The sequence below is a fragment of the Cannabis sativa genome, chromosome 6 (assembly GCF_029168945.1).
Source record: "Cannabis sativa cultivar Pink pepper isolate KNU-18-1 chromosome 6, ASM2916894v1, whole genome shotgun sequence".
NCBI lineage: Eukaryota > Viridiplantae > Streptophyta > Magnoliopsida > Rosales > Cannabaceae > Cannabis > Cannabis sativa.
Genome location: NC_083606.1, coordinates 35241206 through 35313294, shown reverse-complemented (window position 1 = coordinate 35313294; position 72089 = coordinate 35241206). Strand labels below are relative to the sequence as shown.

Sequence of the window (72089 nt, the reverse complement as noted above, 5' to 3'; positions counted from 1 at the left end):
CCTGATTTGTCAATTCACTGGATTTAGACTGACATGATAATCAGCGATAGGTATTCTTACACCTTGGATAAGTGTTATGTCCTTTCCAGGGCATTGGCAAATTTTACCAGTATCGGATGTATGGAGTATACATCGGAAGGGACCGATATTGAACTTTGATTAGATATATTAAAATTTACCGTAATATCTATTCAATTCAATATCACCTGTTGATCCTAGATTAAATGATCTTAATCCTGATATGGTTAGGTTCGATCTCAAGAGTATTATACATGTTCTTTGATTTGTTAGTCAAGCCTACTTTTGGGTCAGGGTGATACATACATTTTGGGAACATGATAGTATAATTGAGTGGGAGCGCTAACATAAATATGGAGTCTATAACTTCTATAGGAATTTAGAAGTGAAACGATGATATCCTTCGAGCTTGGCTAAACAGAGATAAATGGTGGAGATCTCATTTCACTTCGCTAAAATATCATTTATACGAAGCTAAGTGTTTTAAGGATAATTATTTAATAATTATTTTTTAGTTATTAAATATTTAGAATTGACATTTAAATGGTTAAATTGGAAAATTTGCATTTTTGAGAAAATGGGATTGAAAAATAACAAAATGGGAAAGTTGCAAAGTGAGGCCCAATTTCCTTATATGGCCGGCCACTATGCAAGCTTTTACCATTTTATTTTTCCATTATTTTAATGCCATACAATTCTAACCTAAACCTAGATTGCATTCTATATATAAAAAGTGTTGGCTTCAGGAAACCATGACATGCACATTGTTTCTTTCAGAGAAAGCCATAGCCACTTTCCTCTCTCTCTTTTCTTCTCTTCAAATTTCGAAATTCCTTGAGTGAATGATTAGTGCCCACACACATCAAGTGGTATCTCAATCATAATGTGTAAGACTGTAGGAGAATCCAAACAACAAGAAGGAGAATCAACATCAAAGGAAGGAGAGGAAGACATCTAGATTCAGATCTTGATAATGCTCTGCTACAAAAAGGAATCAAGGGCTAGAGATCTGAATGGAAGGAGTCATTATATTCCGCTGCACCTAATGTAAGGTTTACTAAACTTTAGATGTGTTTATTTCATTATTTTAGAATTCATATTAGGTTGTTAATAAAACATACCTGGTAGTAAATCTAGATCCTGGTAAAATATTTCCAACAATTTATACATATCCTCTGGTGTGTCATTGGCATTAATCTTGATGTCTTCAGAACTACTTTCTCCAGATTTCACGTCCTCTACAATTGGAGCATCTAGATTCAAGTCCTCGTCTCGATGGCTTTTCTAGCAACTAGTTACTTCCTGAGGGTCACTATAATTTCCAACTCATGTATTAGGACCAGTGAAACGAAGGCCAAATTTTGTTTGGGTGAGGGCTATGATTACTCGGAAGTAATCTTCAAGTGGTCTCTGTAAAGACCGCTTAGTTTAATTTGGAAATTAGCAGTTAATCATGTTTAATTATGAAATTATTTATACTGTTATTATTGAATTCTGAAATGCATTTTATGTCATTTAGTAGCTTTCATAATTTTGCATTTCCGGTGCCCGGTAACATGGAACTCGGTGTTTGGCTTAGTAAAATCACAACTTAGTATGTTAGTATTGTGGGACGGTTTTTTTTAGACATTGGGAATGTCGGGAATGGCCGGGAATTTAGAATTTCCCAAAAATACCCCTTTAGTGTTATTTATGTTATTTTAGTTTCGAGGGGCAAAATAGTCTTTTTGCCCCAATGATATTTTGTCCTTTAGTGGATTTCAAATGTGGAAATTATGTGTTTATTAAGTTAATTTTTGGCTGAAGAAAAAGGGTCATGTGGCATTTCTTTCATTTTTCCAAACTTGGGAATAGAATTTCGGGATTATAATCATAAGCGTCATTTAATTTCTTAAGAGAAAATATAGAATGACATGAAATGATTTATAGACCATTCATCCAATGATATGTTTTTGAGCTAATTCGAAATGAATAAGCGAAGAGGAATTAGGATAATTTCGTTTATAAATAAGAATCCAACGATGCTTCGATTAGCGAAAGACTAAGTAATCTTATTTATGTAATCTTCTTGTTTCATATTGTAAAAATACTAGTCTAAGGTGTCATCAATTGATGAACAGCTAGATGTCGCATATACAATATTTATCTTTCGAGATCGAACACTATTATGTATGTCTAATGGTGAAAATCCACTAGGGATTTATCTCATTAGATAAACAAACATGTTGGACCAACAATGAAGATTCGAAATTAAACTACAACTTAATAACAGAAAATAACATGGTTCAATATAAATTCATACACAATTCAGAAATTATAAGCATATAGCAAGTAGGAATGAGAAGTGAAAATACTAAAACATACAATCCTAAATAATTTCCAAGGTTTTTCAACAAACTGATACAGTGTCCCGTTTAGGCGAGAGTCAAAGCATCATCCATTGAATTTTTTAAAATGATAACCATTCTAGCAACCTTTTATTCGATCAAGATTGGAATTCAGCGTTGTCCCGTTTAGGCGAGAGTCAAGGCAATTCTATCTTATGAGCTTCCACCATTGTTTCATAATTTGCAAGTCAAGTATGGTCGCCACAAAACACTTACAAACTACTTATCATGCGAGGTTAAACGGTGCGAAATTGCTAATGAACGTTCCTCCATTAGGGAGGATTACTCACTAAAACAACGTGGTGTAAAACCCACAATGGAGATCGAATATCTTAATAATAATCAAGCTCATTATTTAAAGTGAGTTGTATTTTCTTTGATTCTCTTTATTTATTCTATTTATTTTAAATATATATTTATTTAATTAAAATTTCCAATTTAGAATGAAAAATTCTAAATATAAACTTTAATTTAATATTTATAAATTTTACTTAGATGGATATGAAAATAACATGAATTATTTCCATCTTAGTAATAATTTCCAATAAATATTTAGAAAAATATTCAATTTAAGTTGTTACAAAATTAATATAAATTAATTTACAACTCAAATTTAATTTTCTATAAATATATATTGCATTTCGAAAAAATTAAAGTATATAAGAATACAATTTTCGAAAAATGCATATTAAAATAAAAAATTATTCTAATTTAATGTTGGCCCAAAATTAATTAATAAAATTAATTTACAACAAAAAATATAATTTTTCTATTTAATTAAATATATAAGAAAAATTTCAAATATTTAAGTATGATGATGAAAATCAACTTAAATATTAATTTTCTATTTAATTAAATACACTAGAAAAATACTTCAAGCAAAAATATCATCTATCTAGATTTTCCTTTGACTAATTAATTCAATTTCTAATAATATACTTTAATTCAATTTATTTTAAATTAATCAATAAATGAAAAAAATCATTGATTTAAGTTGATCCAAGAATTAATTAAAATAAATAATTAATTTACAAGTTAATCTATTTTTCAAGATAAAATTCGAAATTCTAGCATTTAAGAAATGCAATTTCAAAAATTGATTAATAAAATAAAGAAAAAATATACTTTGAAAATTATTTAAATTTAGTTGAAAAAATAAATTTCAACTAAAAATAATTTCCTATTTAATTAAATGTCATGAAAAAGAAATATTTAAGTATCATGATGAAAATCAACTTAGATATTTAATTTTCAAATTAATTAAATGTATTAAATTCAAGAAATAAATAATTAAGTGTAGAGAAGACTTAATTATTAATTTCTAGTTTAATATTAGGAAAAATATACCTAAAATAAATTGTACCAAAATTAATTATTTAAATAATTAATTTCACAATGTATAATATTTTCCTATTTAATATTAGAAATAATAAGTAGTCTAGAAATAACTATCTAGAAAATATCTTATTTGACTAAGTATCTTTTCCACAAAATTTGAAAAAATATCTAATTTAAGTTGTATTAGAAAAAATCTAGAACTTAAATATTTTCAAATTTAAATTTAATTCAATATCAAAAATTAAGTTGTAACCACTTAATTTGAAAATATTCCATTTTAAGTTAATATTCGAAAAGATATTAACTTAAAAAATATCTAAAGAATCTTAATAACCAATGCCTAAAATTCCTCAACTTAATTTTGAAATTTGAAATTCAAAAGATATTCAGATTTAAGTTGGTTAGTTGTAGATAACTAAATATCAACTTAAATAAGAATATTTAATGAAAAATTTAAATTAAGTTCCAGAAAGAATCTAGATGGTTATAATTCTATATTTAATTAAATACAAGAAAATACATATAATTTAGCTTAGAATAAAAAATTCCTTAAACTATAATTTTCTTAAATTAATTTCAAAATAAATGAAATTAATTATGTTGCTAATCAATTTTATTAGGTTAAACTAGTTTAATTAACCTAGTACAGTTGTTCAAATCAGGCAAATGGGCCTTCACAATTGGGGTGGTTCATGTGAGGGGGTGCTGGGTTCAGTATGTCGTACCCACTTCTATGGCTCCCAACTCTCACACAAGGCCCAAAAGAGAGGAATTTAACCTTAATAAGAACAACTGTTATTAATTGAATAAGCCCAATAACTAAATGGGCCTAAATAAATTCTATCAAGAACTATGATAATTTATTTTAGCAACAACAACCTATATGTATCTATAATCAAATTAAACACATAGGCTCACACAGGCACACTTTGGATGGGTCCTATCATGTTGCTAGGTCATACACAGATGAAAGAAGATTGTAAATATACCTGTTACAAATTATTATCTTGACCAAGGGAGCCATCAGATCATTAGATCTGGCAAAAAGTAACCATGGCTATTTGCAATCAAGTAATAATAGGTTTTGAAAACTTACACATAAGCTAAAACACATACTCCTGCAACAAGGTTAGCTGGATAGTTGGATGTAGGATTTATTTAATTTTAAATTAATTTTTAATTTCGAAAATAATTAAATAAATAATAAAAAAAAATTCAAAAATTTAAAAAAAATTTGAAAAATTCGAAATTTTTAGAAAAAAATTTAAATTTAAAATTAAACCTACAATTTTTGAAAAATTAGGTTTCAACCAACCTAAATATCATTTCAAAAATTTGCTAACTACTTTTAAATTTTAAATGTTATTTTATAAATAAAAATTAAATAAAAAATTAGAAAAGATAAATAAATATCTTTTTCAAATTTTAAATGTAATTTAAATAAATAAAATAACAAAATTTAAAAAATTAACAAAATATCTTATATCATTTAAAAATTACATGATTATAAATATCTTATTTTTAAATTTAAAATAAGATAAGATATAATCAAATTTTAAAATAAGATAGATATTTTAAGCAAGAAGATAGATACTAATTCTATTCAAATTCAAATTACACTAATATCTTGAATTAAATTTAAAAAAATATAAAATTAATTCAAAATGATAATTATAATTGAATTAGGAATAGTAATAGTATAAATACAAAACTATACAAAAAATTAGAAGTTAATTCCATGAAAAAGCATGAAAAATTGAAGAAAAACGAAAAAATTGTGAACTGTACGGACAGATTTGCGATCGCAGGAAAATATCAGCAGAGCCCCGATTTTTTTCAAATCTTCAAAAAATCATAACTAATTCAAATAAAATCCAAATTAAGTTCTGTAAAAGGCTAACTTGCTTAATTTTTTCCATACTATCCAATAAAAATAATTCCAGAGATAAAATCGCAATTATTTTTCACGAAAATTTTACAAACATCAATCAATCATCAAATAACACTCAATACAACATGATACCATTCAAAGAACATACTAACAATCATTTTAAAGTCCAAATTTCTTGCAAGTAAATCAATTACCATGGCTCTGAGGCCATTTGTTGGAAATTATTTTACCAGGATCTTAGATCTACTCACAAGTATGTTTATTAACATCCTAAATAAGAACTTTCTAAAACGATAAATTAAACACATATAAAGTTTAAGAAACCTTACATTGGGTGCAGTGGAATAATATGACTCCTTCCGTTCAGATATCTAGCCCTTGATTCCTTTCTGTAGCAGAGCATTATCAATATCTGAACCTGGATCTCTTTCTCTGAATCTTTGATGCTGAAACTCCTTTGCTGATGATCTTTCTTCACGATCTTCCTCACTATGATTGAGGTATCACTTGATGTGTGTGGGCACTACTCTAATCACTAAGGATTTCGAAATATTGAAGAAGAAGAGAGAGAGTGGTCAGCTAAAGATAGGGAGAGAGAGAGAGGCTCAGTTTTTCTGAATCAGAAGAAGTGTTTTTCCTGAAGCCTTCACTATCTATTTATAGCATTCCACTAGGGTTAGATTTGAATTATATGGCATTAAAATAATGAAAAAATCAACTTAAAAACCTACAATAGGTGGCCAGCCAAGCATTAGTGGATTGGGCCTTGTTTTTGCAATTTTGCAATTTTAACACCTTTTGTATCTGATTTTCTCAAAAATGCCAATTTCCTAATTCAACCATTTAAATGCCAATTCTAACTATTTAATAACTATAAATAATTATTAAATAATATTGTCATTTATCATATTTATTAATTGAACCATACAAAGTATCATAATTAACAAATATGCCCCTATAAACTCTTTCTTTACAATTTCGCCTTTACTTAGTGAAAATTTCACAAATAGACATAGTCTAATTTGTGAATTATAATTGATTAATCAAAATCAATTACATGAGTCTTACAAGCAATATTATCTCAACTAGTGGGGGGACCATGGTTCTATATAACCGAGCTTCCAATAAGTAGATCAAGAATTTAGCACTAAAATTCACTAACTTATTAATTCTTCGTTGAATCCACGCATAGAACTTAGAATTGCACTCTCAGTATATAGAATGCTCTATATGTTCCACCATATAGACACATCATTAGTTATCCATTGTTATAATCCTAATGTGATCAATTATCCTCTATATGAATGATCTACACAGTAAAGGGATTAAATTACCGTAACACCCTACTGTGTATTTTATCCTTAAAACACTTGACCCCGTATAAATGATATTTTAGCTTATGTGAAATGAGATCTCCACCATTTATTTTCGTTTGGTCAAGCTCGAAGGTGATCATCCTTTGTTTACTATTCGCCAGATAGAAGCTATAGATTCCATGTTTATGCTAGCGCTCCCACTCAATTGCACTACCGTGTTCCCAAAATGTACGTATCACCCTGACCTAAAAGTAGGCTTAACTAACAAATCAAAGAACACGAATAGCCTTTCAAGATTGAGCCTAATCATAACAGGATTAAGATCATTTGATCTAGGATCAACTTGGCGATATTGACTTGAATAGATTTTACGGTAAGTTTAATTAAATCTAAGTCAAAGTTCAATATCGGTCCCTTCCGATGCATACTCCATGCATCCAACCTGAGCTTTACTTTAACCAATGCTCTGGAAAGAACATAGTATTTCTCCAAATACAAGTAAACTCTTGTTGTAGATTATCATATCAGTAAAACCCTGTGTCTGATAAATCTAGGAAACTTTATTCACATAGTCATGTTTACTTTCCAATGTGTTGACGGCACAATAAACAGGATCAAGTATGTGAAAAGGGTTTCAGATGAATCTATACATTATGTACATATAATCATGAAATAAATCATGTGAACCATGCAACATTAAATGTTATTTCTGATCTATATTAATAAGTAAATCTGATTATATTGAAATGAGTTTTATTTAGGGCATAAAACCCAACAGATACTTAGGTTGGTGGTTCCGTACTATTTGACAATGAAGAATAAATATCCATTACCTAGGATCGATGATTTGTTCGATCAGCTTCACGGGAAGACGGTCTTTTCTAAGGTTGATCTCCGCTCGGGTTATCATCAGTTGAAAATCCGAGAGGAGGACATTCCGAAGACGGCTTTCCGTACTAGGTATGGAAATTATGAATTTCTGGTTATGTCGTTTGGACTAACCAATGCTCCTGCAGCGTTTATGGATTTGATGAATAGAGTATTCAAGGACTTCCTCAATATCTGTGTGATTGTGTTTATCGACGACATCCTTGTGTACTCTCAGTCAGAAGAGGAGCATGAGTTACATCTTCAGATGGTTTTACAACGGCTTCGGGAACACAAGCTTTATGCCAAGGTCAAGAAATGCGAATTTTGGCTATCTCAGGTGTCCTTCTTAGGGCACATTGTGAGCAAAGATGGGATCAAGGTGGATCCCGGGAAGATAGCATCCGTCAGGGATTGGCTGAGACCGAAGACAGTGACAGAGATTAGAAGCTTCTTGGGTTTAGCTGGGTACTATTGTAGGTTCGTGGAACGGTTTTCAAAAATTTCAATGCCCTTAACCGAACTTACAAAGAAGAATCAGCGGTTTATCTAGTCAGACAAGTGCGAAGCTAGTTTTCAGGAGCTGAAGCAGAGATTAATTACCGCTCCAGTGCTAGCTTTGCCTTCAGAGAACGAGAAATTCGTAGTTTATTGCGATGCATCCAGACAAGGTCTGGGGTGTGTGCTAATGCAGGCCGATCAGGTCATCGCTTATGCTTCCCGTCAGTTAAAGGATTATGAACAGCGATACCCGACTCATGATCTAGAGTTGGCCGCGGTGGTTTTTACATTGAAGATCTGGCGGCATTACCTTTATGGAGAAAGGTGTGAAATCTATACCGACCATAAAAGTCTCAAGTACTTCTTTACTCAGAAAGATTTGAACATGAGACAGAGACGTTGGTTGGAATTAGTGAAAGATTACGACTGTGAGATTCTCTATCACCCTGGGAAGGCCAATGTAGTGGCCGATGCCCTGAGCAGGAAGGGTCCCGGGCAGGTAGCTAGCATGGTTCAGATCTCACCTCAGCTAGCTGAGGATATGGTTAGATCCAGCATTGAGTTTGTGGTAGGTCAGCTTCACAACTTAACGCTGCAATCTGATCTGTTAGAAAGAATTAAAGCCGCTCAGATGACCGATCCAGAGTTAGTAAAAATCAGAGAGGAGGTTTTGGCTGGTCAAGCTAGGGACTTTTCATTGTCAGACAACGGGATGCTTCTGTTTAAAGCTAGTGTTTGTGTTCCGAATAGTGTGGAACTCAGGAATGAGATCTTTGAGGAGGCTCATTCTACCCCTTATTCTCTACATCCTGGCACCACTAAGATGTATCAAGATCTTAAACCGTACTTCTGGTGGAGCGGTATGAAGAAGAATTTGGTAGAATTCGTATCGAAGTGCCTCACTTGTCAGCAGATTAAGGCTGAACATCAGAGACCAGCAGGGTTGTTGCAGCCTCTAACCCTACCGGAATGGAAGTGGGAAGATATCACAATGGATTTCGTGGTCGGGTTACCTAGGACCACGGGTTTGTTTGATTCCATCTGAATAGTGGTGGATCGATTCACGAAATCTGTTCATTTTCTGCCTGTTAGAACAACATTTACAGTGGATCAGTTGGCAGAATTGTATGTTAGAGAGATTGTAAGACTTCACGGGGTACTGAAGTCTATAGTTTCGGATAGGGATCCGAAATTCACCTAAAAGTTTTGGCAGAGTTTGCAACGAGCAATGGGTAAAAAACTGAAATTCAGTACAGCATTCCATCCTCAGACAGATGGTCAGTCCAAAAGGACAATTCAGATATTGGAGGACATGTTACGAGCCTGTGTTATGGATTTTGAAGGCTCTTTGAATAAATATCTACCGTTGATAGAATTTTCTTACAACAACAGTTATCTGAGTACGATAGGGATGGCCCCCTATGAACTGTTATACGGTAGGAAGTGTAGATCTCCCATCCACTGGGATGAGACAGGGGAGAGGAAGTACTTAGGTCCGGAGTCAGTGCAACGGACCGATGAGGCAATAGAGAAAATAAAAGCTAGAATGCTCGCCTCACATACTAGACAGAAAAGTTACGCAGATCCGAAACGCAGAGATGTTGAGTTCCAAGTAGGGGACCATGTGTTTTTACGGGTATCTCCAATGAAGGGGATCAAACGTTTCGGGAAAAGAGGCAAGTTATGCCCTAGATTTACAGGACCTTTCGAGATTCTCGAGAAGATAGGTCAAGTGGCATACCGGTTAGCGTTGCCTCCAACTTTATCTGCAGTTCACAACGTATTCCATGTCTCGATGTTGAGAAAATACGTTTCAGATCCCTCTCATATACTCAGTTATGAGAGCCTAGAACTGCAGCCAGATATGTCTTACGAAGAACAGCCTGTGCAGATCCTGGATAGAAAGGATAAAGTCCTTCGGAATAAGAGCATAGCATTGGTCAAAGTTCTCTAGAGAAACAGCAAGGTTAAGGAAGCCGCCTGGGAGCTAGAATCAGATAAGAGGGCTCAATATCCAGAGTTATTCAGGTTAGATTTCGGGGACGAAATCCTTTTAAGGGGGGAATAGTTGTAAAGACCGCTTAGTTTAATTAGGAAATTAGAAATTAATCATGTTTAATTATGAAATTATTTATACTGTTATTATTGAATTCTGAGATGCATTTTATTTCATTTAGTAGCTTTCATAATTTTGCATTTCCGGTGCCCGGTAACATGGAACTCGGTGTTTGGCTCAGTAAAATCACAACTTAGTATGTTAGTATTGTGGGACGGTTTTTTTTAGACATTGGGAATGTCGGGAATGGCCGGGAATTTAGAATTTCCCAAAAATACCCCTTTAGTGTTATTTATGTTATTTTAGTGTGGAGGGGCAAAATGGTCTTTTTGCCCCAATGATATTTTGTCCTTTAGTGGATTTCAAATGTGGAAATTATGTGTTGATTAAGTTATTTTTTGGCTGAAGAAAAAGGGTCATGTGGCATTTCTTTCATTTTTCCAAACTTAGTAAAAAATTAGAAAACATTTTCAAAAGGAAAACTCTCTCTCTTTTCCTCTCTCTTTCGGCCTCCTTGTGGAGCAAGGATTCTTGCCATTTTTTCTTGGATTTCAAGCTCACTTTGTTCAGATTTGGTGTTCACAAGTTGTTGGTATGAATTCTATAACTTTTCTTTAAGTTCTTGAAATTTTGGTGAATGTATGATCATTGCATGCTTTGAGTTTTGTGGCTGTAGTGTTGCTAGGTTTTTGATTATGTTTTCAGAAGCTTAATTATGTCTAAAATGAATGGATTAACTAGGTTATAATGCATGCTTGCTACCTTGTTTAAGTTTGTGTGATTTTAGCTCAAAAGTTTGGTTTTCAGAGCAAATTCTTGATTTTCGTTGCTATGGTTGCTGTTATGGTTAGGTAGGGTTTTCTGGTGTTAAATGATGTTGAAATATATTGAATTATGCATGTTTTAGTGGATGTTTGGGAGGATTAGTCAAGTTTTGAGTTTTGAACTCAATCTTGAACCTCCAATGATGATTTTTGATTTTGTGAGTTTTGGGTGGTTTTGTTGCTTTAGAAATGTTGTTTGGGTCATATAAAATAGGTCTGGAAGGTTTGAGGTTAATTGGATTTGATTTGGTTGAGTTATGAATTTTTGAATTTCTGCCTGCGAGGAACAGGAATTCCGGTTGTGCATCTGGAATTCCGGATGGGTTTTGAAAATTCCCAGAACCGGTCTGCCGGTTGGGTGATTTTCAGAAACCCTAGTTTTCCTCGTTTTGATGTTATTTGGGGTATTGCCATGCTTCTTATCGATAGGGAAACTTTTAGTTCCTAGTTTAAGTCCCCGGGAAGTGATTTAGCGTATCACTTATAGTGTTGTGATTTTTATGGTTTAGGAGCCTGTAATCCGCCGCGCAGATAGTTCCAGTCAGGTTGACCGGCACACCTGAATTCGGAATTGAGGTAAGATTAGTATAACAGTATGCATATGTAGATTACATGTTTAACGTGCATGTTAGGAAGCCTGTTAGATTACATTAGATATGTATGTTGGCTTCGAACCATCCGATTGTGTCACATCGGTATAGGCTGGAGTATGACCAGCAGCTAGAGTATGACCAGTATGACCGAGTATAGGCTGACACTGTGTCACGTCGGTATAGGCTGGAGTATGACCAGCAGCTGGAGTATGACCAGTATGACCGAGTATAGGCTGATACTTAGGTTGGTGGTTCCGTACTATTTGACGTATCACATCGGTACAGGCTAGAGTATGACTAGCAGCTGGAGTATGACCAGTTCGACCAAGTATAGGCTGATACTGTAACACATCCAGACAGCCGGAGTATGACCAAGTACCGGAGTATGACCAGTTCGACCGAGTATAGGCTGTTACTTGTCAATAGTACCGTCCTTATGAACGTTCAGGACTCAGTATCGTGTTGGACACGGCAGTTAGGGTTATGGTCAGGGGTATGGGCTGTTGGGTTTTATGCCCTAAATAAAACTCTTTACAATCTGATTAGTTATCAATATAAGAAATTCGAAGTGATTGATGTTTGCATGAATTTTACATGCTAATTGTTTAATATGTTTAATATGTTTATTACATTCATACACACAAAATCAGTTAAATCCAGATCATATGTTTATTCACAATTACAGTATCGTCAACACAGTGGAATGTGATTGTGATCATATGAATCAAAAGTTTTGGTCCCTATTTCATCAGTGTTATTGGATTTACACTAATGTGATAATCAACGATGATGTGTACTTACACTTGGAGTAAGTGTTATGTTCTTTCCAGGACATTAGTAAAGTATACTAGTTTCGAATGTATGGAGTATACATTGGACTGGACCGATATTGCAACTAAGTTAAGATATTACAAACTTACCGTTATACATATCTTTCCAAGTCAATATCAGTAGTTGATCTTAAGATTAAAAGAATCTAAATCCTGATATGCTTGGGCTCAACTCAGGAGTGCTATTCATGTTCTTAGATTTATTAGTTAAGCCTACTTTCGGGTCAGGGTGATACGTATATTTTGGGAACATGATAGTATGATTGAGTCGGAGTGCTGAACATAAATATGGAATCTATAGCTTCTACTGGTGTATAGAAGTCAAGTGATGATTCCCTTCGAGCTTAGCAAATAGAAGTAAATGGATGAGCTCTTGTTTAACTGACTAATTATTAGATCACTAAACACCATTTACAGGTAGCTAAGTGTTTTAAGGGGCAAAATACATTGAGGGGTGAGAACGGTAAAGAAATCCCATCTCGATGTAGATCATCTATATAGAGGATCTTTAAATCACAATAAGATTATAACAATGGTTAAATGAGATAGTATATTGATATCGTGGAACATACAATATGCTCTATATAAGTCTGAGAGTGCAATTCTAAGTTCTAAGAGTGGATTCAACGAAGAATTAATAAGTAGGAATTTACTTGGTAAATTTGGTTCACTTATTGGAAGCTCAGCATATAGATCCATGGTCCCCATTCTAGTTGAGAACATTCTGCTTGTAAGACTCATTAATTGATTCGTGATTGATCAATTATAATTCTAAAGTTAGACTATGTCTAATTTTATGAATTTTCACTAAGCAGGGGTGAAATTGTAAAGAAAAGAGTTTCTAGGTTTATTTATTTATTAATGGAATTTTTATGTCTAATTAATAATTAAATTAAATGACAATATTATTTAATAATCTATTTTAGTTATTAAATAATTAGTTTTGGCATTTAAAAGGTTAGAATTGGAAAATTGGCGTTTTTGAGAAAATAGAGATAAAATTTGATAAAACTACAAAATCAAGTGAGGCCCATTTATACACCTTGGCCGGCCACTATATGGAGTTTTTCAAATTAATATTTTTATTATTTTAATGCCAAATAAATCCTAACCTAAACCTAGTAGTTGCCTATAAATAGAAAGTGATGGCTCAGTCACAAGACATGCCTTGATAAGTTTTCAATAACCTTTTCTGACAGAAATTTCTCTCTTCAGAAAAACTGAGCCTTCCCCACTTTCTATACTTGGCCGAAATCCCTCTCTCTTTTCCCTTCATCTTTTTCGTGACCCTAGTGAAAGAGTAAGTGCCCACACACAACAAGCAGTAACTCAATCATAGATTGGAAGACTGTGAAGGATCAAACTTGAAGAAGAAGGACATTCGGGCTCAGATCTTGATTATACTCTGCTACAGAAAGGATTCAAGGGTTAGAGATCTGAGTGGAAGGAGACATTAATTCCGCTGCATCAATGTAAGGTTTTCTTAACTTTATATGTGTTTATTTTATCGTTTTAGAAAGTTCATATTTAGGGTGTTTAAACAACATACTTGTGAGTAGATCTAAGATCCTGGTAAAATAATTCCCAACATGGGCGTCTGATCATGACTGGGATTTATGTATGAGTTGTATTATGCTTTTCTTACTGAGTCTGTCGACTCACAGTGCTATGTTTATGTGTAGGTAAGGGCAAGTCTAAAGCTGTGGAACCGTGAGGACGAGCCTATGAAGATTGTACATGTCGGGACAGTTAGGCCTGGAGCGTACGATCATCGGGACAGCAAGGCTATTTTTGTAATTAGTCTCTAGGCGACAAGTATTTCGTATAGACAGTAAACTTTTGTAAATGGTTTTGTAATCGGGACCCCGAGTATTTTGTATAAATATTTTACAAGTTTAATTAAAAAGCAAAAATTTTACTTAATCACGTTTTCCATAAACCTCGTTGATTAGCAACGAGCTGCACAGTATATTTAAAAATCACGTAATACGCCTATGCTAGTTAGGGTGTTACAGTCTCACTGCTTTCTTCATCTCTCAATGAAAGCACCAAAATATTTATCGAGAATTTCAGAAACAGAATAAAAATAATAAGAACTTAAGAATAAATAAGCAATAGAGAAAGTATAAAATGAGACTAACAATTTCTAATGTGGTTGGGGCATGAGCTAGCCTTAGTCCACGAGTCAATGTGATTCAGTAAACTTTTGCTTGTAAATGCCCTGTGAAATACACAGAATGTGTAGTCTTGAGTTTGCGTAAGCCAAGTATATATATATATATATATATATATACAAGAGAGTTCAACCCTTAGTCCATGAAATTAATGGGGTTTTTATAGTAGTTTGAGAATTACATTGGGTTTTCTCTTTCCCTCTACTGGGGAGTTTACAGTAAAGAATATCTGTGGGCTTTCTCATGAAATCTAGCCCCTGGAGAAGATGATACGCTGACTAGGCAAATCGAATTGGGATTGACTTGGTCAACATCGCGTACACTGATTGTGGGCAATTAATCTGGATTAATTGCATAATATTTGTTATAGGAAGTTTCCCCTTTAATCTTGATTCAATGCACTATTATAATCTGGCAACTAGAGTTTCCTTATTTATATGCATGAATATAAAGGGAAACCAGAAGGGTCTTCTGGGAACGTGGTGCCAGACATGTCTTCCAGGCTTAGTTTGTTGAAGGCGGAAGACTTTGTGAAGGTAGAACTGCAACATGTTCTTGGAAGGTATCACCCAGATGGGCTTGGCCGATTTTGTCTTAAATGAGGGTCCCACTGATAGGTCCTGAAAGTTGATCTGCAGTCCCCGTGTCCAATACTGAAAATGCAAATAAGAATCTCGAATATACTTAATGGCTTCTGAAATCCCATTGTGTACCACTAAAGCCTTCATCTTGATTATCTATAATAAAAAATCATTGACTCCGTTAAACTTCTCAATCTCAAACTTTCCAGCCAACATCTTCTTGGTGATTCTTGAACCTTCAAACTTGAATCTTTATTTAGTTAATCCCATACTCTAGTACAACTTTTTATGATTGGATCGTTCATGACGATCAAGATTCACTTAATCTGTTGAGCTTTGTTAAACACAGTAACATTAAAAATAATGAACACTAAAAATGAACATGAAATAATAAGCTTTATTGGTGTACTCAATTCGGATTACAAGAATTATGTAAAACAATCTTGGAGAGATAAATAAACTCAAAATCTCAAGCTATAAGCTATAGAAGGCATTAACTAAAAGAATGAGTCTACAAGAGCTACTTATGGGCTTTTGGATAAAATTGAAAGGCTACTAGTTTTAACTATCAACCTAATTAGTCAGTGATGTGGTATGAGTGAGATCATACATAACATATGATTGTGTAGATAGAAGATTGATGCAGTTTCTTGTGAATACCCTATGATTAAAAAGATACAAGGGTTAGAGAAACTAAATGAAACTAAATGAACGAGATATTTTTTCACAGCATACAATGTAAGGTTTCATTTATGTTAAATATTGTGAAAATTATATTGATTTATAATTGCGCAAGTGTACACAATTACAAACAAGTAATACAATGATAAGTAATCAAGGTTTGTATCCACGGGGACTTTTACACTAAGTAATGCAAATCATCTAAAAGCAATTAAAAAAAATTACAAGTAAAAATAAAATAAAGTAACCAATTAATTCAAGAGAAAAATTCTGAACCTTAATTCTAGAGTTGAGAAATAATATTTTGAGCTAAATAAACTAAAAATAAGAAGTCAAAAGTAATTAAAGTTGTGATAATTTTGAATTTAGAAAATAGACAATTGGGTGGTTAATTTCTCCACTAGTATGTTCCAGTTGATACAACAATGACCCAACAATGACTTAGCAATCCTGGCAGAGCTAACAGATTTCAAAAAAAACCAGCAAACTTTTTCCAAAACTTGCAATATACCGTTCATAACCTCAACAATGCATTCCTACACCATATCAGGTCACAAACAGTCCACTATAGCATCAAATCCTTAGTTATGCAAGGTAGCAAAATATGCCTATTTCACTACTAGTTAATACCTAAAAGAGAGGTAAGAATCATGCATCAATTAGATGGGTTCAACTAGGTCTCACTTTTCCAATTAAGATCTAGCTTGCTAAATGTTAAAGCTGGCCAAAAATTAATATTCAATCAACATTTCATCGTATCTAATTAAACAAAGATAGGATTACTCAATCATTGCAAATCATAGCACTAGTTCATACAAGGGTTCATAACCACCCAAATCTCAAAGATCTTAGTTCATGTCTGAAACTAAAAACTTAAAACCAAGAAATAACATGTTCATGGAGCTAAAGAGAATAACAAAGAGTAGAAAATGATACAAAATGAAAGAGGAGAGCAAGAAAAATGAGTTGGTGAGCTCAAATCTTCTTTATTGAGGTTGCCTTCTTCTCCTTCTTCTTAGTCTTCTTCTTCTCTTCTTTGTACTCTCTTCCATTTCTTTTTTTTTTCTGTACTTCCTCTTAAAAATTCGTACTACCTCCTTTCTTAAAGTGCAGCCACAATTTTCTATCTCCTCTTTTTTTATTGGCTGCCTCCCAATTAGGGTACTAAAGTTTACCCTAATTGAAAATCCAAGTCATTGTCCACTTGCCCTTTTTTCTCCACATATTGGCTGAGTCATTGTACACATTTTCTCCACATAAGCATCATTTATTCTTCATTAATGCCAGCTGGAATTTCTGCCACAATACACTTACTGGGCTGGCCAATTGCTACACGATAATTGTTATAGCAATGACAATCAGCAACAAGCCTTTTCCTGCTCTTTTTCTTCTTGTCCCAAACATTTCCCAATACCCATTTCAGCATTTTTTCTGCTTAATACATATAAAAACAGCAACATAAGTCTATTTAACATTTAATAACACACACACACACACACACTTTCATTTATTACAAAGACACAATTACATAATATAGACACTAATTACTCTATTATTTAGTTTAAAATTCAAACTTAAAGATATCAAAATAACTCTAAATCTTAGAGTTATCATTAAACTCATATTAATTCAGTTAAAAACATGTTTTAGGATTTTGTATGTTAATAATATAGAAATATTTACATAATAGATCAAAAAACATTATAAAAATATGTTAATATAGAAAAAATTTCATTTTTACTCTTTAAATTTTTTTATTTATATAAATACTTCTTCAGTAAAAACATTAAACTTTTTTATTTTTAATTTTTTATAGTTTAATTATAGTTGCATTATATTTTTTATTAGATTATTTTTCTGGTTGTTTTTTTTTTCGTTATTTTATAAATTTATTTATCGTTGATTTATAGTTGTGATGATGTTGATTTCTCGTTGTTTTGTTAGATGTTTTCTTACTTTTTACTGAGTAAAATGTATTTTTATAATTTTATAACTTTACAAGCGTATTTTTATAAATATAAAATTTATACCGTAAAATTATAAATAAAACATAAAAAAAAAGTATTTTTGAAGACTCCCCTATATTTATGATATAGATTGCATGAAAATAATAAAAATCCTAGCATGTATGAGTATAATCAACACGACCGGTCATCATCAAATCACAATATCAATGGTCCACAATGCGTACTGCAGAGACACCCTCATAAAAAGAATGGAAAGAAATCACAACACCTTCATAATCACTCTCTAAACAAGAAACAAAAACTTAGCGACGAACAATTCTAGACAGGCCAGAGGGGATGGTCCAATTAGCATGGAGGTCAGGAGGTTGTGCTCATGAGAATTTACTCCCTCGAAAAAAAAAATTTAACTGCAAATAAACAAAATATACATTAGTGAGGAAAAAATAAAATAATAATCATAATAAATAAATAAATATTATTAAAAATTTTATAATACATATTTTACTACAAATTAATAATCATATTAAAAATTATTAACAATATTTTATCTATATAAAAAGAGAAAACTTATCTTGTCAAATCCAGTTGATGCCGTCATTTAATCCTTGACACTACATACTACTTCAAATAATTTAATAACTTGAAGAACTCAATAACTCTATTAATAACCAAAAAAATAAAATTCTAATGACTAATACTATTGATAGTCATAATAAAATCCACCTCATATATAATTAATAATTAATACAATTTAGTATGAGAATTTAAAAATTAACATAATAAGCTAATACAACAAAAAATTAACACCATTAATTATAATAATGTTGCTCCAGAATTCGCCCAAAATACGTGGACCAGTCGAGAGGGGACACGTGGATCAGATAACTTGTAAACATTTGCTAAGTCTTTGCGCGCCACAAGGAAGCACTGTTAGCATGGGTCCCGGAGGAGGCTCCCGGAGTACAAGGTACTCCAGGAGGCGTGCATAGCGTGAAGGCTCTCCGGGATGTGTCAGGTCTCTCCCGAGCAATCAAGTCGCATTTAATGCTGCATGGGAGGAAGCGTGTTGGGACTGTAACATGCAATAAAGTCTGACGGCACAACCCCCAAACAGCAGCGCTACAGTAATGATCATTTAAGTCTAGCGACGGCTACTCTGCGAAGAGTCACGTCAATCACAAGGCAAAAAGGACATTCTCCATAAAAACCCTATCGCACCTAGGAATTTGACCATGCATCACCCATGGTATATTCATTGGAAATGCTCAACTTTATGGATACTTACAGATACATGTGTAAGAACAATTCTAGGGATTACCCCACCAAAACACTATAAATACCCCCTCAAAGCTCATTTAATGGGGTCGAGAATCTTGGTTTTGTAAACAAGCAAGAAGAGAAAATACTCACCAAGAACATTCTCTGTATTTAAGAGAAAGACATTCTCTCAAGTGTGGAATCTGTATTAAATACATCCATAAATAACAGAGACTCGTGGACTAAGGCTCATTAACGCCCCAACCACGTAAAAAACCTTCATCTCACTTTCTTACAGCTCTTTATTATAATCATATTTTAATAGTTGCCGAAAATCTCGGTCAACAAATAATAATAATAATTTTTTTTTTGAAAAAAAAACTCATATAAATATTAACATAACTCTCATCATTTTAGTTAATACAATAATATTACTTTTAAAATAATAATAATGAAAGTTAAATACTTAAAAATTATGAAAGTAAAATAACAGTTACAATTTAATTAATAATAATAATAATAATAATAATAATAATAATAATAAAAATAAAAATTACTAGCAGGATACATGCCGGGAGTGTCGCCCTCGGGTACTGTCCCGACCGCAACTCCACAAGTAAGTGGCATACAGTTCTCCGCTACTCCCGGATACAGCCAGGGCCAAACTTTGGCACCGGCATCTTCCCATTACGGCAACCCGTCCGGGGTGAATGGACGAACTCCTTCACAGGCCGCCCCGACTGCTAGCTTAACAGGCCCTACCCAGGGGTCGAGGAGCAAAAGGTCCTCCAAGGGCAGCACCCGAACGGGAGAGAAGCGCCAAAAGAAGGGGTACACACCCCAATACAGCCAGTACACAGAGCTCACGGACTCTCAGGAACGTGTATATTTTGCCACAAGGCAGAATACGCACTACCGGAGACCCCAGCCGTTGTACAAAGACAGCTCCCGGAGAGATCCGAGTAAAAGATGCGAGTACCACAATGACATTGGTCATAGCACCAACGAGTGTAAAAATCTCAAAGACGAGATTGAAAATTTGATCCGCTTGGGCCACCTCTACGAGTGGATCAAAAATAGGTTGCCCCACCTTAATCCAGGGCAGGTGGCCGGGGGTATGCCTCCGGGGACGCCAGGGGGTACAGCAGGAGTATTGCCTCCAGCTGCTCCCGCAGGTGACACCCAGCATATCCCCGGGCTACCGCCCCGGCCTAATGGACGGGTAGCCATGATCTCCGGAGGTCCCCATATCGGAGGAAACACTCGCAAGGAGCGAAAAAGATATGCCGACGCCGCAAAACATAGTGAGGTGTGGGAGATTACTCAACTCCCGGCCCAAAGGCCTCGGCTAATGGACCAGCCCATAACGTTCACGGAAGAAGACGCCAAGACGGTGCGTTTTCCTCACCACGACCCGCTGGTCATAGAGACCCCCATCGCAAATAAAGTGGTGGCTAGGGTCCTGATTGACAATGGGAGTTCCGTGAACTTGCTCTTCAAAGAAGCCTTCACTGCGATAGGGTTGACCGACCGGGACCTCTCGCCTAGTGGGTCACAGCTCACAGGGTTTAACGGGACGACACTAATCCCGATGGGAAAAGTCAGGCTCCCAGTTACCCTGTGCCCGGATACCCCCCAGAGCACATTTAAGTATTGCACCTTCGTGGTGGTAGACTGTCCAACAGCCTACAACGCGATCCTAGGCCGACCGGCCCTCGTCGACTTTGGTGCGATTACTTCAATCCGACATCTATGCCTGAAATTCCCTACCCAGGAAGCCGGAGTCGGAACGGTAAGGGGAAATCAGGGAGAGGCCAGGCAATGTTACAATGTTGCCACCCACTTACCAGTATTCATGGTCCGGGGGCCCCCTGAGATAGAGAAGGCTGAAGAGGATGAGTTGGATCCTCGCATAGGGTCCGAAAGGGTCGTGGAACCAATGGAGGACGTCGAAGAAATACCAGTGTGCGACGACGACTCCACCAAAGTACTCCGGATAGGGAAGAGCCTGGATCCGGAGGAAAAAGATAAAATAATAAAAACACTGAAGGGCGCCATCGACATCTTTGCATGGCGCCAAGAAGACATGACCGGCATCAGCCCTCATGTCATCACCCATGTACTCAATGTCAACCCGGACATGCCCCCTATGACAAAGAGACGCCCGCTCGACTCGGTGAAAGCCGAAGCCTTAGAGAAAGAGGTGGACAAACTCTTGTCCAATGGCATGATCCGCGACGTGTACTATCCGGAATGGCTGGCCAATCCAGTCCTGGTGCCCAAGCCGAACGGGACTTGGCGGGTTTGTATAGATTTCACAGATCTAAACAAAGCCTGCCCAAAGGACTGCTTTCCGCTACCCAGGATCGACTAGATGGTAGACGCCACGTCCGGATTTAAGCTTCTGTCTTTCATGGATGCCTATGCTGGGTACAACCAAATAAAAATGCATACGGCAGACCAGGAGTGCACTAGCTTCAGGACCGATAAGGGGGTATACTGCTGCCTAGTCATGCCTTTCAGACTGAAAAACGCCGGAGCAACCTATCAAAGAATGGTGAACCGGATGTTTAAAAGCCTCTTGGGACGAAACATGGAGGTATATGTAGACGACATGCTCGTCAAATCCAAAGCATGCAACAGCCATGCAAGCGACTTAGAAGAATGTTTCGAAGTCGTCCGGAGATATGGCATGAAGCTCAACCCGAAAAAATGTACCTTCGGGGTCAAGTCGGGAAAATTCCTGGGCTTCATAGTCAGCCAAAGGGGGATCGAAGCAAACCCGGAGAAAATCCAAGCTCTCCTGGACATGCCATCCCCCAAGAAACATAAAGACGTGCAGAGCTTGACCGGAAAGGTAGCCGCACTGAGCCGCTTTATCTCACGATCCACGGACAAGTGCATACCCTTCTTCAACATACTGAAGAAATGCCAAAAGTTCGAATGGTCAGATGAATGCGAGGAGGCATTCAAAAGGTTAAAAGACCACATGTCCAAACCTCCTATCCTATCAAAACCCGTCCTTGGAGAAGACTTGTTCCTTTACTTGGCCGTCTCCGAGCACGCGGTCAGCGCTGCACTGGTCCGGGAGGAAGAAAAAGTTCAACACCCCGTGTACTATGTTAGTAAGCGCATGATAGGGGCCGAGACAAGGTACCCGGTCATTGAAAAATTAGTATTCTGCCTCCTGATGGCATCAAGGAAGTTGAGACCGTACTTCCAAGCCCATCCGATCAGAATCCTGACCAATCATCCGCTCCGGCAAGTTCTCCAGAAGCCTGAAGCATCCGGAAGACTCCTCAAGTGGGCGATGGAGCTGAGTCAATTCGACTTACATTACGTGCCCCGGATTTCCATAAAAGGCCAGGCCTTGGCAGACTTCATCACCGAATGCAATGAAGCCGAGGCAACAGCCAATACACCGGAACCACCAATCCCCACTTGGCGAGTATTTGTAGACGGAGCTTCTAATGAGAACGGTTCAGGAGCCGGAGTGGCTATGATATCACCTACTGGATTGCGGCTCCAGGCAGCACTCCGATTCAACTTCACAGCTTCGAATAATGAAGCCGAATATGAGGCCCTGATAGCAGGGCTAAAATTGGCTAAAGTTGTAGGAGCCAAGAGAGTGGAAATCTACAGTGACTCTCAGCTGGTCGTAAACCAGGTCTCCGGAGAATACCAAACTCGCGGCGAACGGATGGCCGCATACGTAGCAATAGTCCGAGAACTGCTCCACGAGTTCGCGGACTATAAAATAGAAAGAATCCCCCGAGAGAAGAACGCTCATGCGGACTGTCTGGCTAAGTTAGCCTCGGACAGTGAAATCAAAGAACTGGGGGTAGTACCAGTGGAACGCTTGGCAGAGCCAAGCATCAAAATAAAAGAGACCACACTAACGGTTGGGCAAGAACCCAGCTGGATGGTCCCCATCATAAAGTACATAACCACAGGTGAGTTGCCCCAAGAGAGGGCACTGTCTCGAAAGATTCAGTATCAAGCTCATCGTTATGTAATGATGGACGAAATTCTCTACCGGAGAGGACTCAGCATGCCTTATTTAAGGTGTGTATCGGACCCTGAAGCTAGACAAATCATGCTGGAGGTCCATGAAGGGTTCTGTGGAGATCATACGGGAGGACCCAGCCTCTTAAAGAAAATATTGAGGCAAGGGTACTTCTGGCCAACAATGAAAAAATATTGTATAGACTATGTCCAAAAGTGTGACTCGTGCCAAAGGTACGCGAACATACCGAGAGCTCCTCCAAATGAGATCACTTTGATGACCAGCCCCTGGCCCTTCGCGGTCTGGGGGATAGATCTCATCGGGTCTCTACCTACGGGAAAAGGAGGGGTAAAGTATGCAATAGTAGCAGTGGACTACTTCACCAAGTGGACAGAGGCTGAACCTATGAAGACAATAACTGCTAAGAAGGCGTTGGACTTTGTTATCAAAAACATAGTGTGTCGATACGGCTTGCCTCACAAAATAGTCTCAGACAATGGAAAGCAATTTGATTGCGAGGAATTTACTGACTTTTGCAACCAACACGGAGTGGTAAAAAGCTTCTCCGCGGTAGCCCGGCCTCAAACAAACGGCCGGGCGAAGCGTATCAATAAAATCCTAAAGGTCACCTTGAAAAAGAAGCTACTGGCCTGTAAAAATAACTGGCCTGAAGAATTGCCAAGGGTATTGTGGGCCTACCGGACGACCCCCAGAACCACAACCGGTCGCTCGCCGTTCTCAATGGCGTACGGTTGTGAAGCAATGGTCCCGGTGGAAACATTATTCCCATCCCACAGGAGGACGACTTATGATCCGACCACCAATCAGGCGTTGCTCCAAGAGGCTTTGGATCAAGTCGAAGAACTCCGGGATGAGTCTCAAATACGGATGGCTGCTTATCAAAAGAAGGTGACCAAATATTTTAACTCCAAGGTTAAAAGCAGAAAATTTGTTATTGGGGATATGGTCCTAAGAAGGGTTTTTCCAGCCACCCAAGAACCCGGAGTGGGGGTACTTGGACCAAATTGGGAAGGACCATATGAGATCGAGGACGAAATCGGTTCTGGCACTTACAAACTAAAAAGAATGGACGGAACCACCGTCCCAAGAGCCTGGAATGCCGATCACCTCAGAAAATATTACCAGTAGCGAATTAAACTTAGATTTTGTTCAAAGGGTTTGTACCGTCCAAATGTATACCTCCTCTATATTAAATAAAACTGAGTGCCTTAAAAACAAAGTTTCTATGCCACTCAGGGGGGTACTAGGGTATACCGCACGGACAAAAAAAAAACAAACTAAGTAAAATATCCTGACCCAAAGGGCAGGTCAAAAAGTATGCACAAAAATAAAAAGCATAAGTATAAAAACCCTGAGCCAAAGGACAGGTTAAAATATATAAGTGTGACAAATAAAGATCGCATAAAAAATATCCTAGCCCAAAGGGCAGGTCATATACATATAAATGGCCCGGGGACAGGCCTTAAAATATAATTGTCTCCCCTTCAAACGAAAGCTGCCACCTATATATAAATTGTTCTAAGGCAGCAGCAAATATGTACAAACAAAAAAAAAAGAGTTATAAAAGAAATAGGTAGAATCTGGGTCAATAATACGGCAGCTCAGTCAGCCCGCGGAGGAAGACGAGGTCCATTCCGTGCCTCAAGCGCGGCATCAAGCTTCTTCTTCTTTTCCCGAAATCTGGCAATCATCTCCTCGGGTTTGGGATAAAAAGTAAGCTTGATACTTTGATCATTGGTGGCCCAAGCCATATAGACACCATCATCAAAGCGCTTCGGGCACCGGGCGCAGGAAACAGGAGAAAGGAGCTCGGCCCTCTTGGCCTTCCTGGTGGATTGTTCTTTGAAATCCCTAAGCTCCTTCAACTCCGCAGCTAGAGCGGCCTTGGACTCAATGTCCGACTGGTGAGTCTCCTCTAAAGATCTCACCTTGGCGACCATTTCATCCAAAGCCTCCCTGGCCTCCCGGAGATCTCGCCTGGCCTTCTCAGCAGCCTCGGTTTGAGCCCTTAGTTCCTCCTGGTGATGGGCCTCCATCCTGTCTCTCCGCTGAGCCTCGTCCCGGATCATGGCCTCCGCCTGAGCCTCCCTCCGTTTGGCCTCCTCTTCCTTGGCCTTGGCCGCTGCCTCCTGGCGCTCGGCAGCCTCCTGGTAGATCTGCCTCTCCGCTGTGAGGTCTTGGAGGACCTTCCTGACGTCATTCATGTCCCCAAAATCGGACAGAGTGAAGCCATGGTTTATGATGTTCTTGGAGAGGCGGCCAGCCTCAGCAGGAAGCTGAACCATAACGAAGTATAAGGAAAAATTTCTCAAAGGAAGAAAACAAAATACAAACAATAAAAGGAAACGCAAAAATTGCAAAGTACTTACCACCGTGAGAGAATGGCTGAGGTCCTGGACCTGGAAGATAGAGTTCAGAGAAGCGCAAGTGGCAAAACGCTTGGGCGCGCAACGTGTGAGCTGAGAAGGGGACAAGGAGCCAAGGTAGGCCCTAGGAAGCGACGGAACCAGTCGGATAAGGGGTCCAGATTAAGGTCCCACGGATCCTGGTATTCCGGGTGGTTGATACTCGCCTCAACCTCAGCTCGCAGGATCCTCCTAAGGGCCTCCACTTCAGCATACCCCCGGGAGTACTCATCCATAGCATAGTTGTGTTTGGCTATGCGGAGCTCCTGCCTCACCTCGTCCCCCGGAATCGGGGTAAGCTCGATGTGGGGAGGAGCAGGATTTTCCTCCATCGGGGAGACCCCGCCGTCTAGGCCATGGGCAGGAGTGTCGGCTCTCCGAGGCCTCTTCGACTCATCCTGGGCAACCATCTTGCCCTTACGCTTGCGAATCAGAGCCGCTTCAGGCTCCTCCTCGTCCTCCTCTGCTACCTCCGGAGGGGCTTGAGGCTCTCCTGCACCCTCAACGGCTTCCTCCGAGAAGTCCCACCTTTTCCCTTGGCCTTCTCCCGGAAGCACCTCCTCGTCATCCACTAAGTCAATGGTTTCGGGGGGAGCACTAGAAGAAACCTTCAAGGAAGGGGCCGGGGGAGAGGGGGTGAAGGCCGGAGGAGCCACGGGAGTATGAACCCCGGCGAGCTGTTCCAGGATGGCATCCATGGAGATACCTGTTTCAAAAAATAAGCAAGTGTTAGAAGTCCGTGAGGAACCGCTTATACAAGATACGGCAAATAAGCTACTCCTACCCGAACTTCCTAATTCAGCCCTAGCAAAGTCCTGTACTTTAATGCTGGCGGCGTCATCTCTGAGATAACTGTCCGAGGGCCGAAACCAGCTGGACGTTATGTAAGCTGAAGGACCTAAGGGAATAGGTTCCGGAGGGCCGGAGCCCATCCGGGACCGACCTAGGTAATCTCCTAAGTTCGTAAAATAAAATTCCTTCAAACGATCCCCCCACCGGGTCAACGGCATCTTAAATCTACAAAGACGCTCGTCGAACCCTACGGGCCTATGACTGGTGTATTCATCAACGGAAGGAACATAGCGAATTATCAAGGGAGACTTACCGCCGGCACCGGAAGTGCTAGCACCGGGAGCACCCGAGTTTGGTTCGGGGACTGAAGGCTGTGGCCGGGAAGTCTGCTTCTCGGAAGAATCTTCAAGACGAAGGGGCCTCTCGGCGGGACGATCCCCAATCTCTTCTTGAAGTATCTTGTCAAAAAATTTAGCTTCGGACTTCCCGCCAATGGCTTGGCTCCTTCGCACCACCGGACTCCCCACGCGAAGCCCTCTCCCAGAGGCAGCCTGGGCCTTAGAGTACGCCTTCTCCTGGGCCTTCCGGTAGAGATAATCTTGATACTTCTTCTCTGCCGTAGCAATAAGCTCATCCCGGAAGGCCTTCTCCGCAACCGGCGCCCTCACATTGGGGCAGATGACCCGTGAGAGGTTGGAGTCATCCACGGATTGGTGAGAAAGGATAAGTTTGGCCTTCCTACAATTCTCCGTGGTGACTAGGCCCCCGACATCAAGATCGGCGTGGTCATAGGAGGCGAAGGCTTGGGCCCTTCGAAGAAAAGCCTGAGTGGGAAGCGTCCGCTGATAAGGTGGGATCCGCACCCACTCCGTGAGAAGCTCCGGGTGGTCCACGGCCCTGAACCGGACGAAAAGAAAAGCGGTGGCGGTACTCCTTAACGTGAGTACGCCTATTATACGGAACCACCCCCTCGTTAGCGGTGGTGGATCCGGAACCCATAAAAACCATCCTTAAGTTTGTCCCCTTTCTTGGGGACGGATACAAGTTCATAAAAATATAAAATTTCCGCCGGGCTAGGAGACCCCCAGCCACGGGCGGTGTAAAAAATAAATAAGCCTGAGAGAAGGCGGTAAGCTTGAGGAATAAGTTGGTATGGCGCAAGGCCGACAAATACAAGAAAATTAACAAAGTAATCTTGGAGCGGGAGCATGGCACCGGCCATCAAATGGGTCTGACTCCAAGCCCCGAAGCCGTCATAGTTATGATTAGGCGTCTCCGAGTCACGAGGAGGCCGGTGAAAGGTCCCTGAAGTGGAGGGTTTGATCCCAGCAACATTAATAATGTTCTCCAGCTGGTGAGGACAAGTCAGGGTGGATCGAAGCTCGGCCGCTTCCCAACCAGTCGCACGGGATTTATACCCCTCCTGGGCAACGGGTCCCAAAGAAACCTCCTCCAGCGTGGCCATATCTTTTCCTTTCTTCTTCGAAGATTTTGAGCCAGAAGCAGACATTTTGTGTTCTGAGAAAAACAAAAAGGAAAAGGAAAATCCCAGCAGTTAGGTCCCATACCAAACGCTAAATCAAGAAAAAGGGAGTGGGGGTCCCCTAACCGCTGGAAAGAGGCCCCCTCCGGACACGTGTCACATGAGAAACTCTGGAGAAAATCCCTGAACAAGTGTCGGGTGCAGTGAAATCGCAGAAAGTGGTTTTGCAAAAAGAAAAAAAAAAGAAAAGCCATCCTATGCCCTAAGCAACTGTTAAACGAAGAATGCATGGCTCTCTTCAAACAAAGCTGTATGATTACAACAGGGGCATGACAATGGCGATTCTACAACTAACGCAGTAAACGTAAAGCAGAACTCAGAGGACTTAAACACTCACACACCCAGAAGTCTCTAAGTGCGAACCCAGAAAACGAACGAAGTAAATATAAGCATGTTATTATTTAAGGATGCAAGAAACTTACAGTAGATCGTTGAACTGGGGGTACTGAATGTGGTTGAGTAAAAGTTGAGAAGAACTGGCGAAGTCGAACACTGGAAGACTGAAAGAAGTGTTTAAGTATTAAGGCAGTTCGTGCTACTTTGAGGAATTTTCTCTCTGGGAAATTCGAGCAGAAATGGCAAAGAATGAAAATTAGCCGAAATGAAGGAAAGGTGGTGGCTTTTATAGGCAAAAACGCATGAGGAACAGGCGTCATCACCTACCAATCGCACGGTGGGGGGAGATGCACGATTCAAATTCTCGAAGATCAACGGATCAGATCAATCTGCCATAAAGGCGGTGGAAACGTTTGAGTATCCGTCTGACACCATTAATGCGCCGCATCAATCGAAGGGCGTGAAACGAATCGACCTCTGCAAAAGCGAATCGCTGCATTCAATGACATCATTAGACACGCCTTCACGCGCCCCAAGCTCGTGTCAGAAGACCGAGGAGGCGGCTGGAGACATTCCTGCAAAAGGCGAATCGCTGCATTAAATGTCATCATTAAATGTGCCCCCACGCGCTCGAGGCCTGAGCCAGGGAAACGAGGAGTCGACCGGAGGCACTTGAACAAGCCTTGGTTTATTTTTACTAAGTAAACAAGGCTTGGGGGGTAAATGTTGCTCCAGAATTCGCCCAAAATACGTGGACCAGTCGAGAGGGGACACGTGGATCAGATAACTTGTAAACATTTGCTAAGTCTTTGCGCGCCACAAGGAAGCACTGTTAGCATGGGTCCCGGAGGAGGCTCCCGGAGTACAAGGTACTCCAGGAGGCGTGCATAGCGTGAAGGCTCTCCGGGATGTGTCAGGTCTCTCCCGAGCAATCAAGTCGCATTTAATGCTGCATGGGAGGAAGCGTGTTGGGACTGTAACACGCAATAAAGTCTGACGGCACAACCCCCAAACAGCAGCGCTACAGTAATGATCATTTAAGTCTAGAGACAGCTACTCTGCGAAGAGTCACGTCAATCACAAGGCAAAAAGGACATTCTCCATAAAAACCCTATCGCACCTAGGGATTTGACCATGCATCACCCATGGTATATTCATTGGAAATGCTCAACTTTATGGATACTTACAGATACATGTGTAAGAACAATTCTAGGGATTACCCCACCAAAACACTATAAATACCCCCTCAAAGCTCATTTAATGGGGTCGAGAATCTTGGTTTTGTAAACAAGCAAGAAGAGAAAATACTCACCAAGAACATTCTTTGTATTTAAGAGAAAGACATTCTCTCAAGTGTGGAATCTGTATTAAATACATCCATAAATAACAGAGACTCGTGGACTAAGGCTCATTAACGCCCCAACCACGTAAAAAACCTTCATCTCACTTTCTTACAGCTCTTTATTATAATCATATTTTAATAGTTGCCGAAAATCTCGGTCAACAATAATTAAGCAAAAAGATAGATATTTACTATTTTTCAAATTCAAATTACACTAATATCATGAATTAAATTTAAATAAAAATATTAATTAATTTAATTATGATAATTAGAATTGAATTAGGAATAGTAAATGTATAAATACAGAACTACACAAAAAATCGGAACTTAAATTCATGAAATAGCATGAAAAATCGAAGAAAAACGAAAAAAATGCGAGCTGTACAGACGGTATGCTGTGCATACCCGTCCGCGCGCGCATAGGAGTGCACTGCCGAGGTTTCTCGGCGCAGGAGGGTCACCAGCATGATTTCCGCGCGCGGATGCTGGTTGCCCAATTCCTAGATTTTTTTTGAAACTTCAAAAAATCATAACTAATTCAAATTGAATCGAAATTGAGTTCTGTAAAAAATAACTTGCTTAGTTTTTTCCATACTATCCAATAAAAATAATTCTAGAAACAGATATTCAATTATTTTTCACGAAAATTCACAAACATCAATCAATCATCATATAACACTCAATACAACATGATACCATCCAAAACATCAAACAATCATTTTAAAGTCCAAATTTCTTGCAATCAAATCAATTACCATGGCTCTGAGGCCAGTTGTTGGAAATTATTTTACTAGGATCTTAGATCTACTCACAAGTATGTTGATTAACACCCTAAATATGAACTTTCTAAAATGATGAAATAGACACATATAAAGTTTAGAAAACCTTACATTGGGTGCAGCGGAATAATATGACTCCTTCCATTCAGATTTCTAACCCTTGTATCCTTTCTGTCGCAGAGTATTATCACTTATTGTGTGTGGGCACTACTCTAATCACTAAATGTTTCGAAATCTTAAGGAAGAAGAGAGAGAGGGAGTGGTCGGCCAAGGTAGAGAGAGAGGCTCAGGTTTTTCTGAATGAAAAGTGTAATTTTCCTGAAGCCTTCACTATCTATTTATAGCATTCCACTAGGGTTAGATTTGAATTATTTGGCATTAAAATAATGAAAATATCAGAGGATAATTCCTATAAAAGTGGCCGGCTATGGCAGTATGGATTTGGGCCTCACTTTTTGCAATTTTGCAGTTTTATCACTTTTGCATCTGATTTTCTCAAAAACGCCAATTTTCTAATTCAACCATTTAAATGCCAATTCTAACTATTTAATAACTATAAAAAATTATTAAATAATATTGTCATTTATCATATTTATTAATTGAACCATACAAAGTATCATAATTAATAAATATGCCTCTAAAAACTCTTTCTTTACAATTTCGACCTTACTTAGTGAAAAATTCACAAATAGACATAGTCTAATTTGAGAATTATAATTGATTATTAAAAACCAATTACATGAGTCTTACAAGCAATATTATCTCAACTAGTGGGGGGACCATGGGTCTATATAACCGAGCTTCCAATAAGTAGATCAAGAATTTATTACTTAAATTCACTAACTTATTAATTCTTCGTTGAATCCACGCATAGAACTTAGAATTGCACTCTCAGTATATAGAATGCTCTATATGTTCCACCATATAGACACATCATTAGTTATCCATTGTTATAATCCTAATTTGATCACTGATCCTCTATATGAATGATCTACACTGTAAAGGGATTAGATTACCGTTACACCCTACTATGTATTTTATCCTTAAAACACTTGACCCCGTATAAATGATATTTCAGCTTATGTGAAATGAGTACTCCACCATTTATTTTCGTTTGGTCAAGCTCGAAGGAGATCATCCTTTGCTTACTATTCGCCAGATAGAAGCTATAGATTCCATGTTTATGTTAGTGCTCCCACTCAATTGCACTACCGTGTTCCCAAAATGTACGTATCACCCTGACCTAAAAGTAGGCTTAACTAACAAATCAAAGAACACGAATAGCCTCCTGAGATTGAGCCTAATAATAACAGGATTAAGATCATTTGATCTAGGATCAACTAGGCGATATTGACTTGAATAGATTTTACGGTAAGTTTAATAAATCTAAGTCAAAGTTCAATATCGGTCCCTTCCGATGCATACTCCATGCATCCAACCTGAGCTTTACTTTAACCAATGTTCTGGAAAGAACATAACATTTCTCCAAATGCAAGTAATCTCTTGTTGTAGATTATCATATCAGTAAAACCCTGTGTCTAATAAATCTAGGAAACTTTATTCACATAGTCATGTTTACTTTTCAAAGTGTTGACAACACAATAAACATGATCAAGTATGTGAAAAGGGTTTCAGATGAATTTATAAATCAAATAGACAAGCAATTGATAAAGTGAACCAAAACATACACAAATGAATGAAAAATACTTCTGTTTCTTTATTGGTGTTGAATAAAATAGATTACATTGAAATGGAGTTTTATTTAGGGCATAAAACCCAACACTATTCACATAACGGGCTTTCAGGCCAACTTGGTTAAGTAATGAATGTCTACGAGTTCACATCTAAATTGCATATTCAGAAATTCCTGTGTTGACAACTTAAAACTTACAAGTTCTTGTCGGGTCATCGAACACATTAGTCTTTCAGACCAAACCTATGTAAAGAAGCGGTCTTTACGTGTCACATGAGAGATATACTTACTCGTCGCATATAATCAATATATGCACAATTTGTACTAATTTTTATTGGTCTTGCTTATCTTTCAACTATGCTAGACATAGTGTACGACTAGACCCTATCTCATTCGTACTTTCTCGCAAGTTTACGTCATCCAGGTTAGCTCTACTAGAATTATTTATTAACACATCATTATTTTTCATCTAGAATCGAGTCCACATGTCAATTATTTACGAAGTTGTACTCGTATTTTTAGGCAAAAAATTTATACTATAACATTATATATATATATATGAAACTTAGAAGAGCAAAACATCCAACATTTGTATAGTAAAATATTTAATCTTTCAGCTTAATATTTTATTAACTCATCATGGCGTGTTTGGTTTGTTGTAATGGGAATGGTAATGGAATCAAATTATCCATTACAATGTTTGCTTTGCTTTTAAAAGTGATTGTTATAGTGAGATTTCTCTCACCTAGAAACTCGAGACCAGACTCCTATTTAAAGGACACGTGTATTCAGATTTCCAATGAAAGCTGAAATGTCCGTGAGAGACTTCTCGAAGTTTAGACCTCGCCCAGGATAAAACCAGCGAGGTACTGCGAGTACGACCTAAGTCGAACCACATAACCGTAATTCACATTATGCAGGATAGATCCAACTCGCATGTGTCAGGACATATGCGAGTATCCCCTCTATATTTCTGCGAAAAGCATAGAGACCAACTCTCTATGATGCAATTTGGTCCCAACGACCCAATAGCCCTGACAAACCGATATAAATTCGCATGTCTAGGTTCTACCAGCTCAACATGCGATGTCTATAAGAGGCGATTACCTAAGGGCGCAGACGTTCCAAACGTACTGATGGCCCTGCGAGCTCAACAAACGGAACATGAACAGTCAACTCGCAGATGCGGAAGACGCATACGTTGATGGACTTAGTAACTGTCACACATTTATTAATGTTAACGTTGTTTGGGTTTAATTATTGTAATTCAATATGTAAATAATGGATTAACAATGAATGTGATCCTTATGTAACCGATTGGACACCTACTTTGTATATAATGGGGTGATCCACCATGAAAATGGCACTTACGAATCCTTTGCTACAGTGGACTAAGCAGATCACAATCTGACTGAACCACTATAATTCTTTGTCTTATTGATATTTTCCAGCCTTGTTGTTTATTCTTGCATTCCCAGTCGAGTACTCGCCATTCTAGGTCGAATACTCGCACTTGTCACTTCCCTGAAAATTCTCCTTCATATTAATTAAATAATACATTTTGGTGTTGCGAAATTCACTCGACAACATTTGGCGCCGTCTGTGGGAATCTTCGACTAAAAGATTTCATTCACTTCAAAGAACACTATTCATCATGGCTGGAAATCACGCTAACGGAGCTAACAACGGGTCCATCAATATTGGAATGATGAGTGTACCACTGCCTGGAGCTGGAGTGCCACCTGTGGACGTCATCAATGGCGGAGTAGGGAGGAGCAATATCAGACCTCTCAACCTATTCCCAGAAACGACTGGCCCTCAAGTCGGGGACACGTCCACACCACCAGCAACCATGCATTTTCCCCCCGTCACTCCGGCGGTAGTATCCGAGGGAATGGTCCAGCTCACCACTGATCAATATGCTGCAATTCAGGATCAACTGCGGGCATTACAAGCCGAGGTAGATGGACAGAGTCGAGCTCGACGCCCTCCTCGAGTTCCTGCCATTCGCAACGATAACCCTCAGGTAACAACTTCTAGACGTCATACTAACCGTGTACGCAGGGAACGAAGAACTGATCCTGAAGCTCTGGACTTGAATCACCCGATGTCAAGAGATCAATCCGCAAGGTTTCCTAACCAGAGCACACATATTGACGAAGATCCTGAGCGCCGTAATCCTCGCAGTCGTCCATCGAGAGACAACGACGCAGAGTCATCCTCTTCGTCATCGCATGGACGCACTCCGAGCAGGTATACAAGGTCCGGCTCTGTACAGACACAACAGGGAGGACGTTATCAAGTACACCGAGGTGATCTACGTGATCATCTCAACGCAGTTTTCAGGGCACGCTCCCACGGGCCACATAATACTGAGACACTCCGTGATCCCCAGGCGGGCGATCAGGGTGTCAACGCAGGTAATAACCCGCCTATCGCGCCGATCGCGACCACTGGGATTAATATCCCAGCAAACCTTGCCGCAGTAGTTGCGAGCCCCGCAGTCGCAGCGACTCCAGCCCCTGCGATAGGAGGAATCGATCAAAGCATGCTTCTGCAAGCTTTAAAGATGCTCGAGCAGCAGCGCAAGCCTATATACAAGCTGCATGGCACCTCGCCTTTTACTGCAGAGGTGCGGCAGGCTCAACTTCCGAAAGGGTTTCGTTTATCCGAATCCCTCAAGTATAAAGGTACTTCTAACCCGATAGACTATTTAGAAAAATTCAATACTATAATGGAAGTAGACCAGGTACCGCAACTCGCGAAGTGCCGCATTCTTGCGGCAACACTCGAGGAAAATGCTCATGATTGGTTCACCCAATTACCTGAGGCATCAATATTGACGTGGGAAACCTTCGTCGACTTATTCCTCACGCATTTCCAGGCAACAATGACGTATAGACCACCCTATACGACTTTGGCCAACATCAAACAAGAACCTGGTGAGTCTTTACAAGACTATTTTAAGCGTTTTAACGCAGAAGTAACAAAGGTCGAGAATGCCCCCGAGTCTTCGCTTGTTTGTATGTTGATAACAGGTATCTTGCCGAGGACCGACTTTTGGAAGGAACTACAAGCTCGAAGGCCGTAGTCCTTAGTAGAGTTCTTCGCCATGGCCGAACCTCACAAAAGAATTGAGAACTCTCTGGCGGAGTTAGAGAAGGGGAAAGACAAACGTCGGTCACCCATACCGCGGTCACGATCTCGCAGTCCGCGAGGGAAGAACTCCAGGGGCCGAAGCCCGAGAAGACGTAGCCCGCGCAGACAGCGAAGTCCGAAGCTGGCTAAGTCACCCCCAAAGAAGGAGTCCTCGCCAAAAAGGAAGGGAGGACCTCGCTTCGTCAACTATACTGAACTCGCAGTACCTCGAGACCATATCTATGCGATTGAAGAAAGGAACGGAGTCTTCAAGAAGCCGCCCCCCATCAGGGGGAATCGCGACCGGAGGGATCCTAAAAAATTCTGTAAGTACCACAAGGACATTGGTCACACTACTCTAGAATGTTGGGTCTTGCAGGATGAAATAGAGGAGTTGATCCAGAGAGGGAAGTTCGACAAGTATAAAAGGAGCGAGGAAAGTCATCCCCAAGCGGATGGCAAAGGAGAAGCCCAGTACGCGAGTGGCTCCAGAACACCTCGCAATATTCTAACTATAATCGGAGGACCACACATCGCGGGCGACTCTCGCAAATCACAAGAACGGTATGCCAGAGAAGCCAAGGAGAAGCCGCTTACCAATGTGAATAATCTTGGTGAACGGCCTGAGAAGCTCTTTAAGAAAGAATGCGACGACATCATCTTTATGGAGAGCAGTGCGAGATGGGTCCATCACCCGCATTCTGATGCACTGGTAATAGTCGCCAATATTGGTGGGGACAATGTCCATCGTATACTGGTTGACAATGGGAGTTCAGTGAATTTGCTGAATTTCCAAGCCTTCAAGCAAATGGGGTTGCAAGAGAAGGATTTGCGACCTATGACATCAAGCATCTATGGCTTTTCGGGAGATGTCATAGCAATTAAAGGAATGATCAAGCTCCCAATCACTTTGGGAATCGCCAAGAATGCCCAAGTCGATGGCCGACTTCGCAGTAATTGACCAATACTCAGCGTATAACGCCGTAATTGGTCGACCAATCCTGAAGGAGATGAAGATCATAACCTCGATCTATCATCTGACGATGAAGTTCCCTACTCCCGCTGGAGTAGGTTCGGTGCGGGGAGTCCAATCCGACTCACGAGAATGTTATAACGCAGCCGTTAAACTCGCAGAAAAAAGGACGGTAAATGTTATCTACCTTTTGGATGCACCACCGCCTCGCCAGGAGATCCTCAGGATCGAGGAGGTGCCACACGTGGACGAACCAGACTTGGATCCAAGAATCCTCGATCACACCGCCGCAGCCCAAGCCGCGGAAGACACAATCGAGGTACCTATAGATCCTATAGATAATAACAAGGTTTTAAAAATTGGTTCTAAATTAAATTTACAGCTGCGAGAACAATTAACGACCTTTTTAAAGCAAAATCTTGATATCTTTGCCTGAAAACATTCAGATATGGTCGGGATATCTCCGCAGGTCATGTGTCATCGCTTGAACATTGACCCCGAAGTGCGAGGTGTCCGACAAAAGCGCCGCAAAATGGACCCCGCGAGGTACCAAGCGCTGAAAGAAGAAGTCGACCGCCTCCTTGCCTGCGGTTTTATACGGGAGTCATTTTACCCCAACTGGTTAGCAAACCCCGTACTCGTGCCAAAGCCTAATGGCTCATGGCGCACATGCGTTGACTTTACGGATCTAAACAAAGCCTGTCCCAAAGACAGCTTTCCTCTTCCTAGCATTGACCAGCTTGTCGATGCCACTGTAGGTCACACGCTTTTGAGCTTCATGGATGCGTACTCGGGATACAATCAAATCCCGATGTATGAACCAGACCAAGAACATACCTCGTTCATTACTGATCGAGGATTATACTGTTACAAAGTTATGCCTTTTGGTTTAATAAACGCAGGTGCGACTTATCAAAGGCTAGTGAATATGATGTTCGCATATCTCATTGGAAAGACAATGGAGGTATATGTTGACGATATGCTTGTAAAATCGCAACATGCGAAGGATCATATTGCCCACTTGCAGGCCATGTTCGACATATTGCGGCAATACAAGATGCGTTTAAATCCGTTGAAATGCATCTTTGGGGTCGGCTCTGGGAAATTCCTTGGTTTTATGGTAAATCAGCGAGGAATAGAAGCCAATCCTGCGAAGATCAGGGCATTGGTAGAGATGCCATCACCGACTAAGCCAAAGGAAGTTCAAAGCCTCACAGGTAAAGTCGCAGCTTTAAACCGCTTTATATCCAGATCTTCTGATAAGTGTAAGGAGTTTTTCCAGACTTTGAAAGGCAACAAAAGGTTCCATTGGAACGAAAAATGCGAGCAAGCCTTTCAAGCTTTAAAAACGCATTTGGGGCAACCGCCAATCTTATCGAAGCCGTTGTTCGGAGAAGTTTTGTCTATCTATTTGGCCGTCTCCGAATATGCGATTAGTTCAGTACTAATACGCGAGGACCAAGGACGCCAATACCCGGTGTATTACGTCAGTAAGCGATTACTAGACGCCGAGACGCGTTATCCTCAAATGGAGAAATTGGCTTTCGCCTTGATAATATCCTCAAGAAAATTGCGACCCTACTTCCAGGCTCACAGCATTGAAGTTTTGACAAACTTCCCCTTAAGACAAGTTTTAGCGAAACCAGAAGCATCGGGGAGATTGTTAAAGTGGGCGATGGAGTTGAGTCAGTTCGACATCAAGTATAAACCGAGAACTGCGATCAAGGGGCAAGCCTTGGCAGATTTTATACTTGAATTCCCAAGCACCGAGGTGGCAGTTGTAGAGGACAGAAATGACATTGTCATAGCAGGCAAAGAAGTATGGACATTGTACGTCGATGGAGCCTCAAATAACGAAGGTTCTGGCAGTGGGATCTTGTTAATCAGTCCCAATAATTTCAAGGTACACGCTGCTTTACGTTTTGAATTTTCTGCATCTAACAATGAAGCCGAGTATGAGGCTTTAATCGCAGGATTGAAACTGGCCCTCGAGATGAAAGTCAAGTATCTACAGGCTTTTAGCGACTCTCAAATCGTGGTATGCCAGGTGAATGGAGAATACCTAGCAAGAGGCGGAAGATTGGTTAAATACTTAGCCATCGTTCGCGAAATAATGCAGAAGTTCAAAAATGTAGTTGTATCTCGAGTACCGCGTGCTCAAAATGCCCACGCAGACGCATTGGCCCGTTTGGCCTCAACTAGAGAAGCCGAATTACTCGATGTGATTCCGGTAGACGTACTGGCTCACCCAACCATAGATCGAGAAGCAATCATGGAGATAGATGATATTCAGGAGATTACCTGGATGACTCCTATCCTCGCATACCTTAAAAAGGGGCTCCTACCTGATGATAAAGTAGAAGCAAGAAAATTGCGACAGCGAGCAGCCCGTTATGTAATATATGACCAAAGGTTGTATCGCAGAAGTTTTAGTCAACCGCTTCTCAAATGTATCAGTGGAGAAGACTGTGGTTACATACTTCGTGAAGTACACGAGGGGATTTGTGGCAATCACACCGGAGGTAATTCCCTTGCTTTAAAAATTATGCGGCAAGGATATTACTGGCCAACATTGCGACAAGATGCTCTCGCGTTTGCATAGAGGTGTGATAGATGTCAACGAATAGCCACTTACACCCATCAGCCTCCGAGTAACCTCCATTCTATCACAAGTCCATGGCCCTTTGTAATATGGGGAATCGATTTAATCGGCGAGTTACCCAAAGGAAAAGGCAGAGTCAAATATGCGGTAGTCGCAGTCGATTACTTCACGAAGTGGGCCGAAGCCAAAGCACTCGCAACCATCACAGCAACAAAATTGCGCGAGTTTGTCTATACCTCCATTATTTGTCGCTTCGGCATTCTGCATAAACTCATTTCAGATAATGGAAAACAGTTTGACTGTAAAGAGATGCGACAGCTATGCGACGATTTGGGGATTAAAAAGGCTTTTTCCGCAGTTGCTTACCCGCAGAGTAACGGACAAACTGAAGCCGTTAATAAAATAATCAAACACACCATAAAAGGGAAACTAGAAGATCGCAAAGGGGCTTGGCCAGACGAGTTATCGCAAGTCCTATGGTCCTATAATACGACCCCTCGATCTACAACTGGCGAAACACCCTTCTCACTTTCTTACGGGTGCGAGGTCATGTTGCCACTTGAAGTTGGGGCAGGTTCCCTACGTAGGGATATTTTCAACATCTCGCAGAACAACGAGAATCAGCTATTCTGCCTTGATCTTTTGGAGGAAAAGCGTGATAAAGCGCACCTAAAAAATGCGGCTTACCAGAAGCGAACTGCAAGATACTTTAACTCCAAAGTAAAAATAAAAGCCCTGCGAGCAGGAGACTTGGTCCTTAGAAGAGTAATGCCAAACACCAAAAACCCGTCGCATGGGGTCTTCGGGGATAATTGGGAAGGACCATACCTCATCGCAGACAAAATTGGTGATGCAACGTATCGACTCGCAACACTCGATGGAACTGCGATTCCACGAGCATGGAATAGCGAGAGCTTGAAATTTTATTATCAATAGTATTCGCATTATTCGACTATGTTCACTCTTGTACTTATACCTAGATATTTTTCATTCAACAAGGAAAAATCCTAAGTATAGGGGGATATATGCCCGAATGTACTATTGATTATATGAATAAAATTACTTGTTAAATTTTCAAAAATTTTACCAGCTTTGTAAATATTCCTACTTATTACACCAAGCTGTAATTGAAGTCGCAAATATATATATATAAAAAAACGCGAGTACCCGTGTACTGCGTAAATGTTAAAGGATAGCTATCCCCGCGAGGATATAAATTTGTCCAAAACAAAAAGAAAATTTGTCCAAGTACAAAAGCGCGAGTACCCTTGTACCGCATATAAAAAAGAAGAGAGAAGCAAAATTAAAAAACAACATAAATTACAGGATAACTAAGCATCTGGAGCAGCAGGAGTAAACTCATCCGGAGCAGTCTCATCCGCGACTTTGCTGATGACCTCGTTCTCGACTTCTTCAGCTTGTGCGCCCTCGACCTCGTCAAGAAGGTTCCCTCCCCCACCTTGAGTCTGAGTAGGCGACATGACGCGAAAAGCCTCAGCCATCTCAGCGGCTTCTGTTCCGAGAAGAGAAAAGTCGAAGTCTGGGACTTTGGAAAGAGTGGTATAGATATAATCAGACACTGCCTGATCATACTGCTTCTTCCCATTCTCTTTCTCAGCCTCCAAATCGCGGGCCATCTCCACGATCGTCGCTTGCGACTTCTTGACTTCAAGCTCCGCCTGTTCCTTCGCCTTGCTGAGTTCTTCGAGCTCCTTCTCCTTGGCCTTGATGAGTTCCTCGAGCTCTTTCTCCATCCTCGCCACTTCTTGCTTCAGCTTTTTTATGTTCTCCTGAAAATGAGCGTTCTGCCTCTTCAGCGAGTCGGCTCCCTTCGAAGGAGTAGCCGCAGCTTTTATGAACAAAGCCATCGACTGCGCTGCCAGTTCAGCAGATCGCGTAACAAGATCCTCATAAGGAATCTCAGCCAGGAACTTCTCTTGCATGGCCAGGAAGTCGCGAGCTCGAACAGGTGGATCAATTACGACTTTCTTCCCCTTGTCTTGTGTGGTCTTGGCCAGCTTTTTGGAAGAGTCTGCGACAAGTGTAGCCATCGCATCGCTCTTCCTCTTTTGGGCGACAACCGGCGAAGTCGTCGTTGTTCCACCCTTCGGTTTGATCTTCAGGACGGGGGCAGACTTCAGAAAAGTCATATCTGCGAACATAAATGAAAGATAAGTATAAGTCAAAATCCTACCTATTAGTTTATAACAAGAGACGAATTACCTAAAATTTGTCGAGGAGTTTGCTTAGAAAGACGCTTGTCTATTCGCTCTTGCTGCTTCTCGGATGGTTCTTTGTATACTGGCTCCCTTTGAAGACTTGTGTTCTCAAGAATCAGCTGATGTTCTCGCAACTTCGCAGTTGTACACAGTAATCGCCAGTCGCGATCTTGTACTGGAAGGCTCCCGAGGACTTCAGCTGTCTCCTTGCTAGTCGCGTCAAGGGTCGGTCGAGCTGGTCTATCTGCGATAACAACAAAGAGCGAGTAAGCAAAAAATCTCAAAAGTAATGCAAAAAAAAATGTCTAAGTCAAGAAATACGCGACATACTAGGTCTGCGATTAAAGTCAGTCCTAATCCCAGGAACTTTAAAGACATTAAACCACTTCGATTTCCAATCCCCCATGTTCGACACCATTCCTTCAACTCCGTTGATTTCAGAAGTCGCCCATTTGCTAAAGCAGTAGAAGCCATTATGAAGACCTACGCTTTTTATGTCGTAGAAATAGCTGAACTCTTCTACTGAGGGAGCTCTATGGACATACTCCATGTACATCGCATAGAAGGCTAGGGCAGTGCGGTAGCTGTTTGGAGTTAGCTGAAAGGGCGATACATCATATCGCCTGAGAATAGCTGCGATGAAGGGGTGAAAGGGGACCAATACCCCACACCGAAGAATGGGTATTGAGACTACCACATCCTCTGTGGGAATGATCGCAGTGTTAGTAAATAGTAGGTGCGCTCTCTGAGATGGCTTAGGTCGTTGAAACGCGAGTCGCAGCAAATTTAACCTCACAAAGGTAGTGAAGTCTGATTTGGAAACTCTCGAGATTAAATCCTCACACGCGAAGGGCTCATTTAGCTGGGAATCGTCGACCGAATCTGTCCCACTCCCTTCTGCCTCCTCCTCTTCCCCACCTGACTCGCGAACTGGAGTCGTCCATTCCTCGTCCATCTCCTCGACCTCGATGTCAGGAGCATGCCTCGAATGTATAAGATAGTTGCGTGCCGACACTGTGGACTCGCTGTCTCGAATATCGATGGTCCCAGGTTCTGCGAGTTCTTGCACCATCTTCTCGATGTCCACAGAAGACATCAGACCTAACTCTATTGGAGCGGCCTCCTCTTCAGAAAGCGAAGTGGGGAGAAAACTGTCCTCCTCCTAATCAGCTTCACCGTCAAATGCGTGGCCTCCCGAGCCGAGCTGTTGGCTATCCGATAAATTGCTCATCTGAAAGATAGAAGATCTTTTCAGCGTGATGGATGTGTGAAAAGCAAAGTAAGTGATCTCACCCGCATTAGATTATAAAGTCGCACTCGACAGAAATGGTCAGCCTCCTTGCGAATACTGACCATCTCCTCAATATGCGAGAAGAGATAAAACTATCTTGGGCAAAATAATTCACGCATCCTCGGCCAAGTGGTATACCTCCAGAAACGGCTGGGAGTTTCCCAGTGACTCAAGGGATGTGCATTTTTGAGCATAACCCTGAAGTTACTGGGAGACCCCCACCGTTCCGAGACTACCTATCAGCCAAAAAGTACGATCAATTGAGTATCATCGCATGTTACAAATGGCTGGGTGTACCTCAGTATCTCAAGGGGCATATAATCCCATATATGACCATTAGAATACTGAGATACACCCACCATTTGGAACGGCGATTGATGCCCTCGCAACTCAGCCCGCGACATATAAAAATCCTAAAAGATCTAGCTAACAGTCAAATGGAAGTAAAATCTTGGCAATATGCGAGTATTCAAGCTGTTCATCCGAATATCCGCGAGTATTCAAGATGTGAAACAGTGCCTATGAATTGTGTGCGGTTATGTCAGTTTACAGGTCATATTCTATGAATTTACCCAGGTTTACTTACCTAAAACACATAGCCTCATAAACACCCACTAGCATGCATTCCTAAAAAAGCCTTTAAATTACCCGAACCCAGAAAGTAAAGCATATTTTCTCCAAACAGAAAACAAAAAAAGCAATGACTTGAAAACTAACCTTTAGTTCTGATTTCTGCGATTGCTCTCGATCACTTCTGAGATTGAGAATGTTGTGGAAAAGTGGTAGAAAATCTGGGAATGGATTTTTTGAAGTGTCTGTAATGGAGGGAAAGAAGAAGTTAAGAGCAAGAGGGAAAAATGGGAGTTTTTGATTCGTATCAGGGTATTTAAATACCCATATCCCTTATTAATTGGGTTTGTGACACGTGGTAGCCAGAATGCCTAAGGTCGCCCAATCTAACGGCCAACGATGGCCACGCCTGCACAAAAACCGAGGAGTTTTGTGACGTGGCACCATAAATGTAATAAAAACTAATAATTACAGCCGTCATTTTTCGAAACCCTCGATGGGACAACCAAAAGGTCACCTCCTCGTGACAACCTTTCACCTGTCTCTCGAGTAATAGTTTCCCTCAGTGACCGCTCCTGTCACATTGCGAAACTAGGGGCATGTGTTATAGTGAGATTTCTCTCACCTAGAAACTCGAGACTAGACTCCTATTTAAAGGACACGTGTATTCAGATTTCCAATGAAAGCTGAAATGTCCGTGAGAGACTTCTCGAAGTTTAGACCTCGCCCAGGATAAAACCAGCGAGGTACTGCGAGTACGACCTAAGTCGAACCACATAACCGTAATTCACATTATGCAGGATAGATCCAACTCGCATGTGTCAGGACAAATGCGAGTGTCCCCTCTTTATTTCTGCGAAAAGCATAGAGACCAACTCTCTATGATGCAATTTGGTCCCAACGACCCAATAGCCCTGACAAACCGATATAAATTCGCATGTCTAGGTTCTACCAGCTCAACATGCGATGTCTACAAGAGGCGATTACCTAAGGGCGCAGACGTTCCAAACGTACTGATGGCCTTGCGAGCTCAACAAACGGAACATGAACAGTCAACTCGCAGATGCGGAAGACGCATACATTGATGGACTTAGTAACTGTCACACATTTATTAATGTTAACGTTGTTTGGGTTTAATTATTGCAATTCAATATGTAAATAATGAATTAACAATGAATGTGATCCTTATGTAACCGATTGGACACCTACTTTGTATATAAAGGGGTGATCCACCATGAAAATGGCACTTACGAATCCTTTGCTACAGTGGACTAAGCAGATCACAATCTGACTGAACCACTATAATTCTTTGTCTTATTGATATTTTCCAGCCTTGTTGATTATTCTTGCATTCCCAGTCGAGTACTCGCCATTCTAGGTCGAATACTCGCACTTGTCACTTCCCTGAAAATTCTCCTTTATATTAATTAAATAATACATTTTGGTGTTGCGAAATTCACTCGACAACAGTGATGTAATGGGATTACATTGTAATCATAATTACATTAAACAAGGGAATTCCCATTACATTAGAAAAGCTATGTAATGAGGATTACATTACAAAAGACTAAATAAAGTAAAGCTAAAATGACTATAATGCCTTTTTTTTTATATATATATATAAAAATATAAAAAGAGTAATTTGCGGCATAATCTCCTTATGTGGTCAGATTTTTACAACTAACCCCTAATTCTAAAATTTTGGTGGTAAAACCCCCTAAACTCGTGTTCTGTTAGCAATTTAACACTTCCACCCATTTTTAGCTGTTAACTGCCATGGTGGAATGTCCACGTGTACACAGTGTACACGTGGCACAATTTTATTGGTCCACGTAAATAAATATTTAAAAAAATTAATTATTTTAAAAATGCAAAATAAAAAAATTTATTTTTCTTTAAAAATTAAAAAAACAATTTTAAAAAAATAAAATTTTTAAAAAAACCCTAATTCTTTTTCTTCTCATTTCTTTCTTCTTCTTCTTCTATCTGACGCACTCCTCTTCCTCCTTCTTCTTCTTCTAGCCTCACCACAACTGCCCACCACCACCACTGCGTCTGCGATTCGGCCAGGTTTTGACCAATGGCCTGAAGCTTTGCATCGACGGAGGAGTGAAGAGGCTTGAAATCACCGAACTCGGTGGAGCCCTGGTGGCGGAGGTGTGGGAAATTAAGCCTAGCGAAATCACCTCTGAGCTTGTAGGCGGTACGGTCATAGGCCAAGGCGGCTTCCTTCGTTGTATCGAAGGTGCCAAGCCAAAGCCTAGTCCAATTCTTAGGGACACGGATCTTAGCGACCCATTTCCCCCAATGTCGTTGCCTAACCCCTTTGTAAAGCTTTGTGGGTTTCGGTGGAGAACCCACTTGCTTCATCGGGATAGGTTTCGGTCCCAAAAAGCTGAGGACATGGTGGCTAGGCTGAAAACCCATATGGGATTGTGGTTGTTGGTGGTTTTGGAACTGGATTTGTGCTTGAATCTAGTGGATTTGAGATGGGGTTAGGCTGTTGAGTCCAATTAAGCGGGAGTGGTAACGGAGAAGGCTTGAAAAAGGGGGGCGAATTAGCAGAGTGACTAGAAGAGACGAGAGAATCTTCGAAGCTGTCGTTGAAAGATGATGAAGAAGTCTCCGTTGCCATTGTAGAGCTCATCGAGTCGGAGGAACGACAACCATATTTACAGCAAAGAAGCTCTGGTGAAGCTCTTGCACTGGCATTTCGGGTATGCGAATTTTAAAGGCAAGCAATTAGACGCCATTTAAGCTATTTTGTCACGTCTGTAATTCATTGTTCCTCATTCACATGTGTGCTTAACATTGCCTATTTATTGTGGAATTTTGAAACCCATATATATGTTTTCTCTTTACCTACTGTAGTATTTGTAACATGATGATGATGATATATGGTAATCACCCAGAAAGTATTTTAGTGAATAATGACATGGATTATTATAAATTTTTTCAATTGTGAACTTTTCTTTTACATTGATATTATAGGGAGAGATTGCTTCTGTCTGATGCCAATTGGAGGGGGAAAAGAAAAAGAAAAAGAATTAAGGGTTTTTTTTATAATTTTTTTTAAATTGTTTTTTTTTATTTTTAAAGAAAAATATTTTTTTTTATTTTTTTCTTTTTAAAATTATTAATTTTTTTTTATTTTTTTAAATATTTATTTACGTGGACCAATAAAATTGTGTCACGTAGACATTCCACCATGGAAGTTAACAACTAAAAATGGATGGAAGTGTTAAACTGCTAACAGAACACGAGTTTAGGGAGTTTTACCACTAAAATTTTAGAATTAGGAGTTAGTTGTAAAAACCTGACCACTTAAAGAGGTTATCCCGCAAATAACTCATATAAAAATTAAAATAGGAGATAATTTTGTCAATTTATCATTTATTCCAATAATAAACCAAACATCTTAATCAATTCCCATTACTATTACTATTACTATTACTATTACTATTACTATTACTATTACATTCCACCAAACCAAATATCATATAATAATTATACTTATATATAAAGCAAATATAGACTCTTATTTATTGAAATGTGTATGTAGTTAAGTGTAAATATGTCTAATTATTTTTTTTAAATATTATTTTAGTTGTTATAACAAGTAATATGTATCTTTAAAGAAAATAAATATGCCTCACGTGCTAGTGCTCTAACTATAGTGCAGTGCAGAAATTATATTTTTTTAAAAATCTATTTTACTTAACTGCAATCGTAATAAAAAATTAACAATAACTACACCACACATAAAAATAAAATTAACGAGTTTCACAGTTAAAAATCTATTATAAGGTGAAAACACGCGCCATTTTGATAGAAGAACATTGAAAGACGTACTCCACCAAATAGAAAAGAAAAGGGGTAAAGTGATGGAAGCCAAAAAAAGCGGGCAGCAGGCAAAGCGACACGCAAGCCCCATTTGGGCAACGGGCAGTACCAAACGCTGTATTTCTTCGCCGTTTTTCTTTTTTGAAACCAAACAAATGAAAACAAACCATTGAAAATTATGTCAATTATTCATTTGACGAACCGAACCTGAGGCTCGGTGTGTGTAAAGGTCAGGTTCAGAGTTCACGAATCTGCCCTCGCTTTCGAAAAAAGCCAACCCAAGCCAACCATCCAAAATAATGGAACCCAAATCAAGAGAGAGAAAGAGAGAGACTGAAACCATTCTAGAGCGAGAAAGTGGAGTGAGATAGATAGAGAGAAAGAGAGGGGTTTTGAGGAGAGAGAAAGGGGGTGACTGACTGATGATGGGTCAGATCGTGAGGAGGAAGAAGAAAGGGCGTCCATCGAAGGCAGATCTAGCGGCTAGGAGGTCCGGCGAGTCGCCGGCGGCAGCGACGGAAGCTGACGTCCGGCGGAGTCACCGGCGCCGGAATGTGAGGTATAACATCGATTTTGATGATTATCTGGATGAGGACGAGGAGTTGGAGGACGATGAGGACGAGGGCGAAGGTGAAAACGAGAGGAGGAGAGAGAAGAAGCTAAAGCTGGTCGTGAAGCTCAACCAAGGCAGAGACGAAGGCTCCGATTCCCGTGGAGGACAACACGCGCTGGACGAGACTGCCTCCGATGATGACGAGGACGATGAGAGGAAGCGGAAGAAGAGGCGGATTAGCAGTGGCCGCGAAGACGAAGTGGTGGTTGATGATAACGACGATGACGATGGGGGCGGTGATGATGAAGAAGAAGAAGAGGTATGTAATCACCACTGGGATGGATCTAAAAATAAGAGCGAGTTGAGTAGAAATGGTGATATTTTGATTCACAGGTTTAATAATGGGGTGATTCAGCTCAGCTGATATCACTCAGGTTTTTTTGTTATTTTTTCCTTCCCCTAATTCTTTGTAACTTCTCTATTACTCTCTATCCAAATCCCTCTCTCTCTCTCTCTCTCTCTCTCTCTCTCTCTCTCTCTCTAAGTTCTCTGTGTGTGTCGCGAGTCAAACTGTCAAATAATAAAAATAAAAATAAAAACTAACAATACCCACAGAATCTTTGATCAGCTCCCCACCTTTCTCTCTCTTTCTCTCGCTCTCTCCCCCTCTCTATATCCTCCTATTTTCTCTCTCTACACACACACATATATATATACGTATTGTCTGTCCACCTTATTTGTCTCTGTCTATGTCACTTTCTCATGCTCACTAACGCAGCATTTGCTTGAGGCATTTATGTTTTCTGTACTATATTGGTGTGTATCTTTCTGTTTCGCTTCATGGGGACTTTTGATTTTGACAGGCAAGGAGTCGAAAAGTGGACTCAAAGAGGCTTGATTCGGTTCCCGGTTCGTTTTTGGTTAAAGGGCTCTGTTAATTTGGTTTAATTCTGAATCGGGTTTTGTTCAGTTCATTAATTTTGCTTGTTTTTGAGCAGGGACGCCATCAGATCCTCAGTCTGGAATTCCATTTCCCGAGAAGAAAACATTGGAGTTGATTCTTGATAAACTTCAAAAGTAATTTTTGTGTGTTATGGCATTATGCATTTCGTCACTGCTCTTAAATAAACTAAATTTTCATATTTCTAACGTCGACATCTAAATTTCTTGACAGGAAAGACACTTACGGTGTGTATGCAGAACCAGTTGATCTTGATGAGGTAACTCAAAGCTTACAAATTGTTCGCATTGTTTTCTAGAAGAGTATTTTTGTTGCATTAAGGATTAAGCCGCTTATGTTTAACTTTGTAGCTGCCTGACTATCTTGATGTGATTGATCATCCAATGGACTTCGCCACAGTAAGGAAGAACTTAGCGAATGGGTCATATTCTACTTTCGAGCAATTTGAGGTGGGTACGGATGTTTTTCTTTCTTGTAGATTCTGGTTCTTTGATTTCATAAATTTGGCTGAGACGCATTACTCTGCTACCTGACATTCCCCTTAATCACGTGTCTTGTTTCTCATAAGCAAATGATTGGTTGTTTAAGAGCGTTATGCAGATTTTGAACGAATTATTTGCTCCACTGAAGTTAATATTTCTCTTCTCTTAAATTCGTTTATGACTTGCTATTTGCAGTTCCTTCTTAGCTGAAAATGGTGGTCGTTAGGACACCTGTCATAGAATTTTAATTTCACTAGAATCTGAACGACTGGATATTTAAATGGTTCTCACAAAGAATTTGTTGTAGGCAGCTTGCCACTTGAGTCTAGCTCAAGTGAATGGGTTTGTGTTTGATTAGAAAAATTATTGAAATTGTTAGCCTTCTGGAATGGAGTTGACATGCTTTTTGCTGCATCTTCTGAATGCGGAGCACGTATGTCACCGACTATTTTATATAACTAATTCTTCCTGTCTGTCATATATATAAATATATTCACTTGCTGTTGTTGTTCACTCTTGGGTTATATTGAATTTTAAGTAAATGTATTTTCTCCAAGGGAGCTCTGGTTTCACTTGCGAAGAAAGCTAATCTGGTCTTTTTTGATGCAGAGTGATATCTTCTTGATATGCTCAAATGCAATGCAATACAATTCTCCGGAAACTATATACCACAAACAGGTATGATGTCCTTACATTTTTTGTTATTCAAACTTTGTTTTTCTGCCTTTCTTGGTTACATGTTGATATTTGTTCTCATTAATTTTAAAGGCACGCACTATACAAGAGCTAGCAAAGAAAAAATTTGAAAAGTTAAGGATCAAGTATGAGAACTCCGAGAAAGAGCTGAAAGTAGTACAGAAAATTAAATTAAATTCCATTATGAAGAAGCAGATAAAAAAGCCTTTGTACCGGACATCACAGGAAACTCTCGGTTCTGATTTCTCTTCAGGTGCCACCCTTGCCACTGCTGTAGAGATTCAAAATAATTTGAGCCCAACACAAGGTGGTGTTTCGGAGAAACCTGGCACTAATGATGGACATATTGAGGGTAATTCATCTTTGAATGATGCCAATCTAGAGAAGGCAGAAGAAACATTTTCAGGTATCTAAATTCTCTGAGTGGACTACATGTTATTCCCAACATAGCATTCCAAGCACTTTCTAAAGGCATCTGTTGTTGTAGTGTAAATTGCTAGTTACATGTTTCCCGTTATATATTTACACTGCATTGTTTCTGTGTATTCGTGGTGTCCTTTTTCTTGATGTCCTTGTGTGTGTGAATGTTGGAGAATTTACTCTCTTCTAATTGCTCATGTGATCTACCATTTCAGTGAAGGGTCTCCTGTCTAAATTGGGAAGGAAGTCTGTTGTTTTTGATGAGAACCGCCGTGCAACCTATAACATTTCCAATCAACCAGCTGTAAGATCAGAATCAGTACTCACGACCTTTGAGTGTGAAATCAAGCAGCTGGTTGCGGTATGTTCACAAATTTTTTAGTCTTCCTTTGAACTTGTCTACTGCACATGTTCCACTTATTTTTAATGTGTATTTCAAAATATGTTGGGATCAGGTTGGGCTTCATGCAGAGTACGCATATGCTAGAAGCCTGGCTCGTTTTGCTGCAACTCTTGGACCTGTTGCTTGGAAAGTTGCTTCGCAGAGGATTGAGCAGGCACTCCCTGGCGGGTGTAAATTTGGCCGTGGTTGGGTTGGAGAATATGAGCCACTTCCGACTCCAGTATTGATGCTTGAGAGCCATAACCAAAAGCAAAGTGGTTTGATTTCGATGTATACTTCTGCTGGTGAAATGAGGAAGGATGATAAAGCCTTTAAGACTCCAGTTATGAAGGAGCAAACTGTTAGCGGGTCTTTTTCAGAGAGAAGACAATCTAAGTTTGTTACCGCTAAGGGACCTCAATCAGAAACCAAACTGTCCACATTCAGCCCCACTGGGCCTCAGTCAGAAGCCAAACTATCTGCATTCAGTTCTACCGGCTTTCAATCAGAAGTCAAACAATCTGCATTCAGCTCTCATGGCACTCAGTCAGAAGCCAAACCATCTTCATTCAGCTGTAATGGAATGAAACCCAGTGGCAGTGTGAACGCCATTTTTCAGCAACAAAATGCACATTTGAAAAACTTCTGTAAGCCTGAGATCAATTTTCCCAAACAAGTGGAGTTGAACTCCTTACCCACAGCCAATCAAAGTAATGCTGAGCTAACTGCCGAAAAACAATTTTCCAGAAATCCTGAAGCAGCAGCTTCTAAATTGAGAGATACAGCACCAAAGCATGTGAATCTTAAACAATCATTACCTTTCAAGATGCCAGATAGTGATGTAGTTGTTACTGGAGGCTTACCTCATGGAAAAGACATGAGTGCTTCCCTAGATTCTCGAAGAAACAATCCCTCTGATAATGGTTCCGATCAAATAGTCAAAGGGGCAACCCACTTTCTGCATGGACAGGAGCCAGGTCTTAGGGATTCAGTACACTCAATGAATATAATGGAAGACAAGACACAGAAGCAACAGAAATCTTCAGATTTATCAGGAATTGGTACTCAACAAGTTATGCCATTGGCTCCTTCAGTTCGAAGAGAGGACTCAAACAATGCAGCAGCTGCTGCTGCTCGTGCGTGGATGTCCATTGGGGCTGGAGCGTTTAAACAATCAATGGAGAATCCATGCTCACTGTACAACCCAACTAGGGAATTTCAGTCCCAAGTTGCACAATCTAATGGTGATTATCCTGTTTCTGGTGCAATGCAATTCCAGCCTGAGAGAAATAGTACTCAAGTTCCAGGATTCCTCCCACAACCATTACGTATGGGGAATGAAGCGCACTTTCGTAATCGGCCTTTAGTTTTTTCTCAATTAGCTGCAGCTGATTTGCCCAGGTTCCAGATGCAGACCCAGTGGCGTGGTCTGAGTCCTCATGCCCCTGCAAGGCAGAAACAGGAAACCCTTCCTCCAGACTTGAATATCGGTTTCCAGTCCCCAGGGTCCCCAGTGAAACAGTCTTCTGGTGTTCTTGTTGAGTCCCAGCAGCCAGACCTGGCTTTACAACTCTGAATATGAACATGTATTCTGAGGATGTGGAAATGAGTAGGGCACAGTTACAGACCTGGGTTTCATGGCCGCTCCTGTCATGAGATGATGAATGTTTGATCTCCGATGTCTTCCAATGGTGAAAATTTGACTAGTCCTCCAACTGAATGCAATAAAGAGATTTGAATTCAATGAAGCATTTGTTCAAGACCATCAGTAGTCTTAGGTTTGTAAATGGAGGGAGTGCGTGAAAAGATCCTATTGGCCATTTGTGGTCATATGAGTTTACTCCACATGAAATGATTGACCATGAATTTGGTGGCTGGTAGCTCTTTTTCGAATTTCATAATTCCATCTATTCTAGAGAGTATCACCGGGTTTCAGCGGCATGTGTCTATATGTTCGAGCTTATGAATACAAAAACTTAGGAGTATTTCGGGAGACTTGCTGAGTTGATGATATAAAATACCAATTGCTTAGAAGTTTAAGCTGATAAGCTATGCTTAAAAGTCTACCTGAGGCTTTTGTACATCGTGACAGGTGATTGAGGAGTTAGTTTTATAGATGTTATTCACCTTTGCTGCCTTAATGTAATTGCATTGAAAATTCCACTTTATACCAATGGTATTATAGTGTACATGTCAACCATAAATCTGGAAAATTGAAAATTTTCTGCGGCCCCATTTTTGGTCTTAATTTCGTTTCAATGAGCTGTCTTTGGCAACGTTGCATTATTAATTTATTATGAACGAGTATCATACCCAAAATATGTATTTGAACATTGTAGCTAAGTAATGATCATAAAGATACGCATGTTACTTAAAAGGCCCCTTTGACATGCATGGACAATTTTTATTTTATTTTTTAAATAGTAAATAAGACAAATAAAATTTAAAAATATTTTAATAATAAATAATTATAATATAACAAGATCTGTAACCAAAGAAAAAACAAGAAATAATAGGTTACAAAGATCTAAGGATATCTGAAACACAATTATTCTAAACATGCCCTTGGCCAATTCCTAATGCAGCTTGGATAAGGTTATGTGCTAGAGTATTAGTGCTTCTAGGAGTGAATTTGATTGTTGCACTAGGAAAAGAGAACAAAGAGGAGATGATTTTCCATATTAGTCTAGACAGGCCTGATTGATCTCTCTGCTGCTTTATAATTCTTGAGACAAGGACTTGACATTTTGGTTCTTTAATGCGATATCTACACTCAATTTATACAAGGCAGCAGAGAAATCGATCCCAAATGGTCAGAGTTACTATCATGAAGAGTGTTATTTGGTGATGAGATGACTTTAGCTTGAGCTACCTCATAATCCTGCAAATATGAAATTATAAAAGGCTCTACATCCATAAATACAGTCTTTTTATTTGCAAAAGAAACTTATTACGATGATTCCAAATAGTCCATAATATACCAAAGAACACTGACAACTCATCTTTTTGAAACATTTCAAACCTTCTTAAAAGAAATTCTTTAATGTCACATGATTTATTATTGTAAAAAAAATTGGGAAAATGTGTAAACTTCTAATACTTACCTTTCCTGGAACATTGTAAAAGAGAATGAGTATTAGAGTCAATTTGGTTTAAATAAAAAGGCCAGTATGGGTTATCAGGATTTTTCTTGAAAAAAGATTTAGTTTAGAAGGAAGAAGGTGGTAGAATGTCTTCAAGATAAAATATTTTATCTTAGGAAGAATATTAGAAGACCATACAGACTTCCATCAAGACTTGAAAGTCTTAGGATTGGAGGAACTAGGATAGGGGTAATTGGAATTTGCAAGGTGATAGGCAGAATTGACCGTGAAAGTGCCAGAAGGATTGTGTCCCCAAATGAGACAGTCCTTACTCATGGGATCAGTTGGCACTTTGAGGACAGAGTTAACAAGGTCCTTATCAAAGTAATTATTGAGGTTATCAATATCCCATAGACCATCCTCCTTAATAAAATAAGAAACCGTAGTCTCAAGTGGAGGTGAATTGTTTTCAAAAGAGACAATGCTAGTATCTAGAAGCCAGTTAGGGCTAGTGATCTGAATAGATTTACCATCTCCCACTTTCCAAACTAAACCCTTAGTAAGAAGATCTCTACCCCAAAGGAGACTTCTCTAACAAGGAGGGATAATGTCCAATTGGCACATGAAGGAAATCATTATTCTTAAAGTATTTTGCTTTTAAGAGGGAAGCCACAACGGAGTCAAGGCTGGTATAAATACGCCAAGCTTGTTTAGCAGGCATAGCTTGATTGTGATGAACAATATCTTGAAAACCAAGACCCCCATAGAACTTGGATTTACAAACTTGGGTCCATTTTTTTCAGTGAATCTTGTGTTGCCTATTACCCAAAGATCCCCACCAAAAGTAGTACCGGCCCATAAGTTTTCCAAAATGTTTACAGATAGAAAGAGGGATCCTATAACAGGACATAGCATATGAGGGAATTTCTTGGATCACTGCCTTAAGCAAAATCTCTTTACCAGCTTTTGAAAAAAGTTTTTGACTCCAGACATATAATTTACTACCAGCCTTTTGGAGGAGGAAAAGAAAAGAAGATTTCTTAGAGGGAGAGAAACATTGGGGGGGATATCTAAGTATTTATCAATAAAAGGTTTATCTTCCATATTGAGAGAATGGAGGAAAGAACTCCTATCCATAGGATTAGTATTACGAGAGAAGAGAATGGAGGACTTAGCTAAATTTATAGTTTGGCCAGTAGCCTTATTATATATGCTAAGGATATCTTTTATAGTATCACACATAAAATTTTAATTTGAATCATAAAGTTAAATAATAAATTTTTGTAAAAAGTATTAATAAATCATATGTATTTGTTAAATAATTATTTAGAGTTATTTTAGTTTTTTTATATTAGTTGCCTAAAGCTTTCTTATTAGTTGTATTCTTTTATTTTTGATTTTGCAATTGAATGAAATCCTAGTTTCTATGTATCTCTTTTATTCTTTATTGATTATTCTTCTCAAATAATTATCATGGTATCACATCTAGGTTTATGATAGTGAATTTCTTAAGTGTAATCACAACTTTTGCAGTTTTTGTAGGCGTCCGTACAATTCGACATTCTAATTTATGTATTGATTTTTCCGAGTTTTTTCATGATTCACATAACAGTTGTGGGTATTCATTTTCGCAGCACAATTTTGAATTTTTATCATTTTTGTATTTGCAAATATTTGCAATTTGTTTTATTTCTACAATGGCTACCAATGAAGATGATTCCCTTCAAGCGATCAGTGTGAGATTAGATAGAAAGAATTATTCGTATTGGAATTATGTTATGAAAATTTTTTTCAAAGAAAAAAAGGACGCGAGGTTATATTTCTGGAACAAAGAGGAAACCAGCAGATGATAATGCAAATCTATTAGAAAATAGGAAGTAGACAATTCAAAATTCTCACATGGATAAATAACTCTGTTGAATAATCTATTGGTACCTAGTTAGCAAAGTATGAGACAACAAAAGAAGTATGTGACCATCTTGCGAGATTGTATACATTCTAATTTTGCAAAACAGTTTTAGTTGGAAACTGATATTAAAGTTATTGAATCGAAATATATGAGCATTCAAGAGTTTTATTTTGTAATGACACATCTTTGAGATCAATTGGAACTTACCGAATCAGTAGAGAACTATGTGCTTTTGCATCGTATATTGCTTGTAGAGAGGAATAATGATTGGTTTAATATTTAATGGCTCTTCATAGTGATTTTGAGGGACTTTGTGGTTCTATATTACATTGTTCTTTGCTCCTTCGATTGATTCAGTAGTCAATGACTTGTTACCAGATGAAAATTCATCTCAAGTCTTAGTTAGGGAAAGGCATTCTCTCAACCCTCAATTCTTCTATTTTGGCAGTCCCTCCTACTACATCGTTTCCTCCACAAGAGAACAAACCTCACACAAAGATGTTAGCCCAAGATATGTTTCCAAGAGGGGGGTGAATTGGAAATTTAAACTAATTTCGGTAAATTAAAACTTTTAACAAAAAATTAAGTAATTTATCACTTAATCAAATAAAAGAAAGTAATATGACAAGCAATATAGTATGACGAATAATCAAACTTGTAAAGTAAAGAGTTTAAGGATTAGAAAATGCAAACTCTCGATTTTTACAAGGTTCGGTAGAGCTATGCCACCTATGTCCTTGGTCTTCCAAGCTATGGACCTAGATTTGAGTTCCAATATCGAGCCAAGTTAACGGGCTTGACTAACCCTTACAACCGGGAAATTTTCACCAAGGTATTTTCAAATCTCTTACAATAGTTTCGCACCCCTGAGGACTATTAACCTCTTTCTCGAATTGTTGAAGTGCCAATCTCACTATAACCGGGTTGTTTACAATACCGGTGCCAACCTCACCTCAATCACAATGTGGAAATGTGTTTGATATTACAAGCTAAAATCACTCTAGAAATATGAAGATACAATGGAAACCTAGAGTGAAAAGCAAGCACACTCAAGATGAATAAAATCAAATTTTGGCTCAAAGTGTGTGAAAAGTGTTTGTTGGATTTCAAACTTGGAAGCTCATTAATCTCACTTAGATAGGTTAGATATTTGAAATAAATGCTCAACCAACATTCATTTTTGAGTGAAAAACAAGTTTATATAGTGTAGGAACAAAAACTAGCCGTTTATAGCCGTTAGCACATTTTTCAAAAAGAATCCTGGGAAAAACGGACTACCTATTTTAAAACGGACTACCTTTCTACGAAAAACGGACTACCTATTTTCAATAGGTATGCCGAAAATCAGGCACGTTCAAAACTTTCATTTTTCGGCACTAAAACGTGCATAACTCTTTACTCGATTATCCGATTTCAAAAATTCCAATTTTGTTCTCTTAGTTAAAAAAAATGTGATTTAGAAATTCAATCAAAAATTTTTTTGGACTATCGTGTGAGAAAACTTGTTGCACAAGTTAGTGAATGGGCCAAAATTTAAATTTATAAAACTTTGTGTGCTATGCAAATCACTTTAACAAGACTAAAGTAAATTTATACCATTTTATTTTGAGTAGTCTTGATGTAGATGAGCCTCCTAGCTTGATTTGCATGTTTTTGATCCCATGTTGACTTTTCCCGAGAGTTGACTTTTGACTTTGACTTTGACTTTCGGGTTGACTTTTGACTTTGGGATTTTGAATACCTCTTTTGAATAGGGTCTTGAGTTGTTGATCCCTTGATGAATCTTTTGCTCTTGATATGCTTGTTGAATCCATTTAGGGTTGCTTTCAAAAGTTTGGTAAAAATACCAATTTATTTATTTTCTCTTTTAATTTTGCTACAAAATCAACAAATCATTAATAACAAATAATAATCAAATATTTGTTAATCATCAAAACAAGGAGATCTAAAAGTTTGAGTTAACAATCTCCCCCTTTTTGATGATATGAAATATTTGATTATTTTGAAAGGGAAAGAAAAATTTAAATAATTTATATTGGATTAGCTCCCCCTTAATGTGTGCAAGAAAATAAAATTACCTTTTAATTTTACCTTTCATGTATTTGTAAACTCCCCCTCAATTTTTACTTATGATTAAAAGATTAGATACCAAAAAAAAAAATTTGAGGTTATGCCAAAAAAAGTAATCAATAGATAATTTCTCCCCCTTTTGATTCATCAAAAAGGGTGGCAAGGAATTCAAAAATTATAGAAAAAATAAAAACAAAGCAACAATACCCATGCATTAAAAATAAAGCCATATCATCCAAAATAACATTCAACACACTAAAAAAAAACATAAAAAAAAAATATGCAAGAAACTAGTTTGGTGGAGGGCCAAAACGATCCATGTAAGCCCTCCATTGTGCCATCTCATCTTGAAAATTTTCAAATCCTTGGACAATGTCACTCCTAATGGTGTTGATATCATTCCTCAAAGTTTGAAATTGAGTGTCAAGAGATGTGTGAAGTTGAGCAAAAGCCTCCTCAATATTGAATTGAGGCATGGGATGCGCTTGAGGATTGACTTCTTCTTCATCTTCCTCTTCTTCTTCTTTTTCTTCACTAGCACTAGGAATTGCTTGGCCCCCTCCTTGAGCTTGGGAATCTTGCTTGGTGTAAATCCATCTTTCTTCATCGGTATCAAATTTGTAGGACATACCCTTGATAGTGATTTCCCCTAAAATATCGGAATCCTTAAATTCTAGCACTTCGATTTCATCATTGGTAGGAATGCCTAGAAGAGGAAATAGGTAACTAAGAAGGGCACCAAAGGGTAAGGCCTTTTTTTGTCTAGGCTTAAACACTTCATTGATGGTTCGAATTATAAGATAGCCTAAGTTTATACTCTTACTTTGGACAATGATATTGAAAAGGAGAATTTAGTCAAGAGCACTAACGCTATCTTTATGGCCCTTCCTAGGAACTATATTGTTGCAAATAAAGGAGTGGATGAGTTTTCCTTGAAGAGTAAGGTTATGGCGTTTTGGTTTGTCAAGGACATCTTCTCCTACACAATTTATACTAGTAAATGAGGCATGGTTATAGTAGGCATCATTCTTAAGTCTAGGCCTAGGATCAAGTAAAAGACCTTCATTAGGGGCATTTAGGAGTTCATTTAAGGAATCAACAGTGATGGTAAATCTAACTCCTTTAAGGGTTCCCTTAATGCAATAAGGATCACAAGTAATTTCAATGCAAGCAAAGAAAGCCCCCACTAGCCTAGGATAGATATAAGTGTTAATTCCTATCAAAGTTTCCCAACCCATCTCTTCAAAAAGAGTGCTAAAATTAATAAAGTTAAGGGCATTCAAATCACATTTCTTACCAATGAGTATGTCCCTCTTTGAGAAATCCTCTTGAAATTTTTTTGCGATGCCTAGCCTTGCTCCTTAGCTCTTCTTGTTGCATGGAAGTCCTTGTCCTCTTTCCTTGTCTTGATGATGAAGCCATTGAAGATAATTGAATTTGGAGAGAGATAGGATTTTGAAAAGAGAAAAGAGGGATTAGGTTTTGGTAAGAGAAATGTTGATAGAAGAGGGTAGGAGGCTGCCAAATAGGGTTAGGAAATCAGAAATGGGATTAGAAAAAGGTTTGGAATGGTTTTATGGAGAGAAAATCGAGTTTGGAAAGACCGAAAGGCCCATGCCTACGTTTCCTGTAGAAAACGGTAGTCCGTTTTCTCTGGTACTGGGAAAAACGGACTGCCGTTTTCTCAGCATAGTGGGCGAAAAAGGGTCCTAACTCGGGTTTTAAAAATCTGTTTGATCTCAAATCTTTTCTAATATCTCAAATATGATAAAATAAAAATTCTCAAACAAGAAAAACTAAAAAATGATGAAAAATGACAATTTACGGTAAGCTTTTCGAAAATTGCCAAGAAAACTAGAACCTTACCAAAAATGAGTTTTACGCAACGAAATTGAAAAATTCTTTTTCCAGAAGTTTGATAAAGTAATATGTGAGGTGTACAAACTTACGGAATCGAAAAATATTGAAAAATGAAAAAGTTTGGCGAAAAACACTCTTTTAGGCCTAAAAATCTATAAATTCAACAAGTGAGGTGCCAAAAATTTGTTTCATGCTAATTTCAGTCAAGACAAACCTATAGGCACACTAAATACATTCAATTTCACATATTCAAATATATAGATACACAAGAAAATAAAATATGCCAAAATTCACATGTTCACTTGTTTAAAATCAAGTCCAAAGTTCACCAAAAATTCACATTATGACCTATAATCTTGAGTTTTCAACAAGTATAGTTCATATAGGTCAAGTATCAAGAAATTTTCTCATCTATGCATATAAATCTTATTAATATCATATTTGGAACGATTATGCATAAATAAGTAAGTAAAGAGATATGAAATTTTTCATAGCTAACAAACCTTATATTTCATTTAAGTTGGTCATGCCTAGCTCTCTTCTAATGAAACTAAATCTCTCATCACTAAGAGGCTTGGTGAATATATCTGCTAATTGGAATTCAGTGCTCACAAAGTCTAGCATAATATCACCTCTTTGGATATGGTCTCTAAGGAAGTGGTGCCTTATGTCAATATGCTTGGCTCTAGAATGCAATATTGGATTCTTAGAGAGGTTAATGGCACTAGTATTATCACACTTTATGGGTGTACATTCAAAATCAACATCAAAACCCTTAAGAGTTTGTTTCATCCAAAGTATTTGTGCATAACAACTACCCGCGGCTATATATTCGGCTTCGGTTGTGGATAGAGCTACCGAGTTTTGTTTCTTGCTAAACCATAACACTAAGGAATTTCCTAGAAAGTGACATGTTCCACTAGTACTTTTTCTATCCGTCTTACAACCGGCAAAGTCGGCATCCGAGTAGCTAACTATTTCAAAGTTTGAGTTCTTGGGGTACCAAAGTCCTAGATTCATTGTGCCTATCAAGTATCTAAATATTCTCTTAACGGCACTCAAGTGGGATTCTTTAGGACAAGATTGGTACCTAGCACAAAGACCAACACTAAACAAAATATTCGGTCTACTAGCGGTTAAATATAATAAAGAGCCAATCATACCTCGATACTTGGTGATGTCCACATTCTTACCACTTTCATCTTTGTCCATCTTTATAGATGTGCTCATGGGGGTATTCATGGACTTTTCATTTGCTAAGTCAAACTTTTGAAGAAGATCCTTGATGTACTTAGTTTGACCTATGAATATGCCATCCTTTTGTTGCTTGATTTGAAGTCCAAGGAAGAAGTTGAGTTCTCCCATCATGCTCATCTCAAACTCACTATGCATACACTTGGAGAATTCTTCACAAAGAGCATCATTTGTAGCACCAAAAATAATATCATCAACATAAGTTTGTACTATAATAATGTCTTTCGATTTTCTTTTTATGAAAAGTGTATTATCCGCTTTACCCATTGAAAAACCATTTGAGATAAGAAAAGTGCTTAATCTTTCATACCAAGCTCTAGGAGCTTGCTTTAAACCATATAAAGCCTTTTCAATTTGTAAACATGGTTAGGGTATTTATGATTTTGAAAACCGGGTGGTTGAGAGACATAAACCTCTTCCATAATGTACCCAATTAAGAATGCGTTTTTTACATCCATTTGGTACAAGATAAAATTCTTGTGGCATGCAAAAGCTAACAACATTCTAATGGACTCAAGTCTTGCGACCGGGGCAAAGGTTTCCTCATAATCAATTCCTTCTTCTTGATTGTAACCTTGGGCCACTAATCTAGCCTTGTTACGCACAATGACCCCATGCTCATCTACCTTATTTCTATAGACCCATTTTGTTCCAATCACCGATTGATGTGACGGTCTTGGAACTAACTCCCAAACATTATTTCTTATAAATTGATTGATTTCTTCTTGCATAGCTAGAAGCCAAAATTCATCAACTTCGGCCTCTTTAAAATTCTTTGGTTCAATTTGAGAAATAAAAGCAATGAAAATACACAAGTTTCTAAGGGAGTTTCTAGTAGTAACACCTTGAGAAGGATCACCTAGAATTTGGTCTATAGGATGAGCACTTTTGAATTTCCACTCATGTGGAAGGTTAGAGTTCATACCTTGGCTTTCATTTACCGTTTCCACGAGTGGTTCCTCTTTGGGAGTTTGTGAAGGAGCATTGGAAGTATCTCCAATTTCAAGATTTTGAACCTCATCTCCCAAACCTACAACATCATCATCTAAACTTTTGCTTGTAGGCGGGTTAGTCTCATCAAAAGCAACATGAATAGATTCTTCAACAACATTAGTTCTTTTGTTATAAATTCTATAAGCTTTACTATGTGTTGAATACCCTATAAAAATTCCAACATCGAATTTTGCATCAAATTTTCCAAGGTTGTCCTTGGTGTTTAAAATGTAGCATTTGCATCCAAAAACTCTAAAATAGCCAATGTTGGGTTTTCTCCCTTTCCAAAGCTCATAAGGGGTTTTATTCATGTTGGGCCTAATGAAAACACGAATCAAAATATAACAAGAAGTATTGACGGCCTCGGCCCAAAAATATTTTGCTAATGAGATTTCATTTAGCATTGACCTAGCCATTTCTTGAATTGTTCTATTCTTCCTTTCGACAACTCCATTTTATTGTGGAGTTCTTGGCGTCGAAAAGTTATGGTTAAAACCATGTTCATCACAAGACAATTCTAAGGCATCATTGTCAAACTCACCACCATGGTCACTCCTAACGGAGGTAATAGAATATCCTTTTTCATTTTGCACATTTTTACAAAATTTGACAAAGTTTTCCAAAACATCACTTTTAAGAGTCAAGAAAATAACCCAAGTAAATCTTGAAAAATCATCAACAATTACAAATGCATAGTATTTACCACCAAGACTAGCAATTCTAGAAGGACCAAATAAATCAATATGAAGCAATTGCAAAGGTCTAGTAGTTGAAATCTCTTTCTTGGAATGAAAAGATGTTTTAATTTGTTTTCCAAATTGGCATGCATCACAAAGTTTATCTTTGACAAAAGGAATAGATGGCAAACCAATAACAAGATCTTTTCTAACCAATTTTGAAATAGAATCCATACTAGCATGTCCTAATCTTCTATGCCATAACCAAGAATTATCATTCATAACGGTTAAACATTTATTTGTACTATCAAATGAATCAACATCAATAACATACACATTATCCTTCCTTACTCCAAGAAAAATAACTTCATTGGTTGAAACATTTTCAATGGAGCATTTTGAGATTTCAAACACAACACGAAAACCTATATCACATAATTGACTAATACTAAGCAAGTTATGTTTAAGATTATCAACAAGAAGTACATTTTTAATACATAGAGAGTATATGTTACTGATATCACCAATACCCAAGATTTTTCCTTTTGAATTGTCTCCAAAGGTGACAAAGCCACTTTCCTTGCTTTTAAAGCTTGAAAATCTTGATGGATCACCGGTCATATGCTTTGAACATCCACTATCCAAGAACCATAAGCTTTGGCTCTTTCTTGTTGATTCCTACAAAAACAAGTTCATTTGTTGGCTTTTGGTACCCATATAACTTTGGGTCCATTCTTGTTAGTTCTAGAACCCTTCGGTGCCCATTTAGTCTTGCTTAGATGTGCAAATTTCTTCACATGACAATAGGAAATAATATGACCATCTCGGTTACAATATGTGCATGTAAAGTGAGGTAGACTAGATGATTTCACAAAAAAGTTTCTCAAGAACTTTTGTTTTCTACTAGGATCATAACCAATACCATTTTTTGAAAACCACATGATTGGCTTCCTACCATGAGATCATAGCCTTCTTTACATCTAGTGAAAGTATATATGTCATTTTTTAGGCTTCTCACATGGGCTTTTAATTCAACAATTTCTTTCTTATGTGAAGCACATGTAGCACATTGAGATTTAGCTATAAGTTCTTTTTCATTTATTTTCAAAATTTCAATTTCTTTTAAAAGCATGTTGGTCTTCTCTCTAAGGTTTTGGTTTTTAACAAGCAATTTACCAAAATCATCAAATAGTTCCTTAAATGAATTAGACAACTCATCATATGACATATCTAAGTTATCATCATCATTTTCACTATCACAATCATTTTGGTTAGAAATGCTTACCCCATCATCAAGTGCCATCATGCACATGTTTGCTACTTCATTCTTTCCTTCTTCTTCGGAGTCCTCTTCATCACTATTGTGCCAATCCGCCAACATTGCCCTTACTTTGTATTTGTTCTTCTTCCTCATTGGACAATCCATCTTCATATGTCTGGGCTTCTTGCATTCAAAGAAAATTGGTGGATCATCTTTGCTTTTTCTTTCTTTTGAGTCACTCCCTCTTTGTGGCTTCTTCCCAAAGTTCTTTTTGAATTTCATGAACTTTTTGTATTTCTTAGAGAAGAGTGCCAAGTCCTCCATGTCACTACATAAGCTTTCCTCATCTTCTTCACTAATGGCATGGGAGGAGGAAGACTTGAATGCAATAGTCTTCTTTTTCTTCTCAACTTCCTCTTCTTCTTGAGCACTCATGAAAATTTCATGGTTCATGAGTGAGCCAATTAATTCTTCCAAGGGAAGTGTTGAGAGATCCTTGGCTTCTTGAATGGCAACCACCTTTCCATGATAAGCCTTGGTGAGACTTCTCAAAATCTTGGTCACCATATCCTTTTGAGTAAGTACCTTGCCAAGAGAATTCAAACCATTAGTAATTGTAGTGAAGCGAGTATACATGTTAGCAATGGTTTCATCCGCTTTCATCTTAAAGTTCTCATATTGAGTGGAATAAATTTGAATTTTAGTTTCCTTCATAACACTAGTTCCTTGATGAGTAACTTCAAGCATTTTCCACATATCATAAGCGGTAGAGGCTTGTTCAATATTTTTAAATATGTCTCTATCCAAACCACATATAAGAGCATATTTAGCTTTAGCATTTTTAGAAAGCATTTTCTTATCATTTTCATCATATGCCTCATAAGTCTTGATTACTTCAACACCATTTATGACATGTTTAGCAACATAAGGACCACTAGACACAATATGCCACAAATCATAATCTATAGATTGAAGGTAAGTTTCCATTCTAATTTTCCAATAAGGAAAATCTACTCCATTGAAGTATGGTGCTCTATTTGTGCTAAAACCTTCTAACATGTTATTTTGTGAATTACTTGGAAACGCCATGCTCTAGATTGTGAAATCTAATCAAATAATTTGAGCCCTTGCTCTGATACCAATTGTTAGCCCAAGATATGTTTCCAAGAGGGGGGCGTGAATTGGAAATTTAAACTAATTTCGGTAAATTAAAACTTTTAACATAAAATTAAACAATTTATCACTTAATCAAATAAAAGCAAGTAATATGACAAGCAATATATTATGACAAATAATCAAACTTGTAAAGTAAAGAGTTTAAGGATTAGAAAATACAAACTCTCAATTTTTACAAGGTTCGGTAGAGCTATGCCACCTACGTCCTTGGTCTTCAAAGCTATGGACCTAGCTTTGAGTTCCAATATCGAGCCAAGTTAACAGGCTTGACTAACCCTTACAACCGAGAAATTTTCACCAAGGTATTTCCAAACCTCTTACAATAGTTTCACACCCCCGAGGACTATTAACCTCTTTCTCGGATTGTTGAAGTGCCAATCTCACTATAACCGGGTTGTTTACAATACCGGTGCCAACCTCACCTCAATCACAATATGGAAATGTGTTTGATATTACAAGCTAAAATCACTCTAGAAATATGAAGATACAATGGAAACCTAGAGTGAAAAGCAAGCACACTCAAGATGAATAAAATCAAATTTTGGCTCAAAGTGTGTGAAAGGTGTTTGTTGGATTTCAAACTTGGAAGCTCATTAATCTCACTTAGATAGGTTAGATATTTGAAATAAATGCTCAACCAACATTCATTTTTGAGTGAAAAACAAGTTTATATAGTGTAGGAACAAAAACTAGCCGTTTATAGCCGTTAGCACATTTTTCAAAAAGAATCCTAGGAAAAACGGACTACCTATTTTAAAACGGACTACCTTTCTACTAAAAACGGACTACCTATTTTCAATAGGTAGGCCGAAAATCAGGCACGTTCAAAACTTGCATTTTTCGGCACTAAAACGTGCATAACTCTTTACTCGATTATCCGATTTTAAAAATTCCAATTTTGTTCTCTTAGTTAAACAAAATGTGATTTAGAAATTCAATCAAAAAAAATTTTGGACTATCGTGTGAGAAAACTTGTTGCACAAGTTAGTGAATGGGCCAAAATTTAAATTTATAAAACTTTGTGTGCTATGCAAATCACTTTAACAAGACTAAAGTAAATTTATACCATTTGATTTTGAGTAGTCTTGATGTAGATGAGCCTCCTAGCTTGATTTGCATGTTTTTGATCCCATGTTGACTTTTCCCGAGAGTTGACTTTTGACTTTGACTTTGACTTTCGGGTTGACTTTTGACTTTGGGCTTTTGAAGACCTCTTTTGAATAGGGTCTTGAGTTGTTGATCCCTTGATGAATCTTTTGCTCTTGATATGCTTGTTGAATCCATTTAGAGTTGCTTTCAAAAGTTTGGTAAAAATACCAATTTATTTATTTTCTCTTTTAATTTTGCTACAAAATCAACAAATCATTAGTAACAAATAATAATGAAATATTTGTTAATCATCAAAACAAGGAGATCTAAAAGTTTGAGTTAACAAAAGATTGGTATTGAGTGTAGCTTTTGCAAACCAAAAGATCATTGGAAAGCTCAATGTCCTAAGCTTGCAAATCGTGCTCTGGAACAATAGAGATATCAATCTAAGGGTAACCAACCACAGTTTAACAACCAAATTTAACCTCCACAATTTAGTACTGCTGTGAACATTCCTTCATTTTGCTCTTACAATTTTGTTGCTCTGCCAGAATAGTTTTTTGATTCATTTCTACTCAACCTAATGCCATGTCTATCTCTTCTTAGGTCAACCATCCAATAACACGTTAGGTATGTCACCTTCTAAATAGGTTTTGGACTCTAGTGCTTCACACTATATATTTTCGCATTCTGCATCCTTTATTTCCTTGAGTCTTACATCGTTTGTGCCTATCATGGCTGCTGATGGTAACCCCATGTTATTAGCTGGTATTGGTTCTATTGTTAGTTTAAATTTTTCGCTTCCTAATGTTTATCATATTCCTAATCTTTCATTGAATCTTATATCAATTGGTCAATTGTGAGATTATAGTTATTCAATATCTTTTCCTTCTACTTCTTGTCATGTGCAGGATCCACAGTCTCAAAAGCTGATTGGGACCAGTCCTAGGTGGGGGAGGGGGTGCAGGGGGGTTGTATATTTTGGATGAGTTGAGATTACCAGTATTTCCAACTCCTAGTGTTGATTTGTCTTCTTTTTGTTTGTCTCTTTCATCTTCTAGTTATTATTTGTGGCACTCTCGCCTTGGTCATGTTTTAGAGTCTCATTTAAAATTTTAGCTTCTAAAGAAATCTTAGGAAATTTGCAACCTCATGATATTTTTGATTGTAGTGGATGTAAACTTGCAAAATTTTTTGCTTTACTATTCAATAAAACTACATCTCGTTTAGTTGCACCATTTGATTTAGTACACTTTGATGTGTGGGGACTCTCTCCTATTGTTAAAAAATGGGGTTCTTGTCGGGATTTTATGGCCAAAATAAAATAAAATTTCATTGTAATCTTATTTACTTTTAATAAAGATCAGAAATCATATTTTGATCTTGTTATATGCTTTGTTCACATGTTTATTACGTGATTATAAATTTAATATATAAGTACTATTAAATCCCAAATATATAGTTATTCACAATTACAGTGATGTCATCATAGTGGAAAGTAATTGTGATTATATGCTTCAAATTTATTTAGTCCCACGATTTATTAGTGCACTAAATTTATACTAATGTGATAATCAACGATTAGATTTGCTTACACTTGGATAAGTGGAATGTCTTTTCCAAAATATTAGAAAGGTAAACTAGCATCAAATGTGTTATCCAATTTTGCCCACCTGACGTGGCATATCAACATAGTCAAAACAGAAGACACGTGGAATACATTCTGTCAACAACTGGACATGTACACTATGTGCAGCTTCCAAGTCAAGAACAAGACAGAGGTGCACAAGTATTGACAAGACCTTGACAGGATGACCAGTAGGTCAGACATCTTATAACCTACAGAAGATAAGTGTAAGACAACTCACCATGAATCGGGAAGGATAGTGCTGTACGGTTTATGAACTCTCAAGATGTCACGATTATAAGATAGAGTGAAACAAGACAAGTCTTTAGACCCTGCTCAGACCATAGCTAGCCGACCAAGGAGGTTTGTCTAACTAAGGAGGTATTTTCCAACCAAGGAGGCCTGGCCGACCAAGGAAGGTGGGTCGGCCAAGCTGAATAGCAAAGCTGTACGGATAACCCCCAAAGACAAGGCTGTAAAGACATCCTAGATAGCCCCCAAAGATAGGGCCGACCAGCCAAAACATGCATTCAACTCACAATAGGCTGAACAAGTCGCGGGGTCCACAACAAGCCTTTTAGAAGATTCTTAAGCTGACTTACCATTGCGAGATAGGTCCAATAGCCCATGAAGATAGGGATATTCCCTCATTATATTATTCCTATATATAATATAATGACTCTTCCTATTTGAATTAAAATATCTTGTAAGCCCTATACTATATAAAGGGCATTAGATCACATGAAAAGGATGTTCGGTTTTGTGCCCTAAAGAAAATCCATTTCAATATAATCAGATTTACCAATTAATATAAGATCAAAAATTACTTTTATGTTGCATGGTTCCCATGATTTATTTCATTATTATGTTAAATGTATAAATTCAATTAAGTCCAAAACATATATAAATATATATTTTCATGATTATAGTGTCGTCAACACAGTGGAATATAATCACGATTATATGTTCAAAAGTTTAATTCCCATGATTTATCAGTTCACTGGGTTTAGACTCACATGATAATCGACGATAAGCTATACTTACACCTTGGATAAGTGTTATGTCCTTTCAAGGGCATTGGCAAAGTTTACCAGTATCGAATGTATGAAGTATACATTGGAAGAGACCAATATTGATCTTGGATAAGATATCATAAACTTATCGTTATATCTTTCTAAGTCAATATCAATGGTTGATCCTATGGATCTTAATCTTGATATGGTTAGGTTCAACTTAGTTGTATTATTTATGTTCTTTGAGCTGTTCGTGGAAGCTAACTAATGGTTCTGGCAGATATTTACATCTTGGGAACATGGTAGTTCAATTGAGTGGGAGCGCTAAACATAGATATAGAATCTATAGCTTTTATAAGTATTTAGAAGTGAAACGATGATTCCCTTCGAGGTTGGCTGAATAGAGATAAATGATTGAGACCTCATTTCAGTAATTATATTAGTTTAATGAAGTATTATTTATAGGTAGCTAAGTGTTTTAAGAATAAAATACATTGAAGGGTAGAACGGTAAATTTGTCCTTATTCAATGTAGATCATCTATAGAGGATCTTTAACTATTAGGATTGTAACAATAGATAATCATAATGCATCTATATCGTTGTACATATAGAGCGTTCTATATAATTGAGAGTGCTATTCAATTCCAAATCTATAGTGGCACAAGGCGGAATTAATAAGTTAGAGAATTTACTTGGTAAATTTTAGATCTACTTATTGAAAGCTCGGTTATATAGGCCCTGGTTCCCTCACTAGTTGAGATAATACTGCTTGCAGACTCAGTTAATTGATTTAATTAATCAATTATAATTCTAAAATTAGACTATGTCTTATTTATGAATTTTCACTAAGCAATGGCTTAATTGTGAAGAAAAGAGATTTCGAGGTCAATTTATTAATTAAGATACTTTGTATGGTCTAATTAATAAATAATATAAATGGTAATTTTATTTGATAATTAATTATAATTATTAAATAAATAGTTTTGGCATTTATATGATTGTATTGGAAAATATGGTATTATTGAAAGAAAGATGAGTGGTTGAAATAAAGTGGTGAAATGGTAACTAGAGAATGGTCCTCTTGATGGCCGACCCTTGTGTTGATTTTTACCCAATATTTTTTTTTTAATCCATATAATTCAGCCCTAAGCCCTTGTTGAAACACTATAAAAGGAACATGATGCTCTCACTCATCTGATTGATTTTCAACCTGCCAAAAATCTAGTTTTCTTTGTCAGACAACTAGTAGATGAGAGACACCTTCTATAGTGATTCAAACCTCCTTCATTGTCCTTCATCATATTTGAACCCTTAGTGAAAGAGTGCCATGCCCACACATAGCAAGTCAAGTACTCAATCATAGTGAGTATGACGGTGGTAACTAAACCCGCAGGAGAGAAAGAGATCCAAGCTCAGATCTTGATAATACTCTACGACCATAAGGAATAAGAGTTAGAGATCTAAGCAAGGGTTTTTAAACTCTTATGTGTTTAATTTCATTATTTTAGAGATATTCATATTTAGGATGTTAATCGACATACTTGTTAGTAAATCTAGATCCTGGTAAAATATACCCAGCAAAGGACCCCAATCCTAAGCTACACGCCTATAACTCTCTCTCTGTCTCTCTGTCTCTCTCTTTAAGTTCCACACGCACCTAAGGCCTCTCAGACTCTAAGTCTATTTTCTTCATAAGTTTATCATATATTCTTACCAGTTCTTCATCTATAACACATTGTTCTCACAATTGTAATACTAAAGAGAGCCATAGCTAGAAATTGCAAGGTCTAAGCCTGTAATCTGCATGGTATTATCTCAAGAGTAAATACAACTAAAAAGGGAGTACATCATTTCCCTTTACTATTTATTATTCTTATTTACACATGGTGATAATCAGTAATTTATAAGGCTTTACTGTCAGTTGGCTAAAGTCATCATTTTGGTCCTTTCATCAAGAGCCTTTTTTAAGTTTCTTCATTTCATTTTGATCAATCACCATGGTTCAAACTAGAAGAACTGATCTCTCAGATCTTCCTCTAGAACCCATGGTGTGAGATCCCAATGTTCGTGTTCCTCCCACCATAGAAGGTCCTACTAATCTGGCTAATACTGTCAATCCATCCAATCTTGCGAATCCTGTTGACCTCACCATTCTTCTAAGGCTAAAGCCACCTACAAGATCTCATATAGAAGAATAGATCAACGTGGTGAAACCCATTCACAATAGTAATAAGAATTCCCTGCGAGTTTATGCAGGAGAAACTGGGGCAGGAGTTGGCCAAAGCTATTGGAAAACCTCGCTTGGACCTTGGGGATGATACTGAGCTGGTTAGGCTCAGAGAAGTTGTAGGCCACGTCACTCAAATAGGACAAGAAGAAACACACACTGCTATGCGCAATGCCTACACCCAGTAGAGACATGAATTCGCGACATGGATGGATGGCCAAGCAGCCACCCTACGAGCCCACCAGGAGGAACTGAACCGCCACGATCGAGAGGCCACTAAACTAATAAAGTAGTTCGATGAGAGAACATGCTTCAGAGGTGAGGCCTTGATAAGATATCGTTTACTAGAGAGCCACAAATGGGATGACCAGGGTCTACCAATAGGTAGAAAATGGACAAAAAATCTGTCCATGTCCCTCAAACAAGGGGCCAAACTCTATCCTACTTGAGGATGGACAAGTATTACCTAACAGACCATACGACCAGAATGACCAATTCATAACACCAAGGAATGACGGTAGGAGGGAGGACAATCCCAAATAGAGGACTGTGATAACTGACCATGGCATGCCCGAGAAGTACAACGATACCCTCCCCCTGAATGTCCAAGAATAGGTGGAACTGAGGCCTAGGGATACTGTTTTCAATAGGATAATTCTTAGGCTGAATGAAAACACACAAGGCAAAATTTCAGGAAGGGAGAACTGGAATGACATTTTTCCCCAAACCAATGACCTCAGATCAGTGGATCTACCCAATTCGAGTGGTTGGTATGTTCTTCCCTTAACCTATCCACCAACTAGCCTGACCGACCGTAGAGGTCTGGTCAGCCTGGCCGGTAAAGAAGGCCTAGCCGGTCAAGGTATGCTGGCCGACCAAGGATTGCTGGTTGGCCAAGGAGTGCTGCCTGGCTAAGGAGAGTTGTCTGGACAAGAGGTCACCAAAATAGATCCATCTGTGCAAACAAAATTGGATCAACTCAAAGACATGATCAAAGGCCTGTCTAGCCCAAAGTTAACAGACCTAGAGCTGGAAAGATCAAGGGGATCATCCTTCTCGGCATATATCAATGCATTGCCCCTACCAAAGTTCAAAATGTTAGCTTAGAAGATGTAGACCGGGAAAGAAGATCCTCTGACACACATAAAATACTTTAAGATCAAAACAAATCTCTAAAAATTAACTAGAGATGCGCGATGCCAGATCTTTCTGACAACCCTATTTAAAATAGCCCAATAGTGGTATTTCAACCTAGCTCGAGAAAGGTTCAACTCTTGGGAGGAATTCTCTCAAGAATTCTATACTTAGTTCTTGTCCTCGAGACAAATACCTTCATAGTTTGAAGACCTTGTCAAAATAAAAAAAGAGAAGGCAAACCCTTGAAAGACTACATTCAAAGGTTCATGGCCGAGGCCACTATGGCTAAAGGGATAACAGAAGAAGGTTGTTATATGACCATAGTTCGAGGTATCTTACCATTGAGTGACTTCTGGAAAGACATCAGAAGGATCTCAATGAACA

General features: G+C 38.4%; 1 protein-coding gene across 1 annotated transcript; it reads left to right on the top strand.

The window, feature by feature from the left end:
• Window positions 1-46826: 46826 nt before the first annotated feature.
• On the top strand, window positions 46827-52563 carry LOC115694706 (uncharacterized). Its single transcript, XM_030621790.2, has 9 exons — window positions 46827-47706; window positions 48251-48296; window positions 48386-48464; window positions 48562-48607; window positions 48699-48797; window positions 49440-49508; window positions 49599-49932; window positions 50162-50307; window positions 50402-52563. The coding sequence occupies exons 1-9, from the start codon at window positions 47257-47259 to the stop codon at window positions 51902-51904; spliced, it is 2772 nt and encodes a 923-aa protein (XP_030477650.1). The 5' UTR covers window positions 46827-47256; the 3' UTR covers window positions 51905-52563.
• Window positions 52564-72089: the final 19526 nt, after the last annotated feature.

What these genes read in the sequence shown, in the direction of transcription:
- LOC115694706 (XM_030621790.2), top strand. Translation starts at nt 47,257, where the DNA reads ATGATGGGTCAGATCGTGAGGAGGAAGAAGAAAGGGCGTCCATCGAAG. An exon ending in CTACTTTCGAGCAATTTGAG is followed by an intron (nt 48,798 to 49,439) that starts GTGGGTACGGAT and finishes TTTTTGATGCAG; the next exon opens with AGTGATATCTTCTTGATATG. An exon ending in GGCAGAAGAAACATTTTCAG is followed by an intron (nt 49,933 to 50,161) that starts GTATCTAAATTC and finishes CTACCATTTCAG; the next exon opens with TGAAGGGTCTCCTGTCTAAA.